This window comes from Oncorhynchus mykiss, chromosome 9, assembly GCF_057628025.1.
Source record: "Oncorhynchus mykiss isolate SJ-2025 chromosome 9, ASM5762802v1, whole genome shotgun sequence".
Lineage (NCBI taxonomy): Eukaryota > Metazoa > Chordata > Actinopteri > Salmoniformes > Salmonidae > Oncorhynchus > Oncorhynchus mykiss.
Window position 1 is genome coordinate 3,669,544 of NC_143030.1, and position 55,049 is coordinate 3,724,592.

At 42.8% G+C, this 55,049-nt stretch overlaps 2 protein-coding genes across 2 annotated transcripts; both read left to right on the forward strand.

The window, feature by feature from the left end:
• Positions 1-7,447: 7,447 nt before the first annotated feature.
• Positions 7,448-10,788, forward strand: LOC149980708 (trafficking protein particle complex subunit 1-like). Its single transcript, XM_090183307.1, has 5 exons — positions 7,448-7,724; positions 8,114-8,212; positions 8,487-8,557; positions 9,884-10,022; positions 10,429-10,788. The coding sequence occupies exons 2-5, from the start codon at positions 8,114-8,116 to the stop codon at positions 10,555-10,557; spliced, it is 438 nt and encodes a 145-aa protein (XP_090039433.1). The 5' UTR covers positions 7,448-7,724; the 3' UTR covers positions 10,558-10,788.
• A 5,332-nt stretch (positions 10,789-16,120) lies between these two features.
• LOC149980709 (mitochondrial 2-oxoglutarate/malate carrier protein) lies at positions 16,121-43,363 on the forward strand. The gene is made up of 7 exons (XM_090183306.1): positions 16,121-19,817; positions 24,869-25,021; positions 28,848-29,054; positions 29,895-29,985; positions 36,450-36,540; positions 37,353-37,504; positions 42,823-43,363. Exons 1-7 carry the CDS (start codon positions 19,750-19,752, stop codon positions 42,973-42,975), a joined length of 915 nt encoding a protein of 304 aa, XP_090039432.1. The 5' UTR covers positions 16,121-19,749; the 3' UTR covers positions 42,976-43,363.
• The last annotated feature ends 11,686 nt before the right edge of the window (positions 43,364-55,049 follow it).

Genomic DNA, 55,049 nt, shown 5'->3' on the forward strand with positions numbered 1-55,049 from the left:
GTATGGTTTACTATAAGCTGTTGGTATGGTTTACTATAAGCAGTTGATATGGTTTACTAGAAGCAGTTGATATGGTTAACTATAAGCAGTTGGTATGGTTTACTATAAGCAGTTGGTATGGTTTACTATAAGCAGTTGGTATGGTTTACTAGAAGCAGTTGGTATGGTTTACTATAAGCAGTTGGTATGGTTTACTATAAGCAGTTGATATGGTTTACTATAAGCAGTTGGTATGGTTTACTATAAGCAGTTGGTATGGTTTACTATAAGCAGTTGGTATGGTTTACTATAAGCAGTTGATATGGTTTACTAGAAGCAGTTGGTATGGTTTACTATAAGCAGTTGGTATGGTTTACTATAAGCAGTTGGTATGGTTTACTAGAAGCAGTTGGTATGGTTTACTATAAGCAGTTGGTATGGTTTACTAGAAGCAGTTGGTATGGTTTACTATAAGCAGTTGATATGGTTTACTAGAAGCAGTTGGTATGGTTTACTATAAGCAGTTGGTATGGTTTACTAGAAGCAGTTGATATGGTTTACTATAAGCAGTTGGTATGGTTTACTACAAGCAGTTGATATGGTTTACTATAAGCAGTTGGTATGGTTTACTATAAGCAGTTGGTATGGTTTACTAGAAGCAGTTGATATGGTTTACTATAAGCAGTTTGTATGGTTTACTACAAGCAGTTGATATGGTTTACTATAAGCAGTTGGTATGGTTTACTACAAGCAGTTGATATGGTTTACTATAAGCAGTTGGTATGGTTTACTATAATCAGTTGGTATGGTTTACTATAAGCAGTTGGTATGGTTTACTATAAGCAGTTGGTATGGTTTACTATAAGCAGTTGATATGGTTTACTATAAGCAGTTGATATGGTTTACTATAAGCAGTTGGTATGGTTTACTATAAGCAGTTGATATGGTTTACTATAAGCAGTTGGTATGGTTTACTACAAGCAGTTGATATGGTTTACTATAAGCAGTTGGTATGGTTTACTATAATCAGTTGGTATGGTTTACTATAAGCAGTTGGTATGTTTACTATAATCAGTTGGTATGGTTTACTATAAGCAGTTGGTATGGTTTACTATAAGCAGTTGGTATGGTTTACTATAATCAGTTGGTATGGTTTACTATAAGCAGTTGGTATGGTTTACTATAAGCAGTTGGTATGGTTTACTATAAGCAGTTGGTATGGTTTACTATAAGCAGTTGGTATGGTTTACTATAAGCAGTTGGTATGGTTTACTATAATCAGTTGGTATGGTTTACTATAAGCAGTTGGTATGGTTTACTATAAGCAGTTGGTATGGTTTACTATAATCAGTTGGTATGGTTTACTATAAGCAGTTGGTATGGTTTACTATAAGCAGTTGGTATGGTTTACTATAAGCAGTTGATATGGTTTACTATAAGCAGTTGATATGGTTTACTATAAGCAGTTGGTATGGTTTACTATAAGCAGTTGATATGGTTTACTATAAGCAGTTGGTATGGTTTACTACAAGCAGTTGATATGGTTTACTATAAGCAGTTGGTATGGTTTACTATAATCAGTTGGTATGGTTTACTATAAGCAGTTGGTATGGTTTACTATAATCAGTTGGTATGGTTTACTATAAGCAGTTGGTATGGTTTACTATAAGCAGTTGGTATGGTTTACTATAATCAGTTGGTATGGTTTACTATAAGCAGTTGGTATGGTTTACTATAAGCAGTTGGTATGGTTTACTATAAGCAGTTGGTATGGTTTACTATAAGCAGTTGGTATGGTTTACTATAAGCAGTTGGTATGGTTTACTATAAGCAGTTGGTATGGTTTACTATAAGCAGTTGGTATGGTTTACTATAAGCAGTTGATATGGTTTACTATAAGCAGTTGGTATGGTTTACTATAAGCAGTTGGTATGGTTTACTATAAGCAGTTGATATGGTTTACTACTATAAGCAGTTGGTATGGTTTACTATAAGCAGTTGGTATGGTTTACTATAAGCAGTTGGTATGGTTTAGTATATGCAGTTGGTATGGTTTACTATAAGCAGTTGGTATGGTTTAGTATATGCAGTTGGTATGGTTTACTATAAGCAGTTGGTATGGTTTACTATAAGCAGTTGGTATGGTTTAGTATATGCAGTTGGTATGGTTTACTATAAGCAGTTGGTATGGTTTAGTATAAGCAGTTGGTATGGTTTACTATAAGCAGTTGGTATGGTTTAGTATATGCAGTTGGTATGGTTTACTATAAGCAGTTGGTATGGTTTACTATATGCAGTTGGTATGGTTTACTAATATAAGCAGTTGGTATGGTTTACTATAAGCAGTTGGTATGGTTTACTATAAGCAGTTGATATGGTTTACTATAAGCAGTTGGTATGGTTTACTATAAGCAGTTGGTATGGTTTACTATAAGCAGTTGGTATGGTTTACTATAAGCAGTTGGTATGGTTTACTATAAGCAGTTGGTATGGTTTACTATAAGCAGTTGGTATGGTTTACTATAAGCAGTTGGTATGGTTTACTATAAGCAGTTGGTATGGTTTAGTATATGCAGTTGGTATGGTTTACTATAAGCAGTTGGTATGGTTTAGTATAAGCAGTTGGTATGGTTTACTATAAGCAGTTGGTATGGTTTAGTATATGCAGTTGGTATGGTTTACTATAAGCAGTTGGTATGGTTTACTATATGCAGTTGGTATGGTTTACTAATATAAGCAGTTGGTATGGTTTACTATAAGCAGTTGGTATGGTTTACTATAAGCAGTTGATATGGTTTACTATAAGCAGTTGGTATGGTTTACTACAAGCAGTTGGTATGGTTTACTATAAGCAGTTGGTATGGTTTACTATAAGCAGTTGGTAGGGTTTACTATAAGCAGTTGATATGGTTTACTAGAAGCAGTTGGTATGGTTTACTATAAGCAGTTGATATGGTTTACTATAAGCAGTTGGTATGGTTTACTAGAAGCAGTTGGTATGGTTTACTATAAGCAGTTGATATGGTTTACTATAAGCAGTTGGTATGGTTTACTATAAGCAGTTGGTATGGTTTACTACAAGCAGTTGGTATGGTTTACTATAAGCAGTTGATATGGTTTACTATAAGCGTGGTAAGTGTCCATAACGATACTTTATTTACATGAACACTAAACTACAAAATAACAACGTGAAATAACGAAACAAACAAAACAGTCCCGTGTGGCACAAACACTGACAAGGAAAAGAATCACCCACAACTCAAAAGTGAAACCAGGCTACCTAAGTATGGTTCTCAATCAGGGACAACGATTGACAGCTGCCTCTGATTGAGAACCATACCAGGCCAAACACAGAAATCCCAAATTATAGAAAAAGGAACATAGACTGTCCACCCAACTCACGCCCTGACCATACTAAAACCAAGACATAACAAAAGAACATAGACTGTCCACCCAACTCACGCCCTGACCATACTAAAACAAAGACATAACAAAATAACATAGACTACCCACCCAACTCACGCCCTGACCATACTAAAACCAAGACAACAAAAGAACATAGACTACCCACCCAACTCACGCCCTGACCATACAAAAACCAAGACAACAAAAGAACATAGACTACCCACCCAACTCACGCCCTGACCATACTAAAACCAAGACAACAAAAGAACATAGACTACCCACCCCAACTCACGCCCTGACCATACTAAAACCAAGACAACAAAAGAACATAGACTACCCACCCAACTCACGCCCTGACCATACTAAAACCAAGACAACAAAAGAACATAGACTACCCACCCAACTCACGCCCTGACCATACTAAAACCAAGACAACAAAAGAACATAGACTACCCACCCAACTCACGCCCTGACCATACTAAAACCAAGACAACAAAAGAACATAGACTACCCACCCAACTCACGCCCTGACCATACTAAAACCAAGACAACAAAAGAACATAGACTACCCACCCAACTCACGCCCTGACCATACTAAAACCAAGACAACAAAAGAACATAGACTACCCACCCAACTCACGCCCTGACCATACTAAAACCAAGACAACAAAAGAACATAGACTACCCACCCAACTCACGCCCTGACCATACTAAAACCAAGACAACAAAATAACATAGACTACCCACCCAACTCACGCCCTGACCATACTAAAACCAAGACAACAAAAGAACATAGACTACCCACCCAACTCACGCCCTGACCATACTAAAACAAAGGCATAACAAAATAACTAAGGTTAGAACATGACAAACGAGGGGAGCCGACTTCGGTGGAAGTCGTGACAATAGTCTAAGAATTGAGCATATATGCTGTGATATACTTAGAATTAAATACAAATTAAATTAAAAAATGACTCTATTATTGCCTTTGAATTTATTTTTTAAATTCATTTTTAGAAACATGAGTTTGGCCACTCTGTGGCTTCAGGCTCATGCATGGTTTCTGGAGAGCCAGCCAGCAGCTGAGAATATCCTCTCCTCACTTGCAGAGGCACTGGGAAAGTTAAACACCCGTTTGGCCACTCTTGTCCTGCTGGGGAGAGATGCAGAGGCACTGGGGAAGCTAAACACCTTTTTGGCCACTCTTGTCCTGCTGGGGAGAGATGCAGAGGCTCTGGGGAAGCTAAACACCCGTTTGGCAACTCTTGTCCTGCTGGGGAGAGATGCAGAGGCACTGGGAAAGTTAAACACCCGTTTGGCCACTCTTGTCCTGCTGGGGAGAGATGCAGAGGCACTGGGGAAGCTAAACACCCGTTTGGCCACTCTTGTCCTGCTGGGGAGAGATGCAGAGGCACTGGGGAAGCTAAACACCCGTTTGGCAACTCTTGTCCTGCTGGGGAGAGATGCAGAGGCACTGGGGAAGCTAAACACCTTTTTGGCCACTCTTGTCCTGCTGGGGAGAGATGCAGAGGCTCTGGGGAAGCTAAACACCCGTTTGGCAACTCTTGTCCTGCTGGGGAGAGATGCAGAGGCTCTGGGGAAGCTAAACACCCGTTTGGCAACTCTTGTCCTGCTGGGGAGAGATGCAGAGGCACTGGGGAAGCTAAACACCCGTTTGGCCACTCTTGTCCTGCTGGGGAGAGATGCAGAGGCACTGGGGAAGCTAAACACCTGTTTGGCAACTCTTGTCCTGCTGGGGAGAGATGCAGAGGCACTGGGGGGAAAAAAAATCTGCAAAATCTGGACTCCTACAAATCAGCAGGGCTAGACAATCTGGACTCTCTCTTTCTAAATTTATCCGCAATTGTTGCAGCCCCTATTACTAGCCTGTTCAACCTCTCTTTCATATCGTCCGAGATCCCTAAAGATTGGAAAGCTGCCGCAGTCATCCCCCTCTTCAAAAGGGGAGACACTCTAGACCCAAACTGTTACAGACCTATATCTATCCTACCCTGCCTTTCTAAGGTCTTTGAAAGCCAAGTTAACAAACAGATCACTGACCATTTCGAATCCCCACCGTACTATGCAATCTAGTTTCCGAGCTGGTCACGGGTGTACCTCAGCCACACTCAATGTCCTAAACGACATCATAACCGCCATCGATAAAAGACAATACTGTGCAGCCGTATTCATCGACCTGGCCAAGGCTTTCGACTCTGTCAATCACGCATTCATATTGGCATACTCAAATGCCTTGGTTTCTCAAATGACTGTCTTGCCTGGTTCACTAACTACTTCTCAGACAGAGTTCAGTGTGTCAAATCGGAGGGCCTGTTGTCCGGACCTCTGGCAGTCTCTATGGGGTGCCACAGGGTTCAATTCTCAGGCCTATTCTTTTCTCTGTATATATCAATGATGTCGCTCTTGCTGCTGGTGAGTCTCTGATCCACCTCTGCGCAGACGACACCATTCTGTATACTTCTGGCCCTTCTTTGGACACTGTGCTAACAAACCTCCAAACGACCTTCAACGCCATACAACACTCCTTCCGTGGCCTCCAACTGCTTTTAAATGCTAGTAAAACTAAGTGCATGCTCTTCAACCGATTGCTGCCCGCCCAACTAGCATCACTACTCTGGACGGTTCTGACCTAGAATATGTGGACAACTACAAATACCTGGATGTCTGGTTAGATTGTAAACTCTCCTTCCAGACTCACATTAAGCATCTCCAATCCAAAATTAAATCTAGAATCGGCTTCCTATTTCGCAAGAAAGCCTCCTTCACTCATGCTGCCAAATTGACTATCCTACCGATCCTTGACTTCGGCGATGTCATTTACACAATTGCCTCCAACACAGCAAATTGGATGCAGTCTATCACAGTGCCATCCATTTTGTCACCAAAGCCCCATACACTATCCACCACTGCGACCTCTATGCTCTCGTTGACTAGCCCTCGCTTCATATTCGTCGCCAAACCCACTGGCTCCAGGTCGTCTATAAGTCTTTACTAGGTAAAGCCCTGCCTTATCTCAGCTCACTGGTCACCATAGAAACTCCCACCCGTAGCACGCGTTCCAGCAGGTATATTTCAAGCCAATTCCAACTTTGGCCACCTTCCTTCCAGTTCTCTGCCGCCAATGACTGGAACGAATTGCAAAAATCACTGAAGCTGGAGACTCATATCTCCCTCACTAACTTTAAGTATCAGCTGTCAGAGCAGCTTACAGATCATTGCACCTATACACAGCCCGTCTGTAAATAGCCCACCCAACTACCTCATCCCCATAGTTTTTTTTCTTCTCCTTTGCACCCCAGTATGTCTACTTGCACATTCATCTTCTGCTCATCTATCACTCCAGTGTTTAATGCTAAATTGTGATTACTTCGCCACTATGGCCTATTTATTGCCTCACCTCCCTAATCTTACCTCACTTGCACACACTGTATATAGATTTTTCTATTGTATTATCGATTGTACGTTTGTTTATTCCATGTGTACTTCTGTGTTGTTGTTTGTGTCACACTGCTTTGCTTTATCTTGGCCAGGTCGCAGTTGTAAATGAAAACATGTTCTCAACTAGAATACCTGGTTAAATAAAGGTTAAATTAAAAATAAAAATAAAATTATTCACCTGCGGGGTCATCTGAGACCAGACAGCTGATGAAACTGAGGTGTATTTCTGTCTGTAATAAAGCCCTTTTTGTGGTGAAAACTAATTCTGATTGGCTGGGCCTGGCTCCCCATGCCCACCATGCTGAACCCCCAGTCATGTGAAATTCCATACATGAGGGCCTAATGAATTGACTGATTTCCTCATATAAACTGTAACTCGGTAAAATCGTTGAAATTGTTGCGTTTATATTTTTGTTAGGTATATATTTTTAAGAAATTGCCATTGCGGCCGAGGTGTAATTTAAAACTAGCCCAAACACCCTAAACCCGCGACCATTACATCTTCACCCCCGACATCGTCTTCTAAGTAAACCAGAAAATCGCGAACATGGCAACCCGGCGTACGGGTCTATGTGGATACCAAAGATACGGAAGAAATAGTCGAGTTGGAGCACGTGTACGTAAGTAGCGCATCTCCTCACGTAGCTTGACAAAACAACGCAGTTTATGGAGTGCCTTTCTGTAATTATCGAACAAATTCTATCTTGATGTGTAAAATAGTAGCACAAACAGACATACTATTCTATTCTTATAGTATTTTGCTCTCCTTCCAATCATTAATTTCATACCCGGAACGAACGAGTTTTGGCAGACTTTTTATCGTCAGGCAGTAGAAGGGGCGTCTCTTTTGAGGTATTTCTGTAAGAAACAGGAAGAGAAAGGTGAACAGTTTTTGATTCTCGACTAATTCTCTTTATTAATAGTTATTTGTTAGTTATTTTCGAAGTTAGAGAATGCTAGTAACGACACAGATAGCGCAGTGTAACTAGATATCTTGAATGTTTAGCTACCTAGCCAACGTTAGCTCAATAGCAACATCACACACACTCGTTTATATTGTAGTTAGTTGCAAGGCGAATATTTAGTAAGGGAGAGTCCAAAAATAATGACAAAGATTGACGTAGTAATTCCTCGCTCTGTCTTGCAATTCATAATAGGGCTAGTTTCATGGTTAGCCATCACATGACTATAAAGGCAATATAAAGGATTCACAATGTCACCAGTTGTGGTCGAAGTGAACCCTGACCTTTAACCTCTGACCCCTGTATAGATGACGGTTCATAACCTGTACATCTTTGATCGTAACGGAAGCTGTTTGCACTATGGGGAGTGGAACCGCAAGAAACAGGCCGGCATTTCCAAGGAAGAGGTGAGACAGGAGGCATAACGTGACATACAGGCTTCATAACGCTTAATTCATGCTTCATCGTTTTTCATACCACCCACCCACCCATACATACCACCCATCTTCATAACCATCCATACAGGCTTCATAGTGTTTCGTATAGACTACATAGTGTTTCATACCACCCATCTTCATATCCACCCATACAAGTTTGTTTCATACAGACCTTATTATAACATAAGTGATACAATTGTCTAGACTGGTTTCTCTCTCCCTCATGTCTCTCTCTCTCTCCCAGGAGTTTAAGCTGATGTATGGGATGCTGTTCTCCATTAGATCCTTCTGCAGCAAGATGTCTCCCCTGGATATGTATCCTTCAGAGTGGATGGGTGGGTGGTATGTATGGGTGGTGTGGGTGGATGGCATGGGTGGTATGTATGTGTAGGTGGTATGGATGGGTGGATGGATGGTATGGGTGGGTGTGTGGTATGGATGGGTGGATGGTATGGGTGGGTGGTATGGATGGATGGATTGGTGGTGTTGGAGGTATGGGTGGGTGGTATGGATGGATGGGTGGTATGGGTGGGTGGATGGGTGGGTGGTATGTATGGGTGGGTGGATGGGTGGTATGGATGGAAGGGTGGGTGGTATGGGTGGGTGATATGGATGGGTGGTATGGATGGGTGGGTGGTATGTATGGGTGGTATGGGTGGGTGGTATGGATGGGTGGGTGTTATGGATGGATGCGTGGTATGGGTGGGTGGGTGGTATGTATGGGTGGGTGGTATGGGTGGGCGGTAAGGATGGGTGGGTGGTATGGATGGGTGGGTGGTATAGATGGGTGGGTGGGTGGATGGGTGGTATGGATGGAAGGGTGGGTGGTATGGGTGGGTGGTATGGATGGGTGGGTGGTATGGGTGGTATGGATGGATGGGTGTTATGGAGGGCTGGGTGGTATGGGTGGGTAAATGGATGGGTGGTATGTATGGGTGGGTGGTATGGATGGGTGGGTGGTAAGGATGGGTGGGTGGGTGGTATGGATGGATGGATGGTGTGGGTGGGTGGATGGATGGGTGGTATGGTTGGGTGGGTGGTATGGGTGGGTGGTATGGATGGAAGGGTGGGTGGGTGGTATGGGTGGGTGGTGTGTATGGTATGGATGGGTGGTATGGATGGGTGGGTGGTATGGATGGATAGGTGGGTGGGTGGTATGGGTGGATGGATGGGTGGGTGGTATGGATGGATGGGTGGATGGGTGGTGTGGATGGGTGGGTGGGTGGGTGGTATGGATGGACGGGTGGTATGGATGGGTGGTATGGATGGGTGGTATGGATGGATGGGTGGTGTGGATGGGTGGGTGGGTGGGTGGGATGGATGGATGGATGGCTGGGTGGGTGGTATGGATGGATGGGTGGTATGGATGGGTGGGTGGTATGGATGGATGGGTGGGTGGTGTGGATGGGTGGGTGGGTGGTATGGATGTGTGGGTGGTATGGATGGATGGATGGATGGATGGATGGCTGGGTGGGTGGTATGGATGGGTATGGTATGTGTTAACATCAGTCTTGCGTGGTCATCCTCCTGAATCTTATATTCAACGATTGGAAGTCTTAAGATTTGCTCTGAGTAGTCGTATGAAGGTTTAGTAGCCTATGCAGCTTCCTTCACTGTTGTTTACCCTTAACCCCTCCACAGGAAGGATGGTTTCTTGACCTTTCAGACCAGCAAGTATAAACTGCACTACTATGAGACAGCTACTGGCATCAAGATCATAATGAACACAGACCTGGGAGTTCCCAACGCTAAAGATATACTGCACCAGATATACAGCACGGTAAGCATGGGGGGCGTAAGTAACCCAGTATTCCTCTCTCCCTCCCCCTCTCTTCTCTCCCTCTCTTTTCTCTCTCCCCCCTCTTCTCTCTCTCTCTTTCTCTCTCCCACTCTCACTGTATGTAGAGTACATAGTGAAGAATCCTCTGTGTGTTATAACCTCTGTCTCTCTCTTCCAGCTGTATGTAGTATTATAACCTCTGTGTCTCTATTCCAGCTGTATGTGGTATTATAACTTCTCTCTCTATTCCAGCTGTATGTAGTATTATAACCTCTCTCTCTATTCCAGCTGTATGTAGTATTATAACCTCTCTCGCTCTCTATTCCAGCTGTATGTAGTATTATAACCTCTGTCTCGCTCTCTATTCCAGCTGTATGTAGTATTATAATCTCTGTCTCTATTCCAGCTGTATGTAGAGTACATAGTGAAGAATCCTTTGTGTGTTCTGGGGGAGCAGCTGTCCTCTGACCTCTTCTCTACTAGACTGGACCTCTACATCCGAGCCCTGCCCTTCTTCAGCCCCCGCTCTGCATAACACACACACACACACACAGTGAGGAGACAAACATGTACGCATCACACACACACACACACAGAGGAGACAAACATGTACGCATTGCACACACACACCGCACGCAAACCAAACGCGCACACATTTGGGGGTGGGGTTGTCTGGGGTTGTGAGGGGTGTAATCATGTATTTATTTGTTAGTAACAGAATGTTGGTTGTTGTATTAAATAGAACCATCTCAGTAAACCTGAACAACGTGATGACATGTTTCTGTTCTGTGAGAGGAGCACTTTCATCCTCCACTACGATGGACACACACACACACACTAAACACACACACTAAACACACACACACTAAACACACACACACACTAACCACACACACACACTCTGAACACACACACACATACTAAACACACACACACCCACACTAAACACACATACACACTAAACACACTCTGAACACACCCACACACACTCTGAACACACACACTCACACTAAACACACACACACACACACACACTCTGAACACTGTAAACTTTGTATTAGTTACAACCTTTTGATTACTCAGGTCAAAATCAGGTCATTGATTGGCTGATTAAGGGTGATAACACCGTCACTGTTGACCTCTGACCTTGGGGGTTCTGGGTAACAGGACGTGTTACCGTGGTGATCAGGTGGCGTATAATGGGATATCACTTTAATCCCCGGAATATATATCTGTGGCGGTCAGTGCCGTTTATGACGAGGGAGGGCGATTTATCTATTCATAAGCATGGCCTTATTTACAACATATTTATTTATTTACAACAACGCAGGACAAGATAAATATTTGAGGTGACAGTGACCCATTCAAAACCTCCTTTCACACTTGCCTGCATCTAGTTGATCTAGGGTGTAATCATTAGTCCAACAGTTGCAAACGAGAGTTTCTATTGGACAAATTCAGGCATGTTTATCCCCGTTTTGTTTCCGTTTAAGAAACGTAACAGAATCGTCTAAAATATAAATACACCCTTGATCACGTGTGAAACACAGTTCACTTTCATAGCAGCCACGTTGTATTCCTTCTCGCATCTATACGTTCTTCTCTCACCTTTTCCCTTCTCTTGTGGACTTCAATGCACAACAGCCGTATGTGGCCAGGAGAAAAAATCTTTCCATGCCAAACCATGTCATAATTGCTACACACAGCCTATATAGTTGTCACCTTATTAGCCTTATTAGCTAAAGTAGCTAATAGAACTAACGCGTTAGTAAACCCGGTGGCAATAAATTAATAAAACCAAAAGCTTACCTTGAATTGGAAGGGTTCCAGTGTTGTGTTGGATAGCCAGCTAGCTAATATAGCATCCCTCTGTTATAGCTAGCTAGCTAACATATCATCCCTCTGTTATAGCCAGCTAGCTAACATAGCATCCCTCTGTTATAGCCAGCTAGCTAACATAGCATCCCTCTGTTATATCCAGCTAGCTAACATAGCATCCCTCTGTTATAGCCAGCTAGCTAACATAGCATCCCTCTGTTATAGCCAGCTAGCTAACATAGCATCCCTCTGTTATAGCCAGCTAGCTAACATAGCATCCCTCTGTTATAGCCAGCTAGCTAACATAGCATCCCTCTGTCATAGCCAGCTAGCTAACATAGCATCCCTTTGTTATAGCCAGCTAGCTAACATAACATCCCTCTGAGTAGGCTAAGCTAGCTGGCTGCATGTGCTAGCTAAGTTAATGAAACTGAAAGTGGAAAAACAAATATTTTGTTCAAAACTGTTCAACTATTTAATTTCTCTGAGTCAACTATTCACCACATGTTATTCACTGCAGTGCTAGCTAGCTGTAGCTGATGCTTTCAGTACTAGATTCATCATGTTATTCACTGCAGTGCTAGCTAGCTGTAGCTGATGCTTTCAGTTCTCTAGCTGATGCTTTCATTCTCTGATCCTTTGATTGGGTGGACATGTCGGTTCATGTTGCAAGAGCTCTGATAGGTTGGAGGACGTCCTCCGGAAGTTGTCATAATGACTGTGTAAGTCCATGGAAGGGGGTGAGAACCATGAGCCTCCTAGGAGCTTTCCTCCTGCTACACCATGGTGCTACCTTAGAGTGCTGTTGAGGCTACTGTAGACCTTCATTGCAAAACTGTTTTAATCAATTATTTGTTGGCATGAATATATTTAGTATAGTTTTATCTAAAAAGGATAACTTTTAATGTTTTACCATTTTTATGAAATTCACTGAGGATGGTCCTCCTCTTATTCCACATTTTGTTACGTTAGACTTATTCTAAAATTGATGAAATTACATGTTTTCCTAATCAATCGACACACAATACCCCAGAATGACAAAGCAAAAAGAGGTTTTTAGAATAATTTACATAAATATTCAGACTCTTTGATATGAGACTCGAAATTGAGCTTAGGTGCATCCTGTTTCCATTGATCATCCTTGTGATGTTTCTTCAACTTGGAGTCCACCTGTGATAAATTCAATTGATTGGACATGATTTGGAAAGGCAAACACCTGTCTGTCTATATAAGGTCCCACAGTTGACAGTGCATGTCAGAGCAAAAACCAAGCCATGAGGTCGAAGGAATTGTCCGTAGAGCTCCGAGACAGGATTGTGTCGAGTCAGATCTGGGGAAGGGTACCAAAAAAAAACGGTTGCAAAACGGTTGCAGCATTGAAGGTCCCCAAGAACACAGGGGGCTCCATCAATCTTAAATGGATTAAGTTTGGAACCACCAAGACTCTTCCTAGAGCTGGCTGCTCAGCCAAACTCAGCAATCGGGGGAGAAGGGAGGTGGTCAGGGAGGTGACCAGGAACCCGATGGTCACTCTGACAAAGCTCCAGAGTTCATCTGGAGATGGTTGTCCTTCTGGAAGGTTCTCCCATCACCATAAAGGCCTTCCAACAGGACAACGACCCTAAGCACAAGACAACGTAATATTCTTGTGTACATGCGGATGATAGTATTATGTACTGTCATGGAAATTCAGTACTGAGAGAGACTTGGTAATTTCTTCAAACAATCATCTTTATTTAATATCAATTAATTATTGAAAATAATCAAATCGTCAACCCAACAGTTTTGACTGTTAGGCTGAGAACCCAATTGAAAATTAAAAACACATGTTATATAGGCCCTAAAAAATGCTTAGTCAGTCATTTCTAACCTTCCCATAAGCCACCTTGGTTATCTACACCCGGCTCAGTTTCCCAGATGCCAGGAAGATGAGACAATAAGGCATTGTTCTAAACCGTTCCAGGCTCTCTCTATCTGGGTCACACACACCACATCTTGTCTATGGAATGCCAGCTGTAGGTAATTATCACCAAGTCATTGTCAGCTCAAGCCATCTCCAGCAAAACCCATTTTTCCTTGCCCTTACGCCCAGACTAACTGCAGGAAGCTAGAGTGGAAACCTTCTCTTTACAGAAACACAGAATTAAACAGAACAGAAATGTCCTATTTGTTAAGTATTAATTATCAAACAAACCAGGTAAATATGTAATTTTTCTATCACAGCACACAGCCAAGACAATGCAAGAGTGGCTTGGGGACAAGTCTCTAAATGTCCTTGAGTGACCCAGCCAGAACCCGGACTTGAACCCGATCGAACAACTCTGGAGAGACCTGAAAATAGCTGTGCAGCGACACTCCCCTTCAACCTGACAGAGCTTGAGAGGATCTGCAGAGAAGAATGGGAGAAACTCACAAAATACAGGTGTGCCAAGCTTGTAGCGTCATACCCAAGAAGATTTGAGGCTGTAATCGCTGCCAAAGGTGCTTCAACAAAGTACTGAGTAAAGGGTCTGAATACTTATGTAAATGTGATATTTCCATTTTCAGTTTTTAATACATTAGCAAAAAATTCTAAAAAACAGTTTTTGCTTTGTCATTATGGGGTATTGTGATGTCATTATGGGGTATTGTGATGTCATTATGGGGTATTGTGATGTCATTATGGGGTATTGTGATGTCATTATGGGCTATTGTGTGTAGATTGATGAGAGGGAAAAAAACCAATTTAAATCAATTTTAGAATAAGGTTGTAACGTAATAAAATGTGTAAAAAGTCAATGGGTCTGAATACTTTCTGAATGCATTGTATTTATATATACACTACCGGTCCAGCGTTTTACAACACCCTACTCATTCAAGCTTTTTTTTATTTTGACTATTTTCTACATTGTGGAGGCCAGGTCATCTGATGCAGCACTCCATCACTCAGCTTCTTGGTCAAAAAGTGCTTTTTCAATTCCTAATCAATCCACAGGGATTTAACTGTTTTTTACAGTCATTTTCTTACTGGTGCTTATTGGTAACTGGAATAAGCAAGTTCATAAATGTGTCAAGTGCAGTATCTGGTTGCTCCTCATTAGACACCACAGACCAACACATATTATTTACATCAACAACATAGGAATCAATACAAAACTTATTGTATACTGTATATGCCGCCCAGCCTAGATGAAATCAAAGTGTGTTTGTCACGTGCGCTGAATACAGCAGGTGAGAACCTTACCATTAAATGTTTACTGCCCTTAACCAACAATGCAGTTCAATAAATAGTTAAGAAAATATTTACTAAATAAACTAAAGTAAAAAATCAAATAAAAAGTAACACAATAACAATACAGAGGCTAAAAACACAGGAGGTACCGGTACAGTCCTCTGACACCACCTAGTATATACAGGAGGTACCGGTACAGTCCTCTGACACCACCTAGTATATACAGGAGGTACCGGTACAGTCCTCTGACACCACCTAGTATATACAGGAGGTACCGGTACAGTCCTCTGACACCACCTAGTATATACAGGAGGTACCGGTACAGTCCTCTGACACCACCTAGTATATACAGGGGGTACCGGTACAGTCCTCTGACACCACCTAGTATATACAGGGGGTACCAGTACAGTCCTCTGACACCACCTAGTATATACAGGAGGTACCGGTACAGTCCTCTGACACCACCTAGTATATACAGGAGGTACCGGTACAGTCCTCTGACACCACCTAGTATATACAGGAGGTACCGGTACAGTCCTCTGACACCACCTAGTATATACTATATACTAGTATACTACCTATACTATACTAGGTGGTGTCAGAGGACTGTACCGGTACCCCCTGTATATACTAGGTGGTGTCAGAGGACTGTACCGGTACCTCCTGTATATACAGGAGGTACCGATACAGTGGTAAGAAAAAGTATGTGAACCCTTTGGAATGACCTTGATTTCTGCATTAATTGGTCATACAATTTGATCTGATCATCTAAATCACATCAAGAGACAAACACAGTCTGCTTATACTAATAAATTACAAACAATGATACGTTTTCATGTCTTCATTGAACACACCGTGTAAACATTCACAGTGCAGGATGGGAAAAGTATGTGAACCCTTGGATTTAATAACTGGTTGACCCTCCTTTGGCAGTAATAACCTCAACCAAATGTTTTCTGTAGTTGCGGATCAGACCTCTTTACAAAACTGTTTCAGTTCAGCAATATTCTTGGGTTGTCTGGTGTTAACTCCTCTCTCGAGGTCATGCCACAGCATCTCAATCGGGTTGGGGTCAGGACTCTAACTGGGCCACTCCAGAAGGCGTATTTTCTTCTGTTGAAGCCATTCTGTTGTCTTGTTGCATCACCCATCTTCTGTTGAGCTTCAATTGGCATACAGGTTCTCCTTACATTCTCCTGCAAAATGTCTTAATAAACTTTGGAATTTGTTTTTCAATCGATGATAGCAAGCTGTCCAGGCCTTGAGGCAGCAAAGCAGCCCTAAACCATGATGCTCCCTCCACCAGACTCTGGAGTTGGGATGAGGTTTTGATGTTGCTGTGCCTTTTGTTTCTCTACAAATAGTGTTGTGTGTTCCTTGCAAACAACTCAACTCAAAATTTCTATAAGTCTTTAACTGACACTCTAGGATTCTTCTTAACCTCACTGAGCATTCTGCGCTGTGCTCTTGCAGTCATCTTTGCAGGACGGCCACTCCTAGGGAGAGTAGCAACAGTGCTGAACTTTCTCCATTTATAGACAATTTGTCTTACCGTGGACTGATGAACGTCGAGGCTTTTAGAGATACTTTGTAACCCTTTCCAGCTTTTTGTTCGAGGCATGGTTCACATCAGGAAATGCTTCTTGTTAATAGCAAATTCAAATGTGAGTATTTTTTATTGGGCAGGGCAGCTCGAACCAACATCTCCAAACTCGTCTCATTGATTGGACTCCAGGTTAGCTGACTCTCGACTCCAATTAGCTTTTGGAGAAGTCATTAGCCTAGGGGTTCACATACTTTATCCAACCTACACTGTGAATGTTTAAATTATGTATTCAATATAGACAAGAAAAATACAATAATTTGTGTGTTATTAGTTTAAGCACACTGTGTTTGTCTGTTGTGACTTGATGAAGATCAGATCAATTTTGATGACCAATTTATGCAGAAATCCAGGTAAATCCAAAGGGTTCACATATTTTTTTCTTGCCACTGTAGTTCCTGGATGGCAGGAAGCTTGGCCCCAGTGATGTACTGGGCCGTGCGCACTACCCTCTGTAGTGCCTTATGGTCAGATGCTGAGCAGTTGTCGTACCAGGCGGTGATGCAACCGGTCTGGATGCTCTCGATGGTGCAGCTGTAGAACGTGTTGAGGATCTGGAGACCCATGCCAAATCTTTTCAGTCTCCTGAAAGGAAAAAGGTTTTGTCGTGCCCTTTTTCACGACTTTCTTGATGTGTTTGGACCACGATAGCTTGTTAGTGATGTGGACACCAAGGACCTTGAAACTCTCGACCCGCTTCACTACAGCCCGTAGTGTTAATGGGGGCCTGTTCCTCCTTATCCTGTAGTCCACGATCAGCTCCTTCGTCTTAATCACTTTGATGGGGAGGTTGTTGTTCTGGCACAACACTGCCAGTTCTCTGACCTCCTCCCTATAGGCTGTCTCATTGTTGTCGGTGATCAGACCCACCATAGTTGTGTCGTCAACAAAGCACCCCTGAGGGGATCTAGTATTGAGGATCAGCATGGCAGTTTGGTTGTTACCTACCCTCACCACCTGGGGGCGGCCCGTCAGGAAGTCCAGGATCCAGTTGCAGAGAGAGGTGTTTAGTCCCAGGGTCCTTAGCTTAGTGATGAGCTTTGAGGGCACTATGGTGTTGAACGCTGAGCTGTATTCTCACATAGGTGTTCCTTTTGTCCAGGTGGGAAATGGCAGTGTGGAGTGCAATAGAAATGGCATCATCGGTTTAAAAAAACAAAAACATTATTTAACCAGGCAAGTCAGTTAAGAACAAATTCTTATTTACAATGATGTCCTAACTTGCCAAACCCGGTCGACACTGGGCCAATTGTGTGCCGCCCTATGGGACTCCCAATAGCGGTCAGTTGTGATACAGCCTGGATTCGAACCAGGGTCTGAGGTGGTGCCTCTAGCACCGAGATGCAGTGGCTTAGACTGCTGTGCCACTTGGGAGCCCCTGTTGGGGTGGATTTCGAATTGGAGTGGGTCTAGAGTTTTCGGGATGATGGTGTTGATGTGAGCCATGACCAGCCTTTCAAAGCACTCCATGGCTACCGACGTGAGTGCTACGGGGCGGTAATCATTTAGGCAGGTTACCTTCGCTTCCTTGGGCACAGGGACTATGGTGGTCTGCTTGAAAAATGTAGGTATTACAGACTCGGTCAGGGAGAGGTTGAATATGTCAGTGAAGACACTTGCCAGTTGGTCCATGCATGCTCTTGCTTGGTAAGCTACTCTGGCTCCTCCAGCCCCCTAGTGGATATAAACCACACAAGGCGACTTTCTATTCTGGGTGGAACGCAACAACGATGTGGACAAAAGTGCAAGCTGCCTCAATAAAACAGACTCCGCCCTTGCACATGCACGCACATCGGTTGACGGAGTGGAGCTTTTAGCCACCTATAATCTACACAAGAATGTGTTCTGATCCTAGTGCAACTTTAAGAAAGCGAGTTGGATCTGCTGGCAATTTATATCACAGAACCCAAGCACATGTGTGAAGGGAGAGACTCTTCTTCAAAAAAACAAATTAAAGGATCCATCGACCAATCGGTGTGCACCAACCATTTCCTTGGCATTGACTTTTAGCGCCACCCCAGAGATAAACCCCTTAAAAGGTGTGCTGCTTCGAAGATCCACACGACACATTCCAATCCGATATTTTATTGAGGCGCAGAGTACGCTCCTTCCGTTTCACGGATACACAGAAAACCATAACAAGCTCACTTCCTCGTTACTCTCACCGATGCCACCGCATCCAATACATACACGATTTTCATACACAATTCAAACGGATCTCCGAGGTAACAACATTGATTCAAAACCCTCACTCCGACCAAAATATAAACCGAATTTATATTGGATTTACTAGAGTCCACTACCACATTATTTATTTTGTGTCCTTATATTCACCACCGAAAACCAATCCTTCTCATCTCCACTCGATACGCCATCTGTTTCAAACAGAACACCAGCTTCCGCAATCTTCCCGTCTGACTTTCTAAATCATCGGTGAAAGATGATGCTGAATTTCCCTCTTGAGAAGTATGAGAATCAATCAATAGATAGCTCTACACAAATAACATATGTTCTGTTTAACTCGGGAAGTTGCGAAGTTTCCAATAGCACTTGAACGCGGCAGAACTTCAGATCCCGCCCTCTAACAAGATAAACCAATAACGTAGACTCCCAAGTCATTTCTCTAGTCCGTCGGAGTGTTTCGTCCCTGTTTACGTTTTGTACCGTGACAGCACCAAAGCCCGTCTTTTCTATCCACTGATTGGTTTGACAGGCGAGGTCTTTATCAAAGATATTCTAATGGTGCTAAGATACTCAACTGTCCCCTGTGACTCTGTCTTGTAGTGTCCTATTTGATCATTCATTCTTGAAACAACTGGATGAAGAATAAATATTTGTTGTCGACAGATCTAATATATTTGATCTCTTAATTACATTGGAAGTTTATTTTCAACTACGAAGTTTTATTAAAACCCCAGCGTGCTCGTTCTCTGTCATCCACTTCGTCCTTCCCCATTGGTCCACCTACTTCCCCTTCGTCTGTGCGTGCGCGCCCCCGTGTGTCACCTTGCTCCATCGCTAGAGGTAAAGCGTCGACCAGAATCAGGGCCTTTACCGAGGGACTGTCGTCCGGTTTGAAAAGAGCCAAAGAGAAAATGGCGGAAGCTTCCAAACCGAAGACCTCTCCCAAGGCCATTAAGTTCCTCTTTGGGGGACTGGCAGGGTAGGTACCCGGGCTACAGGCCGCTCTCAGCGGTCACACTCACACAGCAGCCCCGCTGACAGCGGTGCTCGGTTACCGGTCAGGGGCACAGCATACTAAATTAGAGAGGGAGTTAGAAACCGAGAATAACATGTGTTTAGTAATGAATTAATGTAATCATTAAGTGATAAGCTCGTGTGTGTTTCCGGTGCATGTTGACAGCCCGGTAGATGTTACTATCCCAGCATAATGGCGTCAACCTTCGCACACACGCATTGACATTTGGGTCTGTCCACAGACGCACTGACCGCTAGTTAGGCCCAGACAACTGTATGTCGATGCCTCCGGTTACGTTCACGCTCTATGACCACCAACATAACCCCTAGCTGTGTGTTGCCGCTTTCCATGCTGTCTGTAGCTTGTGAGGTGTGGAAACACTGTTGCGTTTATGTCTTTTGTTTAGTTTCTTTTTGTGCTATTGCTCTGTCTGCGTACTACGTGTTACTAGTCTTATGTTGCTCTCTCTGCGTACTACGTGTTACTAGTCTTATGTTGCTCTGTCTGCGTACTACGTGTTACTTGTCTTATGTTGCTCTGTCTGCGTACTACGTGTTACGTGTCTTATGTTCGCTCATCCTTATAAAAATGAAGCCTACAGGGTGAGTTTATGTATCAGCCAGTTTCTGCAGAATAGTCCCAACATGAATAGGATGACTGTCTGAATGTGTCGCCTATCAGTCATGCACGTACTGTTCCAGTCTTATTAAATGTCAAGACCTCAAAGACAAAGAAATTCCCTCAGCCCCTTACCCTAATAAATACAAATACCCTCCCAGATATAGGCCTGTTAACCTACCCTGTTCTCTCAGAGAGAGAGACATGGGACCCTAGCCTGTTCTCTCAGAGAGAGAGACCTGGGACCCTAGCCTGTTCTCTCAGAGAGAGAGAGACCTGGGACCCTAGCCTGTTCTCTCAGAGAGAGAGAGACCTGGGACCCTAGCCTGTTCTCTCAGAGAGAGAGACCTGGGACCCTAGCCTGTTCTCTCAGAGAGAGAGAGACCTGGGACCCTAGCCTGTTCTCTCAGAGAGAGAGAGACCTGGGACCCTAGCCTGTTCTCTCAGAGAGAGAGAGACATGGGACCCTAGCCTGTTCTCTCAGAGAGAGAGACCTGGGACCCTATCCTGTTCTCTCAGAGAGAGAGAGACATGGGACCCTAGCCTGTTCTCTCAGAGAGAGAGACCTGGGACCCTAGCCTGTTCTCTCAGAGAGAGAGAGACCTGGGACCCTAGCCTGTTCTCTCAGAGAGAGAGACCTGGGACCCTAGCCTGTCAAGTATAGCCTCTGATCTATCAAAAGGGTGTTTGAGGTAGAGTTTACACCAAGTGCGCTATCAGTGTAGAGAGGGTCATATTGGCTTTACTGCTAGTAGAGGAGGGTGCTATTCAGAATGGTCTCTTCTCAGTATAGTGGGAGTACCCGTACTGTAGTGGTGTGATGACAGTGGGTTGGCTGTATATGGTGATGTTGGTGTATTTCTGGCTGTGCTGTGGGCATAACACTGAAGGCCCTTATGTCTCCTCGCACGCATGCAGAGCTGATATCTGCTGTTCTACTCTGCTGTTCTTCTCTGCTCTTCTCTGCTCTTCTTCTCTGCTTTTCTCTGCTCTTCTACTCTTAAATAGTGTTTGTTTGAAGTTGTCTTTGTTGTTGTAATATCACAAACGGATGTGGCAGTTTCACCGCAATGGATTCCAACTTGAAGACTACAGTGCCTTGCCAAAGTTTTCAGACCCCAATGCTTTCTTCACATTTTATTGTTTAACCAAGTGGATTAAATTGTAATTTTCCATCAACAATCTGCACAAAATGCTCTGTCAAAGTGGAATATTTTTTAAAGGATTGTTTAATAAAAAAATAAAGTTAAAATATAGTTGTCGCATAAGTATTCAGCTCCATGAGTCAATACATGTTAGAATCACCTCTGGCCTCGATGACAGCTGTGAGTCTTTGAGTCTGAGAGCTGTGAGTCTTTGAGTCTATAAGAGCTGTGAGTCTTTGAGTCTATAAGAGCTGTGAGTCTTTGAGTCTATAAGAGCTGTGAGTCTTTTTGAGTCTGAGAGCTGTGAGTCTTTTTGAGTCTATAAGAGCTGTGAGTCTTTGAGTCTGAGAGCTGTGAGTCTTTTTGAGTAAGTCTATAAGAGCTGTGAGTCTTTTTGAGTCTGAGAGCTGTGAGTCTTTTTGAGTCTAAGAGCTGTGAGTCTTTTTGAGTCTATAAGAGCTGTGAGTCTTTGAGTCTGAGAGCTGTGAGTCTTTTTGAGTCTATAAGAGCTGTGAGTCTTTGAGTCTGAGAGCTGTGAGTCTTTTTGAGTAAGTCTATAAGAGCTGTGAGTCTTTTTGAGTCTGAGAGCTGTGAGTCTTTTTGAGTCTAAGAGCTGTGAGTCTTTTTGAGTCAGAGCTGTGAGTCTTTGAGTCTGAGAGCTGTGAGTCTTTGAGTCTGAGAGCTGTGAGTCTTTTTGAGTCTGAGAGCTGTGAGTCTTTTTGAGTCTGAGAGCTGTGAGTCTTTTTGAGTCAGAGCTGTGAGTCTTTTTGAGTCAGAGCTGTGAGTCTTTTTGAGTCTGAGAGCTGTGAGTCTTTTTGAGTCAGAGCTGTGAGTCTTTTTGAGTCAGAGCTGTGAGTCTTTTTGAGTCAGAGCTGTGAGTCTTTTTGAGTCAGAGCTGTGAGTCTTTTTGAGTCTGAGTGCTGTGAGTCTTCTTGAGTAAGTCTATAAGAGCTGTGAGTCTTTGAGTCTGAGAGCTGTGTCTTTTTGAGTCAGTCTATAAGAGCTGTGAGTCTTTTTGAGTCAGTCTATAAGAGCTGTGAGTCTTTGAGTCAGAGCTGTGAGTCTTTTTGAGTCTGAGTGCTGTGAGCACTTCTTGAGTAATAAGTCTAAGAGCTGTGAGTCTTCTTGAGTAATAAGTCTATAAGAGCTTTTCACATCTGGATTGTACAAGACTGTATTTGATCCTTTAAAAATATATATATATTCTTCAAGCTCTGTCAAGGTGTTGGGGATCATGGCTATACAGCAATTTTCAAATCTTTACAGATTTAAAAGCAGATTTAAGTCCAAACTGTAAGTCGGCCTCAGGAACATTTAATGTCGTCTTGGTTAGCAACTCCAGTGTATATTTGGCCTTTTGTTTTAGGTTATTGTTCAAATCCAGATAAAACGACGTCTGTCTGCAGTACCAGTCAATAGTCTGGACACACATACTCATTTATATACATACAGTGGGGCAAAAAAGTATTTAGTCAGCCACCAATTGTGCAAGTTCTCCCACTTAAAAAGATGAGAGACATGTCATTTTCATCATAGGTACACTTCAACTATGACAGAGAAAGTGAGAAAAAACATCCAGAAAATCACAGGATTTTTAATGAATTTATTTCCAAATTATGGTGGAAAATAAGTATTTGGTCAATAACAAACGTTTATCTCAATACTTTGTTATATACCCTTTGTTGGCAATGACAGAGGTCAAATGTTTTCTGTAAGTCTTCACAAGGTTTTCAGACTGTTGCTGGTATTTTGGCCCATTCCTCCATGCAGATCTCCTCTAGAGCAGTGATGTTTTGGGGCTGTTGCTGGGCATCACGGACTTTCAACTCCCTCCAAAGATTTTCTATGGGGTTGAGATCTGGAGACTGACTAGGCCACTCCAGGATCTTGAAATGCTTCTTACGAAGCCACTCCTTCGTTGCCCGGGCGGTGTGTTTGGGATCATTGTCATGCTGAAAGACCCAGCCACGTTTCATCTTCAATGCCCTTGCTGATGGAAGGAGATTTTCACTCAAAATCTCACAATACATGGCCCCATTCATTCTTTCCTTTACACGGATCAGTCGTCCTGGTCCCTTTGCAGAAAAACAGCCCCAAAGCATGATGTTTCCACCCCCATGCTTCACAGTAGGTATGGTGTTCTTTGGATGCAACTCAGCATTCTTTGTCCTCCAAACACGACGAGTAGAGTTTTTTTTTTTTACCAAAAAGTTATATTTTGGTTTCATCTGACCATATCACATTCTCCCAATCTTCTTCTGGATCATCCAAATGCTCTCTAGCAAACTTCAGACGGGCCTGAACATGTACTGGCTTAAGCAGGGGAACACGTCTGGCACTGCAGGATTTGAGTCCCTGGCGGCGTAGTGTGTTACTGATGGTAGGCTTTGTTACTTTGGTCCCAGCTCTCTGCAGGTCATTCACTAGGTCCCCCCGTGTGGTTCTGGGATTTTTGCTCACCGTTCTTGTGATAATTTTGACCCCACGGGTGAGATCTTGCGTGGAGCCCCAGATCGAGGGAGATTATCAGTGGTCTTGTATGTCTTCCATTTCCTAATAATTGCTCCCACAGTTGATTTCTTCAAACCAAGCTGCTTACCTATTGCAGATTCAGTCTTCCCAGCCTGGTGCAGGTCTACAATTTTGTTTCTGGTGTCCTTTGACAGCTCTTTGGTCTTGGCCATAGTGGAGTTTGGAGTGTGACTGTTTGAGGTTGTGGACAGGTGTCTTTTATACTGATAACAAGTTCAAACAGGTGCCATTAATACAGGTAACGAGTGGAGGACAGAGGAGCCTCTTAAAGAAGAAGTTACAGGTCTGTGAGAGCCAGACATCTTGCTTGTTTGTAGGTGACCAAATACTTATTTTCCACCATAATTTGCAAATAAATTCATAAAAAATGCTACAATGTGATTTTCTGGATTTTTTTTTCTTCATTTTGTCTGTCATAGTTGAAGTGTACCTATGATGAAAATTACAGGCCTCATCTTTTTAAGTGGGAGAACTTGCACAATTGGTGGCTGACTAAATACTTTTTTGCCCCACTATACATACATACATACATACATACAGTACCTGTCAATATACAACACATCTAGATAAAACATTGATCTATACAGCAATGGTCAGTAGTTTGGACACACCTACTCATTCAAGGGTTTTTATTTTTTGTTATTTTCTACATTGTAGAAGACATAAAAACTATGAGATAACAGATGGATTCTCTCTCTGTGTCCCTCCCCCCTTCTCCAGGATGGGAGCGACAGTGTTCGTCCAGCCTCTAGATCTAGTGAAGAACAGGATGCAGCTGAGTGGTCAGGGAGGAAAGGCCCGCGAATACAAGACCAGCTTCCATGCTCTGGCATCTATACTGAAGAATGAAGGACTAGGAGGCATCTACACTGGGTTAGTACTACTATGCTATTATATACTACTTACCATACTGTTACTATGCTATTATATTCAACTACTATACCATTACTGTACTACTAATACTACTTACCATACTGTTACTATGCTATTATATACTACTACTATACCATTACTGTACTACTAATACTACTTACCATACTGTTACTATGCTATTATATACTACTACTATACCATTACTGTACTACTAATACTACTTACCATACTGTTGCTATGCTGCTAATACTACTTAATACTTAGTATCTAGATCCTCTATGAGGCTGTGGAGGGATTCAGATTCTAAAAGTATCTAGATCCTCTATGAGGTCATGGAGGGATTCACATTCTAAAAGTATCTAGATCCTCTATGAGGTCATGGAGGGATTCACATTCTAAAAGTATGTAGATCCTCTATGAGGTCATGGAGGGATTCACATTCTAAAAGTATCTAGATCCTCTATGAGTCAGTGGAGGGATTCACATTGTGGATTTAAATGAAAACAACATGAATCATCGAGTACAATGACATCTGTTTTTAAACCCTGGATTTCTAATCCCTTGCTTATTGTTGGATCTGATTTTAATAGCTAACATTTCTGTGGTCATAATAAATAGATATGCTGATAGGGGACAACCTTGTTTTACTCCTCTTGACAGTTGAATACTTTCTGAGAAGTAGGCATTATTTACTATTTTACACCTGGGGTTTACTATACATAACTTTAACCCATTGTATAAGAGACTCTCCTAAATTGAAATATTCCAGGCATTTATATATAAATTCCAGTCATACTTGATCAAAAGCCTTTTCTAAATCAGCTATGAATACCAGGCCTGGTTTCCCAGATTTTTCATAGTGTTCTATTGTTTCCAGTACTTACTATCTCCAATAAATTATATTATCTCCAATGTATCGTCCATGTAAAAAAGCTGTCTGAATAATACCCAACAATACTTGTTTAATTCTATGCGCTATTTGTTTTACTATAATTTTTTGATCACTAGAGTGTAAAGGGCCTCCATGTTTTTTAATGATCTTTATATTTACCACTTAGATCCCGTTTCAGTAATAATGAAATCAGACCTTCTTGTTATCTGATAATTTACCATTTTTTGTTGGAGTGGTTCAAACATGCTAATAACGGTCCTCTGAGTAGATCAACAACCATTCAGCCCTGGAGATTTCCTAGTCACCCTCCCTCTCACCGTCCGTGGTCACCCTCCCTCCTTGCATCAAGAAGTTCCTTCCTCGCCTTCACCGGAGTCTTTATGTACAGCTGTTAATTTTCCATTATTGATAGAAAAAAATCCAGACAATTAGCTTCGTTTAGTGGAGATGGAGGAGACTGAAACGAAAACATATGCTTAAAGTACTTTGCTTCCTCTTTCAAAATATTGTTTAGGGAATTGTGGGTCAGTTAGGATCACCACTTTATTTTAAGAATGTGAAATGTCAGAATAATAGTAGAGAGAATGATTTATTTCAGCTTTTATTTCTTTCATCACATTCCCAGTGGGTCAGTAGTTTACATACACTCAATTCGTATTTGGTAGCATTGCCTTTTAAATTGTTTAACTTGGGTCAAACGTTTCGGGGAGCCTTCCACAAGCTTCCCACAATAAGTTGGGTGAATTTTTGCCCATTCCTCCTGACAAAGCTGGTGTAACTGAGTCAGGTTTGTTGGCCTCCTTGTTCACACATGCTTTTTCAGTTCTGCCCACACATTTTCTATAGAATTGAGGTGGCCACTCACAATACATTGATTTTGTTGTCCTTAAGCCATTTTGCCACAACTTTGGAAGTATGCTTGGGGTCATTATCCATTTGGAAGACCCATTTGCGACCAAGCTTTAAATTTCTGGCTGATGTCTTGAGATGTTGCTTCAATATATCCACATACATTTCCTTTCCTCATGATGCCATCTATTTTGTGAAGTGCACCAGTCCCTCCTGCAGCAAAGCACCCCCACAACATGATGCTGCCACCCCTGTGCTTCACGGTTGGAGTGGTGTTCTTCGTCTTGCAAGCATCCCCCTTTTTCCTCCAAACATGACGATGGTCATTATGGCCAAACAGTTCTAATTTTGTTTCATCAGACGAGAACATTTCTCCAAAAAGTATGATCTTTGTCTCCATGTGCAGTTGCAAACCGTAGTCTGGCTTTTTTATGGTGGTTTTGGAGCAGGTGCATCTTCCTTGCTGAGCGGCCTTTCAGCTTATGTCGATATAGGACTTAGTTTTACTGTGGATATAGATATTTTTGTACCTGTTTCCTCCAGCATCTTCACAAGGTTCTTTGCTGTTGTCCTGGGATTGATTTGCACTTTTCACATCAAAGTACATTCATCTCTAGGAGACAGAACACATCTCCTTCCTGAGCGGTATGAGGGCTGCGTAGTCCCATGGTGTTTATACTTGCCTACTATTGTTTGTACAGATGAACGTGGTACCATCAGGCGTTTGGCTGATTTCTTTTGATTTTCCCATGATGTCAAGCAAAGAGGCACTGAGTTTGAAGGTAGGCCTTGAAATACATCCACAGGTACACCTCCAATTGACTCAAATTATGTTAATTAGCCTAACAGAATCTTCTAAAGCCCTGACATTTTCTGGAATTTTCCAAGCTGTTTAAAGCCATAGTCAACTTAGTGTATGTAAACTTCTGACCCACTGGAATTGGGATAAAGTGAAATAATCTGTCTGTAAACAGTTTTTGGAAAAATTACTTGTCATGCACAAAGTAGGTGTCCTAACCGACTTGCCAAAACTATAGTTTGTTAACTTCACTAGGGTAGGGGACAGCATCTACTGGCCACTGATTGAAAGTTCTGTATCTCCCACATTTTTCAGAGTAAAAGCCTGAAACAATGTCTAAAGACTGTCGACATCTAGTGGAAGCCATATGGAATGCAATCTGGGTCATATCCCTTTATATGGTGGATAGACTTTCAATGGAAAAACATAATGGCACTTCCTGGATGGATTTCCCTCAGGTTTTTGCCTGCCATATCGGTTCTGTTATATTCACAGACATTATTTGAACAGTTTTGGAAACTTTAGAGTTTTCTATCCAAACCTACTAATAATATGCATATCCTAGCTTCTGGGCCTGAGTAACAGGCAGTTTACTTTGGGCACGATTTTCATCCAGACGTCAAAATACTGCCTCCTAGCCCAAAGAGGTTTTAACAAGAATTTTGTGGAGTGGTTGAAAAACAAGTTTTAATGATTCCAACCTAAGTGTATGTAAACTACAGACTTCAAATGTATGTGTACTCTTCGTCCTTCATTTTCCTTTGTTTACATGGACACCTAATGGTGTTTTAGAGATGAGTATTGAATTGCATGGCTTCTAAAGGCACATTTTAAAAGTATCCCATACAATCAGGGGATCTCCTTTACCCAAATTATGTCTGGAAAAAGTCTGTTATAAATTCCTCTGTCCTAGTTCAAAACAAGTTATCATCCAATATTTCTATACTGTTACAATTCTACTAATAATTTTATGATAACACTACTCTACTATTATACTAATTCAGTCCACCAGGCTACCAACATGGTGTGGGTTAGGTATCTACATCATGTTGTTGTTTCCAGTCTGTCAGCAGGTCTGTTCCACAGACTACCAACATGGTGTGGGTTAGGTATCTACATCATGTTGTTGTTTCCAGTCTGTCAGCAGGTCTGTTCCACCAGACTACCAACATGGTGTGGGTTAGGTATCTACATCATGTTGTTGTTTCCAGTCTGTCAGCAGGTCTGTTCCACCAGACTACCAACATGGTGTGGGTTAGGTATCTACATCATGTTGTTGTTTCCAGTCTGTCAGCAGGTCTACTCCGCCAGGCTACCTACACCACAACGAGGTTAGGTATCTACACAGTGTTGTTTGAGAAGATGACGGGACAGGACGGGACCCCGCCCAACTTCCTCATGAAGGCTCTGATTGGTATGACGGCTGGAGCAACCGGAGCCTTCGTAGGAACACCTGCTGAAGTCGCCTTGATCAGGATGACTGCTGACGGACGGTGAGAGGGTGGGAGGGAGGGTGACCGCTGATGGACGGTGAGAGGGAGGGTGGGAGGGAGGGTGACCGCTGATGGACGGTGAGAGGGAGGGTGGGAGGGAGGTTGACCGCTGATGGACGGTGAGAGGGAGGGTGACCGCTGATGGACGGTGAGAGGGAGGGTGGGAGGGAGGGTGACCACGGACGGTGAGACGGAGGGTGGGAGGGAGGGTGACCACGGACGGTGAGAGGGAGGGAGGGAGAGGGTGACCACGGACGGTGAGAGGGAGGGTGACCGCTGACGGACGGTGAGAGGGAGAGAGGGAGGGTGAACGCTGACGGACGGTGAGAGGGAGAGAGGGAGGGTGACCGCTGACGGATGGTGAGAGGGAGAGAGGGAGGGTGAACGCTGACAGACGGTGAGAGGGAGTGTGACCGCTGACGGACGGTGAGAGGGAGGGAGGGAGGGTGACCGCTGACGGACGGGGGGAGGGTGTGAGACAGAAGATGAACAGTGGTAACAGGAGTTAAATTATGTTTAATTGTGTAATTTCCCTCCCTCGCTCTCTTTCTCTCTCTCCCTCCCTCCCTCGCTCTCTTTCTCTCTCTCCCTCCCTCCCTCGCTCTCTCCCTCGCTCTCTCTCTCCCTCCCTCCCTCCCTCCCTCGCGCTCTCTCTCCCTCGCTCTCTCTCTCTCCCTCCCTCCCTCGCTCTCTTTCTCTCCCTCCCTCCCTCGCTCTCTTTCTCTCCCTCCCTCCCTCGCTCTCTTTCTCTCCCTCCCTCCCTCGCTCTCTTTCTCTCCCTCCCTCCCTCGCTCTCTTTCTCTCCCTCCCTCCCTCCCTCGCTCTCTTTCTCTCCCCCAGTCTCCCTGCAGACCAGAAGAGAGGGTATTCTAATGTGTTCAATGCTCTGGCCAGAATCACTAAAGAAGAGGGGGTCACCACACTATGGAGGGTAAGATACTATTACTACTATATAACTACTACTACTCTACTACTACTACTATAGAACTACTATACACCTACTACTATACTACAGCATCACTAAAGAGGAGGTCACCACACTATGGGGGGTAAGATACTATTACTACTATATTACTACTACTATAGAACTACTATACACCTACTACTATACTACAGCATCACTAAAGAGGAGGTCACCACACTATGGGGGTAAGATACTATTACTACTATATTACTACTACTACTCTACTACTACTATAGAACTACTATACACCTACTACTATACTACAGCATCACTAAAGAGGGGGTCACCACACTATGGGGGTAAGATACTATTACTACTATATTACTACTACTACTCTACTACTACTACTATAGAACTACTATACACCTACTACTATACTACAGCATCACTAAAGAGGGGGTCACCACACTATGGGGGTAAGATACTATTACTACTATATTACTACTACTACTCTACTACTACTATAGAACTACTATACACCTACTACTATACTACAGCATCACTAAAGAGGGGGTCACCACACTATGGAGGGTAAGATACTATTACTACTATATTACTACTACTATAGAACTACTATACACCTACTACTATACTACAGCATCACTAAAGAGGAGGTCACCACACTATTTTAATTTTTTTATTTATTTCACCTTTATTTAACCAGGTAGGCTAGTTGAGAACAAGTTCTCATTTACAACTGCGACCTGGCCAAGATAAAGCATAGCAGTATGAACAGACAACACAGAGTTACACATGGAGTAAACAATTAACAAGTCAATAACACAGTAGAAAAAAGGGGAGTCTATATACATTGTGTGCAAAAGGCATGAGGAGGTAGGCAAATAATTACAATTATGCAGATTAACACTGGAGTGATAAATGATCAGATGGTTATGTAGAGATATTGGTGTGCAAAAGAGCAGAAAAATAAATAAATAAAAACAGTATGGGGATGAGGTAGGTGAAAATGGGTGGGCTATTTACCAATAGACTATGTACAGCTGCAGCGATCGGTTAGCTGCTCAGATAGCAGATGTTTGAAGTTGGTGAGGGAGATAAAAGTCTCCAACTTCAGCGATTTTTGCAATTCGTTCCAGTCACAGGCAGCAGAGAACTGGAACGAAAGGCGGCCAAATGAGGTGTTGGCTTTAGGGATGATCAGTGAGATACACCTGCTGGAGCGCGTGCTACCGATGGGTATTGCCATCGTAACCAGTGAACTGAGATAAGGCGGAGCTTTACCTAGCATGGACTTGTAGATGACCTGGAGCCAGTGGGTCTGGCGACGAATATGTAGCGAGGGCCAGCCGACTAGAGCATACAAGTCGCAGTGGTGGGTGGTATAAGGTGCTTTAGTGACAAAACGGATGGCACTGTGATAAACTGCATCCAGTTTGCTGAGTAGAGTGTTGGAAGCAATTTTGTAGATGACATCGCCGAAGTCGAGGATCGGTAGGATAGTCAGTTTTACTAGGGTAAGTTTGGCGGCGTGAGTGAAGGAGGCTTTGTTACGGAATAGAAAGCCGACTCTTGATTTGATTTTCGATTGGAGATGTTTGATATGGGTCTGGAAGGAGAGTTTAGAGTCTAGCCAGACACCTAGGTACTTATAGATGTCCACATATTCAAGGTCGGAACCATCCAGGGTGGTGATGCTGGTCAGGCGTGCGGGTGCAGGCAGCGAACGGTTGAAAAGCATGCATTTGGTTTTACTAGCGTTTAAGAGCAGTTGGAGGCCACGGAAGGAGTGCTGTATGGCATTGAAGCTCGTTTGGAGGTTAGATAGCACAGTGTCCAAGGACGGGCCGGAAGTATATAGAATGGTGTCGTCTGCGTAGAGGTGGATCAGGGAATCGCCCGCAGCATGAGAAACATCATTGATATATACAGAGAAAAGAGTCGGCCCGAGAATTGAACCCTGTGGCACCCCCATAGAGACTGCCAGAGGACCGGACAGCATGCCCTCCGATTTGACACACTGAACTCTGTCTGCAAAGTAATTGGTGAACCAGGCAAGGCAGTCATCCGAAAAACCGAGGCTACTGAGTCTGCCGATAAGAATACGGTGATTGACAGAGTCGAAAGCCTTGGCAAGGTCTATGAAGACGGCTGCACAGTACTGTCTTTTATCGATGGCGGTTATGATATCGTTTAGTACCTTGAGCGTGGCTGAGGTACACCCGTGACCGGCTCGGAAACCAGATTGCACAGCGGAGAAGGTACGGTGGGATTCAAGATGGTCAGTGACCTGTTTGTTGACTTGGCTTTCGAAGACCTTAGATAGGCAGGGCAGGATGGATATAGGTCTGTAACAGTTTGGGTCCAGGGTGTCGCCCCCTTTGAAGAGGGGGATGACTGCGGCAGCTTTCCAATCCTTGGGGATCTCAGACGATATGAAAGAGAGGTTGAACAGGCTGGTAATAGGGGTTGCGACAATGGCGGCGGATAGTTTCAGGAATAGAGGGTCCAGATTGTCAAGCCCAGCTGATTTGTACGGGTCCAGGTTTTGCAGCTCTTTCAGAACATCTGCTATCTGGATTTGGGTAAAGGAGAACCTGGAGAGGCTTGGGCGAGTAGCTGCGGGGGGGGGGGAGCTGTTGGCCGAGGTTGGAGTAGCCAGGCGGAAGGCATGGCCAGCCGTTGAGAAATGCTTGTTGAAGTTTTCGATAATCATGGATTTATCGGTGGTGACCGTGTTACCTAGCCTCAGTGCAGTGGGCAGCTGGGAGGAGGTGCTCTTGTTCTCCATGGACTTCACAGTGTCCCAGAACTTTTTGGAGTTGGAGCTACAGGATGCAAACTTCTGCCTGAAGAAGTTGGCTTTAGCTTTCCTGACTGACTGTGTGTATTGGTTCCTGACTTCCCTGAACAGTTGCATATCGTGGGGACTATTCGATGTTAGTGCAGTCCGCCACAGGATGTTTTTGTGCTGGTCGAGGGCAGTCAGGTCTGGAGTGAACCAAGGGCTGTATCTGTTCTTAGTTCTGCATTTTTTGAACGGAGCATGCTTATCTAAAATGGTGAGGAAGTTACTTTTAAAGAAAGACCAGGCATCCTCAACTGACGGGATGAGGTCAATGTCCTTCCAGGATACCCGGGCCAGGTCGATTAGAAAGGCCTGCTCACAGAAGTGTTTTAGGGAGCGTTGGGGGGGTATGGGGGGTAAGATACTATTACTACTATATTACTACTACTACTACTACACAACTACTCTACTACTACTGCTACGTCTACTACTATACTATAGCATCACTAAAGAGGGGGTCACCACACTATGGAGGGTAAGATACTATTACTACTATATTACTACTACTACTCTACTACTACTACTATAGAACTACTATACACCTACTACTAGACTACAGCATCACTAAAGAGGGGGTCACCACACTATGGGGGGTAAGATACTATTACTACTATATTTCTACTACTACACAACTACTCTACTACTACTGCTATGTCTACTACTATACTATAGCATCACTAAAGAGGGGGTCACTGCACTATGGGGGTAAGATACTATTACTACTATATAACTACTACTACTCTACTACTACTATAGAACTACTATACACCTACTACTATACTACAGCATCACTAAAGAGGGGGTCACCACACTATGGGGGTAAGATACTATTACTACTATATTACTACTACTACTCTACTACTACTATAGAACTACTATACACCTACTACTATACTACAGCATCACTAAAGAGGGGGTCACTGCACTATGGAGGGTAAGATACTATTACAACACTACTACTATACTATTTCTACACTACTACTATACTATTTCTACACTACTACTAATATACCATTTCTATAAACTAATATACTATTTCTATACTACTACTATACTATTTCTACACTACTACTAATATACCATTTCTATAAACTAATATACTATTTCTATAAACTAATATACTATTTCTATAAACTAATATACTATTTCTATACTACTACTATACTATTTCTACACTACTACTAATATACCATTTCTATAAACTAATATACTATTTCTATAAACTAATATACTATTTCTATAAACTAATATACTATTTCTATACTACTACTATACTATTTCTACACTACTACTAATATACCATTTCTATAAACTAATATACCATTTCTATAAACTAATATACTATTTCTATACTACTACTATACTATTTCTACATGACTACTATACTATTTCTACATGACTACTATACTATTTCTACATGACTACTATACTATTTCTACATGACTACTATACTATTTCTACATGCCTACTATACTATTTCTATACTACTACTATACTATTTCTACACTACTACTATACTATTTCTATACTACTACTATACTATTTCTACACTACTACTATACTATTTCTACATGCCTACTATACTATTTCTATACTACTAATCTACTATTTCTACACTACTATACTATTTCTATACTACTAATGCATATACTACACTACTAATGAATACACTACTATTACTTTACTATTAATACATATACTATATTACTAAGAAATATACTATTACTATACTACAAATGAATATACTCTCCGCCACTGCTACTATACTACCACCATACCACTGTTACTATACTACCACCATACCGCTGTCACTATACTACCACTGCTACTATACTACCACTATACCGCTGCTACTATACTACCACTATACCGCTGCTACTATACTACCACTATACCACTGTTACTATACTACCACTGCTACTATACTACTGCTATACTACTGCTACTATACTACAACTGCTACTCTACTACAACTGCTACTATGCTACCACTGCTACTATACTACCACTATACCACTGTTACTATACTACCACTGCTACTATACTACTGCTATACTACTGCTACTATACTACAACTGCTACTCTACTACAACTGCTACTATGCTACCACTGCTACTATGCTACCAATATACCACTGCCACTATACTACCACGGTTACTATTCTACCACTGTTACTATACTACCACTATGCCACTGTTACTATACTACCACTGTTACTATACTACCACTGTTACTATACTACCACTGTTACTATACTGCCACTGCTACTATACTACCGCTGTCACTATACTACCACTATACCACTGCTACTATACTACCGCTATACCACTGCTACTATACTACCACTGTTACTATACTACCACTATGCCACTGTTACTATACTACCACTGCTACTATACTGCCACTATGCCACTGCTACTATACTACCACTATACCACTGCTACTATACTACCACTGCTACTATACTACCACCACACCACTGTTACTGTACTACCACTGGTACAATACTACCACTATGCCACCACTATACCACTGCTACTCTACTACCACTGCTACTATACTACCAATATGCCACTGTTACTATACTACCACTGCTACTATACTATACTACCACTGCTACTGTACTACCACTATGCCACTGCTACTATACTACCACTATGCCACTGTTACTATACTACCACTGCTACTATACTACCACTATACCACCGCCACTATACTACCACTGGTACAATACTACCACTATGCCACCACTATACCACTGCTACTCTACTACCACTGCTACTATACTACCACTAAGCCACTGTTACTATGCCACTGCTACTATACTACCACTATGCCACTGCTACTATACTACCACCATACCACTGCCACTATACTACCACTGCTACTATACTACCACTATGCCACTGCTACTATACTACCACTATGCCACTGCTACTATACTACCACTATGCCACTGCTACTATACTACCACTGTGCCACCACCATACCACTGCTACTCTACTACCACTGCTACTATACTACCACTATGCCACTGCTACTATACTACCACTATACCACTGCTACTATACTACCACTATGCCACTGTTACTATACTACCACTGCTACTATACTACCACTATGCCGCTGTTACTATACTACCACTGCTAGTATACTGCCACCATACCACTGCTACTATACTACCACTGCTACTATACTACCACTATACCATTGCTACTATACTACCGCTATACCACTGCTACTATACTACCACCATACCACTGCTACTATACTACCACTATACCACTGCTACGATACTACCACCATACCACTGCTACTATACTGCTACTATACTGCCACTGCTACTATACTACCACCATACCACTGCTACTATACTACCACCATACCACTGCTACTATACTGCCACTGCTACTATACTACCACTGCTACTATACTACCACTATACCATTGCTACTATACTACCACCATACCATTGCTACTATACTACCACTATACCACTGCTACTATACTACCACCATACCACTGCTACTATACTACCACTGTACCACTGATATTATTTTCCAGTACAGACCTCTGAGAGACTGCTGAGCTTAACAAAAACAATAACCGTGTGTGTGTTCCTCCAGGGGTGTATTCCCACCATGGCCCGCGCTGTAGTGGTCAACGCTGCCCAGCTGGCCTCCTACTCTCAGAGCAAACAGGCTCTTATAGAGACAGGTAACCCCTAACCTCTAATTCTAACCCTCTTCCAAGTCCCCAACAACCGATGGTTTAGTTATATAGCAGGTTAGGAGAACTCCTTTCTCTTCTAAAATATGGATTAGGGTGTGTTCCCCTAGATGGGTTAGGGTGTGGTTCCCCTAGATGGGTTAGGGTGTGGTTCCCCTAGATGGGTTAGGGTGTGGTTCCCCTAGATGGGTTAGGGTGTGGTTCCCCTAGATGGCTTAGGGTGTGGTTCCCCTAGATGGCTTAGGGTGTGGTTCCCCTAGATGGCTTAGGGTGTGGTTCCCCTAGATGGGTTAGGGTGTGGTTCCCCTAGATGGGTTAGGGTGTGGTTCTCCTAGATGGGTTAGGGTGTGGTTCTCCTAGATGGGTTAGGGTGTGGTTTTCCTAGATGGGTTAGGGTGTGGTTTTCCTAGGTGGGTTAGGGTGTGTTTCTCCTAGGTGGGTTAGGGTGTGTTTCTCCTAGATGGGTTAGGGTGTGGTTTTCCTAGATGGGTTAGGGTGTGGTTTCTCCTAGGTGGGTTAGGGTGTGGTTTCTCCTAGGTGGGTTAGGGTGTGGTTCCCCTAGATGGGTTAGGGTGTAGTTCCCCTAGATGGGTTAGGGTGTGGTTCTCCTAGATGGGTTAGGGTGTGGTTCTCCTAGATGGGTTAGGGTGTGGTTCTCCTAGATGGGTTAGGGTGTGGTTCTCCTAGATGGATTAGGGTGTGGTTCTCCTAGATGGGTTAGGGTGTGGTTCCCCTAGATGGGTTAGGGTGTGGTTCCTACAGCAATCCATTCATTTTGAATAACTTCTCTTCCCCCCCAGGGTATTTTGTGGACGGTATCTTCCTCCATTTCTGTGCCAGTATGATCAGTGGCCTGGTAACCACGGCAGCGTCCATGCCCGTCGACATCGTCAAGACCAGGATTCAGAACATGAGAATGATAGATGGAAAACCAGAGTTTAAGAATGGCCTGGTAAGTTATAACTACACTGAGTAAACATTAATTAAGAACAGCTGCTCTTTCCATGACAGACTGACCAGGTGAATCCAGGTGAAATCTATGATCCCTTATTGAGGCCACTTATTAAATCCACTTCAGTCAGTGTAGATGAAGGGGAGGAGACGGGGTTAAAGAAGGATTTTTATGGACATTAGATTGTGTGTGTGCCATTCGAAGGGTGAATGGGCAAGACAAAATATTTAACTGCCTTTGAACGGGGTATGGTAGTAGGTTCCAGGTTTGTGTCAAGAACTGCAGCGCTGCTGGGTTTTTCACACTCAACAGTTTCCTGTCTGTATCAACAACGGTCCACCACCCAAAGGACATCCAGACAACTTGACACAACTGTGAGAAGCGTTGGAGTCAACAATGGGCCAGAACAAAAAGCCTGAACGACTTGGGTCACGTCTCTGGCCACCGACCCAACAGAACGAAAGACCAACTGGATGAAATAGTATGAATAAATTCTTCAAAATAACTTCTCCAATGAAAACGTCCATTATTTGAATATGTTGGTAATATGTTGGTAACCCACTGTAGAAAAGTGAAGCGGACTTTGTCTCGGGGCTAACAACATTGGCAATATATCCTCCAAACACCAACTTCTCGGGCATTATCACTTCATATATAAGATAATATATATTAGTCATATTCAGCACCAGTCCAAAGTTTTGACACCTACTCATTCCATGGTTTTTATTTTGACTACTAGAATAATAGTGAAGACATAAAAACTATGAAATAACACACATGGAATCATGGTGTAACCAAAAAAGTATTAAACAAATCAAAATATATTTGAGATTCTTCAAAGTAGCCACCCTTTGCCTTGATGACAGCTTTGCACACACTTGGCATTCTCTCAACCAGCTTCACCTGGAATGCTTTTCCAACCGTCTTGAAGGAGTTCCCACATATGCTGAGCACTTGTTGGCTGCTTTTCCTTCACTCTGCAGTCCAACTCATTCCAAAGCATCTCAATTGGGTTGAGGTCGGATGATTGTGGAGGCCAGGTCATCTGATGCAGCACTCCATCACTCTCCTTCTTGGTCATAAATCCCTTACACAGCTTGGAGGTGAGTTGAGTCATTGTCCTGTTGAAAAACAAATGATAGTCCCACTAAGAGCAAACCAGATGGGATGGTGTATCGCTACAGAATGCTGTGGTAGTCATGCAGGTTAAGTGTGCCTTGAATTCTAAATAAATCAATGTCACCAGCAAAGCACCATCACACCACCTCCTCCATGCTTCACAGTGGGAACCACACATGCGGAGATCATCTGTTCACCTACTCTGCGTCGGAACCAAACATCTCAAATTTGGAATCATCAGACCGAAGGACAGATTTCCACCGGTCTAATGTCCATTGCTTGTGTTTCTTGGCCCAAGCAAGTCTCATCTTGGTGTCCTTTAGTAGTGGTTTCTTTGCAGCAAAACCATGAAGGCCTGATTCATGCAGTCTCCTCTGAACAGTAGATGGTGTCTGTTACTTGAACTCTGTGAAGCATTTGGGCTGCAACCTGAGGTGCAGTTAACTGTAATGAACTTATCCTCTGCAGCAGAGGTAACTCTGGGTCTTCCTTTCCTGTGGCGGTCCTCATGAGAGCCAGTTAACTCTAATGAACTGATCCTCTGCAGCAGAGGTAACTCTGGGTCTTCCTTTCCTGTGGCGGTCCTCATGAGAGCCAGTTAACTCTAATGAACTTATCCTCTGCAGCAGAGGTAACTCTGGGTCTTCCTTTCCTGTGGCGGTCCTCATGAGAGCCAGTTAACTGTAATGAACTGATCCTCTGCAGCAGAGGTAACTCTGGGTCTTCCTTTCCTGTGGCGGTCCTCATGAGAGCCAGTTAACTCTAATGAACTTATCCTCTGCAGCAGAGGTAACTCTGGGTCTTCCTTTCCTGTGGCGGTCCTCATGAGAGCCAGTTAACTGTAATGAACTTATCCTCTGCAGCAGAGGTAACTCTGGGTCTTCCTTTCCTGTGGCGGTCCTCATGAGAGCCAGTTAACTCTAATGAACTGATCCTCTGCAGCAGAGGTAACTCTGGGTCTTCCTTTCCTGTGGCGGTCCTCATGAGAGCCAGTTAACTCTAATGAACTTATCCTCTGCAGCAGAGGTAACTCTGGGTCTTCCTTTCCTGTGGCGGTCCTCATGAGAGCCAGTTAACTCTAATGAACTTATCCTCTGCAGCAGAGGTAACTCTGGGTCTTCCTTTCCTGTGGCGGTCCTCATGAGAGCCAGTTAACTCTAATGAACTTATCCTCTGCAGCAGAGGTAACTCTGGGTCTTCCTTTCCTGTGGCGGTCCTCATGAGAGCCAGTTAACTCTAATGAACTTATCCTCTGCAGCAGAGGTAACTCTGGGTCTTCCTTTCCTGTGGCGGTCCTCATGAGAGCCAGTTAACTCTAATGAACGTATCCTCTGCAGCAGAGGTAACTCTGGGTCTTCCTTTCCTGTGGCGGTCCTCATGAGAGCCAGTTAACTCTAATGAACTGATCCTCTGCAGCAGAGGTAACTCTGGGTCCTCCTTTCCTGTGGCGGTCCTCATGAGAGCCAGTTAACTCTAATGAACTTATCCTCTGCAGCAGAGGTAACTCTGGGTCTTCCTTTCCTGTGGCGGTCCTCATGAGAGCCAGTTAACTCTAATGAACTTATCCTCTGCAGCAGAGGTAACTCTGGGTCTTCCTTTCCTGTGGCGGTCCTCATGAGAGACAGTTTACTCTAATGAACTTATCCTCTGCAGCAGAGGTAACTCTGGGTCTTCCTTTCCTGTGGCGGTCCTCATGAGAGCCAGTTAACTCTAATGAACTTATCCTCTGCAGCAGAGGTAACTCTGGGTCTTCCTTTCCTGTGGCGGTCCTCATGAGAGCCAGTTAACTCTAATGAACTTATCCTCTGCAGCAGAGGTAACTCTGGGTCTTCCTTTCCTGTGGCGGTCCTCATGAGAGACAGTTAACTCTAATGAACTTATCCTCTGCAGCAGAGGTAACTCTGGGTCTTCCTTTCCTGTGGCGGTCCTCATGAGAGCCAGTTAACTCTAATGAACTTATCCTCTGCAGCAGAGGTAACTCTGGGTCTTCCTTTCCTGTGGCGGTCCTCATGAGAGCCAGTTAACTCTAATGAACTTATCCTCTGCAGCAGAGGTAACTCTGGGTCTTCCTTTCCTGTGGCGGTCCTCATGAGAGCCAGTTAACTCTAATGAACTTATCCTCTGCAGCAGAGGTAACTCTGGGTCTTCCTTTCCTGTGGCGGTCCTCATGAGAGCCAGTTAACTCTAATGAACTTATCCTCTGCAGCAGAGGTAACTCTGGGTCTTCCTTTCCTGTGGCGGTCCTCATGAGAGACAGTTAACTCTAATGAACTTATCCTCTGCAGCAGAGGTAACTCTGGGTCTTCCTTTCCTGAGGCGGTCCTCATGAGAGCCAGTTAACTCTAATGAACTTATCCTCTGCAGCAGAGGTAACTCTGGGTCTTCCTTTCCTGTGGCGGTCCTCATGAGAGACAGTTAACTCTAATGAACTTATCCTCTGCAGCAGAGGTAACTCTGGGTCTTCCTTTCCTGTGGCGGTCCTCATGAGAGCCAGTTAACTCTAATGAACTGATCCTCTGCAGCAGAGGTAACTCTGGGTCCTCCTTTCCTGTGGCGGTCCTCATGAGAGCCAGTTTACTCTAATGAACTTATCCTCTGCAGCAGAGGTAACTCTGGGTCTTCCTTTCCTGTGGCGGTCCTCATGAGAGCCAGGTAACTCTAATGAACTTATCCTCTGCAGCAGAGGTAACTCTGGGTCCTCCTTTCCTGTGGCGGTCCTCATGAGAGACAGTTTCATCATAGCACTTTTTGTGACTGCACTTGACATTTTCCGGATTGACTGACCTTCATGTCTTAAAGTAATGATGGACTGACCTTCATGTCTTAAAGTAATGATGGACTGTCGTTTCTCTTTGCTTATTTGAGCTGTTCTTGCCATAATATGGACTTAGTATTTGGTAAAAGACCATCTTCTGTATACCACCCCTACCTTGTCACAACACAACTGATTGGCTCAAACGCATTCAGAAGGAAAGAAATTCCACAAATTAACTTTTAAGAAGGCACACCTGTTAATTGAAATGCATTCTAGGTGACTACCTCAAGAATCTGGAGTGTTGAAAGCTGTTATCAAGGTAAAGAGTGACTACTTTTGAAGAATCTCAAATATAAAATTTGGATTGGTTTAACGCTTTTTGGTTACTACATGACTCCATATTCTATTTCATAGTTTTGACGTCTTCACTATTATTCCAGAATATATAAAATAGTACAAATGTAGAAACTCTTGAATGAGTAGGCGTGTCCAAACGACTGGTACTGTATATAATGACGGCCTGGTGAGTACTGAGTCCCTAAACACACCAATCCTGGGAAGGTCCGGTGGACGAACGTGTCAAACATGGCCTTAATCCCGGCCCAATAGGACGGGCCTTGATCCCGGCCCAATAGAACGGGCCTTTCGCACCCGCCAATTTGGATCTTTCCCTTCAAGCTGAATCCTTATTGGTCAAACTGTCACCTCTGTTTGGGATATTACAACAAAAGTTACTGTAAACAACCACCCCTGCCGTGTCTCCCTGGACGTCCTGACCAGGGTGATCCGTAATGAAGAGTTTCTCTCTGTCTCCCCCTTCAGGACGTTCTGACCAGGGTGATCCTTAATGAAGGGTTCTTCTCTCTGTCTCCCCCTACAGGACGTCCTGACCAGGGTGATCCTTAATGAAGGGTTCTTCTCTCTGTCTCCCCCTACAGGACGTCCTGACCAGGGTGATCCTTAATGAAGGGTTCTTCTCTCTGTCTCCCCCTACAGGACGTCCTGACCAGGGTGATCCTTAATGAAGGGTTTCTCTCTGTCTCCCCCTACAGGACGTGTTAGCGAGGGTGATCCTTAATGAAGGGTTTCTGTCGGTCTCCCCCTACAGGACGTCCTGACCAGGGTGATCCTTAATGAAGGGTTTCTCTCTGTCTCCCCCTACAGGACGTCCTGACCAGGGTGATCCTTAATGAAGGGTTTCTCTCTGTCTCCCCCTACAGGACGTCCTGACCAGGGTGATCCTTAATGAAGGGTTTCTCTCTGTCTCCCCCTACAGGACGTCCTGACCAGGGTGATCCTTAATGAAGGGTTTCTCTCTGTCTCCCCCTACAGGACGTGTTGGCGAGGGTGATCCTTAATGAAGGGTTTCTGTCGGTCTCCCCCTACAGGACGTCCTGACCAGGGTGATCCTTAATTAAGGGTTTCTCTCTGTCTCCCCCTACAGGACGTGTTGGCGAGGGTGATCCGTAATGAAGGGTTCTTCTCACTGTGGAAGGGTTTCACTCCATACTACGCCAGGCTGGGACCTCACACCGTCCTCACATTCATCTTCCTGGAACAGATGAACAAGGCTTATAAAGTCTACTTCCTGGATTAGAGACAGGAGATGTAAGGATTGGGAGGAAGGGAAGCTGATCTTAGTTCTGCACCTACGGGAAACTTCACCCCGGAGCAACACACACTCACACACACACACACACACACTCACTGAAGCAGGTGCACACTATACACACGGACAGACACTCCCTCATGTGTCATGTGAGTGACCTTTAACCCCTGTCATGTGACCTGACCCCATTGTGTATGTTCTGTTATTTTTACTGAAGGACTCAGAACCTCAGAATGTACCATCTCAGCCCCCCCCCCCTGCACAGGGCATATTGACACTTAGTACAGTCGTCCCCTCCCCCCACTATGGGACAGATGGCTGGCTGGAAAACCTTGATGATGACAAACAGATTAAAAACTGATTTCTTTCTGAAAAACAAGGTTTTGTTTTTTGTTTATTTCACCTGCTGTTGATAACAATTTTCAGAATCTCCTATATCAGCTTTTTCCGCGCTCTGTCCTCAGGTTTGGGTTTTGCCTTAACACTACACAGCTGATTTCAAATGATCAAAGCTTGATGAGTAGTTGAATCAGCTGTGTAGTGCGAGGGCAAAAACCAAAACGTGCACCTCTTGGGGTCCTGAGGACCGAGGTTGGGAACAGCTGATCTAGCAGATTGGTGGATGGATTCATCAGTGATTTTAACATCAGATAATTGCTGGAAAGACTAGAACCAACTCACACCTGCTTTTACTCTGATTTCTTAAAAATGATTTAAAAAGGAGTAGTTCTTTAAACCGACTCTGAACAAAAATATCAACGAGACATGAAACAATTTAAAATAATTTACTGAGTTAGTTCATAAGGATCTCATGATATAGGATCTCATGATATAGGATGTCATGATATACGATGTCATGATATAGGATGTCATGATATAGGATCTCATGATATAGGATGTCATGATATAGGATGTCATGATATAGGTCTAGATAGTGTTTTACATAGGTTCTCGTGATATACCATCTCATGATATGCGATGTCATGATATAGGATGTCATGATATAGCATCTCATGATATAGGATCTCATGATATAGGCCTAGATAGTGTTTTACATAGGATCTCATGATATAGGATCTCATGATATGGGTCTAGATAGGGTTTTACATAGGATCTCATGATATAGGCCTAGATAGTGTTTTACATAGGATCTCATATGGGTCTAGATAGTGTTTTACATAGGATCTCATGATATAGGTCTAGATAGTGTTTTACATAGGATCTCATGATATAGGATCTCATGATATAGGTCTAGATAGTGTTTTACATAGGATCTCATGATATAGGATCTCATGATATAGGTCTAGATAGTGTTTTACATAGGATCTCATGATATAGGATCTCATGATATAGGATCTCATGATATACTGTGGAAATCTACATGTTTCCATTTGGTATGGATTATGGTTTCCATCAATGTAATTGTCTCCATCATTTCCAATCCTCATATATTTTCTGGGGGTAAATATATATATATATATATATATGTATGTATATATATATATAATATTTCCCCTAACCGTACAACCCCTCCCCTAATTGGAGTAAACTAATGAACAACAACTTAGGCCTCTACTTCCAGTTTATACATACTACACTGCTCAAAAAAATAAAGGGAACACTTAAACAACACAATGTAACTCCAAGTCAATCACACTTCTGTGAAATCAAACTGTCCACTTAGGAAGCAACACTGATTGATAATACATTTCACATGCTGTTGTGCCAATGGAATAGACAACAGGTGGAAATTATAGGCAATTAGCAAGACACCCCCAATAAAGGAGTGGTTCTGCAGGTGGTGACCACAGACCACTTCTCAGTTCCTATGCTTCCTGGCTGATGTTTTGGTCACTTTTGAATGCTGGCGGTGCTTTCACTCTAGTGGTAGCATGAGACGGAGTCTACAACCCACACAAGTGGCTCAGGTAGTGCAGCTCATCCAGGATGGCACATCAATACGAGCTGTGGCAAGAAGGTTTGCTGTGTCTGTCAGCGTAGTGTCCAGAGCATGGAGGCGCTACCAGGAGACAGGCCAGTACATCAGGAGACATGGAGGAGGCCGTAGGAAGGCAACAACCCAGCAGCAGGACCGCTACCTCCGCCTTTGTGCAAGGAGGAGCACTACCAGAGCCCTGCAAAATGACCTCCAGCAGGCCACAAATGTGCATGTGTCTGCTCAAACAGTCTGAAAACAGATACCATGAGGGCCCGACGTCCACAGGTGGGGGTTGTGCTTACAGCCCAACACCGTGCAGGACGTTTTTCATTTGCCAGAGAACACCAAGATTGGCAAATTCGCCACTGGCGCCCTGTGCTCTTCACAGATGAAAGCAGGTTCACACTGAGCACATGTGACAGACGTGACAGAGTCTGGAGACGCCGTGGAGAACGTTCTGCTGCCTGCAACATCCTCCAGCATGACCGGTTTGGCGGTGGGTCAGTCATGGTGTGGGGTGGTATTTCTTTGGGGGGCCGCACAGCCCTCCATGTGCTCGCCAGAGGTAGCCTGACTGCCATTAGGTACCGAGATGAGATCCTCAGACCCCTTGTGAGACCATATGCTGGTGCGGTTGGCCCTGGGTTCCTCCTTATGCAAGACAATGCTAGACCTCATGTATCTGGAGTGTGTCAGCAGTTCCTGCAAGAGGAAGGCATTGATGCTATGGACTGGCCCGCCCGTTCCCCAGACCTGAATCCAATTGAGCACATCTGGGACATCATGTCTCGCTCCATCCACCAACGCCACATTGCACCACAGACTGTCCAGGAGTTGGCGGATGCTTTAGTCCAGGTTTGGGAGGAGATCCCTCAGGAGACCATCCGCCACCTCATCAGGAGCATGCCCAGGCGTTGTAGGGAAGTCATACAGGCACGTGGAGGCCACACACACACTACTGAGCCCCATTTCGACTTGTTTTAAGGACATTACATCAAAGTTGGATCAGCCTGTAGTGTGGTTTTCCACTTTAATTTTGAGTGTGACTCCAAATCCAGACGTCCATGGGTTGATAAATTTGATTTCCATTGCTCATTTTTGTGTGATTTTGTTGTCAGCACATTCAACTATGTAAAGAAAAAAGTATTTAATAAGAATATTTCATTCATTCAGATCTAGGATGTGTTATTTTAGTGCTCCCTTTATTTTTTGGAGCAGTGTATATACATTTAACAGACAAGTCTATTTTACAATAGTTAGATTTAGTTTGTTTTTAGTCCTTCAGCTCCATTCAACCCCTCCCAAGACCATCCAGGTTTGATTTCTATTTGCCATATATATTTCAACTGTGCTCTGAAGCTTTCTATTCTCATAGTTTCTACAGATTGTAAATTAATTTTTTTTTTTTTGCTAAAAGTATTATTATATTATTGAACGATTGACTATCAAATCAAATGTATTTATATAGCCCTTTGTACATCAGCTGATATCTCAAAGTGCTGTACAGAAACCCAGCCTAAAACCCCAAACAGCAAGCAATGCAGGTGTAGAAGCACGGTGGCTAAGAAAACCTCCCTAGAGCCAAAACCTAGGAAGAAACCTAGAGAGGAACAAGGCTATGTGTGGTGGCCAGTCCTCTTCTGGCTGTGCCGGGTGGAGATTATAACAGAACATGGCCAAGATGACCAGCATGGTCAAATAATAATAAGGCAGAACAGTTGAAACTGGAGCAGCAGCATGGCCAGGTGGACTGGGGACAGCAAGGAGTCATCATGTCAGGTAGTCCTGAGGCATGGTCCTAGGGCTCAGGTCCTCCGAGAGAGAGAAAGAAAGAGAGAATTAGAGAGAGGACACTTAAATTCACACAGAACACCGAATAGGACAGGAGAAATACTCCAGATATAACAAACTGACCCTAGACCCCCGACACAAACTACTGCAGCATAAATACTGGAGGCTGAGACAGGAGGGGTCAGGAGACACTGTGGCCCCATCCGAGGACACCCCCGGACAGGGCCAAACAGGAAGGATATAACCCCACCCACTTTGCCAAAGCACAGCCCCCACACCACTAGAGGGATATCTTCAACCACCAACTTACCATCCTGAGACAAGGCTGAGTATAGCCCACAAAGACCTCTGCCACGGCACAACCCAAGGGGGGGGGGTGGGCGCCAACCCAGACAGGATGACCACATCAGTGAATCAACCCACTCAGGTGACGCACCCCCTCCAGGTACGGCATGAGAGAGCCCCAGTAAGCCAGTGACTCAGCCCCTGTAATAGGGTTAGAGGCAGAGAATCCCAGTGGAAAGAGGCAGAGACAGCAAGGGCGGTTCGTTGCTCCAGAGCCTTTCCGTTCACCTTCCCACTCCATTATATAATGGAACACAGTCAACTGGTTATATTATTTAATGGAACACAGTCAACTGGTTATATTATATAATGGAACACAGTCAACTGGTTATATTATATAATGGAACACAGTCTAATATCAACTGGTTATATTATATAATGGAACACAGTCTAATATCAACTAATATCAATCAATTCTCTGCCTGTTCTTCACAAAGAGGGCAACAGATGCTACTGAGCCAGATGTCTATGTGTCAGGGGAGAAGCTCCAGGTGGTATCTGATTTTAAGTACCTTGGCATCATACTTGATTCCAACCTCTCTTTTAAAAAGCATGTGAAAAAGGTAATTCAAATAACCAAATTCAACCTAGCTAATTTCCGATTTATACGAAATTGTTTGACTACAGAGGTAGCAAAACTGTACTTCAAATCTATGATACTCCCCCACTTAACATACTGCTTGACTAGTTGGGCCCAAGCTTGCTGTACAACATTAAAATCTATTCAGTCTGTCTACAAACAGGCTCTCAAAGTGCTTGATAGGAAGCCCAATAGCCATCATCATTGTCACATCCTTAGAAAGCATGAGCTCTTGAGTTGGGAAAATCTTGTGCAATACACCGACGCATGTCTTGTATTCAAGATCCTTAATGGCCTGGCTCCCCCTCCACTCAATATTTTTGTTAAACAGAAAACCCAGACATATGGCAGCAGATCCACAAGGTCTGCCATGAGAGGTGACTGTATAGTTCCCTTAAGGAAAAGCACCTTTAGTAAATCTGCATTCTCTGTGAGAGCTTCCCATGTCTGGAATACACTGCCATCAGACACACATAACTGCACCACATATCACACTTTCACAAAATGCTTGAAGACATGGCTAAAGGTCAATCAGATTTGTGAACATGGTCCCTAGCTGTGTGTTGCTGCTTTCCATGTTGTCTGTTGTCTGTAGCTTGTGAGGTGTGGAAACACTTTGTTGCTTTTATGAATTTTGTCTTGCTGCTTTTTGTTCTATGTTGCTCTGTCTGTATGCTACGTCTTGCTTGTCCGATGTTGCTCTGTCTGTATGCTACGTCTTGCTTGTTCTATGTTGCTCTGTCTGTATGCTATGTCTTGCTTGTCCTATGTTGCTCTGTCTGTATGCTACGTCTTGCTTGTTCTATGTTGCTCTGTCTGTATGCTACGTCTTGCTTGTCCTATGTTGCTCTGTCTGTATGCTATGTCTTGCTTGTCCTATGTTGCTCTGTCTGTATGCTACGTCTTGCTTGTTCTATGTTGCTCTGTCTGTATGCTACGTCTTGCTTGTCCTATGTTGCTCTGTCTGTATGCTATGTCTTGCTTGTCCTATGTTGCTCTGTCTGTATGCTACGTCTTGCTTGTTCTATGTTGCTCTGTCTGTATGCTACGTCTTGCTTGTCCTATGTTGCTCTGTCTGTATGCTACGTCTTGCTTGTCCTATGTTGCTCTGTCTGTATGCTACGTCTTGCTTGTCCTATGTTGCTCTGTTTGTATGCTACGTCTTGCTTGTTCTATGTTGCTCTGTCTGTATGCTACGTCTTGCTTGTCCTATGTTGCTCTGTCTGTATGCTATGTCTTGCTTGTCCTATGTTGCTCTGTCTGTATGCTACGTCTTGCTTGTCCTATGTTGCTCTGTCTGTATGCTACGTCTTGCTTGTCCTATGTTGCTCTGTATGCTATGTCTTGCTTGTCCTATGTTGCTATGTCTTGCTTGTTCTATGCTGCTATTGTCTATATTGTAATTGTTTTTAATAACCTGCCCAGGGACTGCGGTTGAAAATTAGCCGGCTGGCTAAAACCGTCACTTTTACTGAAACGTTGATTAATGTGCACTGTCCCTGTAAAAATAACAAACAAAAAAACAAAAAATAAAAACTGGTTATATTATATAATGGAACACAGTCTAATATCAACTGGTTATATTATATAATGGAACACAGTCTAATGTCAACTGGTTATATTATATAATGGAACACAGTCTAATATCAACTGGTTATATTATATAATGGAACACAGTCTAATGTCAACTGGTTATATTATATAATGGAACACAGTCTAATATCAACTGGTTATATTATATAATGGAACACAGTCTAATATCAACTGGTTATATTATATAATGGAACACAGTCTAATATCAACTGGTTATATTATATAATGGAACACAGTCTAATATCAACTGGTTATATTATATAATGGAACACAGTCTAATATCAACTGGTTATATTATATAATGGAACACAGTCTAATATCAACTGGTTATATTATATAATGGAACACAGTCTAATGTCAACTGGTTATATTATATAATGGAACACAGTCTAATATCAACTGGTTATATTATATAATGGAACACAGTCTAATATCAACTGGTTATATTATATAATGGAACACAGTCTAATATCAACTGGTTATATTATATAATGGAACACAGTCTAATATCAACTGGTTATATTATATAATGGAACACAGTCTAATGTCAACTGGTTATATTATACAGTGCCTTGCGAAAGTATTCGGCCCCCTTGAACTTTGCGACCTTTTGCTACATTTCAGGCTTCAAACATAAAGATATAAAACTATATTTTTTTGTGAAGAATCAACAACAAGTGGGACACAATCATGAAGTGGAACGACATTTATTGGATATTTCAAACTTTTTTAACAAATCAAAAACTGAAAAATTGGGCGTGCAAAATTATTCAGCCCCTTTACTTTCAGTGCAGCAAACTCTCTCCAGAAGTTCAGTGAGGATCTCTGAATGATCCAATGTTGACCTAAATGACCAATGATGATAAATACAATCCACCTGTGTGTAATCAAGTCTCCGTATAAATGCACCTGCACTGTGATAGTCTCAGAGGTCCGTTAAAAGCGCAGAGAGCATCATGAAGAACAAGGAACACACCAGGCAGGTCCGAGATACTGTTGTGAAGAAGTTTAAAGCCGGATTTGGATACAAAAAGATTTCCCAAGCTTTAAACATCCCAAGGAGCACTGTGCAAGCGATAATATTGAAATGGAAGGAGTATCAGACCACTGCAAATCTACTAAGACCTGGCCGTCCCTCTAAACTTTCAGCTCATACAAGGAGAAGACTGTTCAGAGATGCAGCCAAGAGGCCCATGATCACTCTGGATGAACTGCAGAGATCTACAGCTGAGGTGGGAGACTCTGTCCATAGGACAACAATCAGTCGTATATTGCACAAATCTGGCCTTTATGGAAGAGTGGCAAGAAGAAAGCCATTTCTTAAAGATATCCATAAAAATTGTTGTTTAAAGTTTGCCACAAGCCACCTGGGAGACACACCAAACATGTGGAAGAAGGTGCTCTGGTCAGATGAAACCAAAATTGAACTTTTTGGCAACAATGCAAAATGTTATGTTTGGCGTAAAAGCAACACAGCTCATCACCCTGAACACACCATACCCACTGTCAAACATGGTGGTGGCAGCATCATGGTTTGGTCCTGCTTTTCTTCAGCAGGGACAGGGAAGATGGTTAAAATTGATGGGAAGATGGATGGAGCCAAATACAGGACCATTCTGGAAGAAAGCCTGATGGAGTCTGCAAAAGACCTGAGACTGGGACGGAGATTTGTCTTCCAACAAGACAATGATCCAAAACATAAAGCAAAATCTACAATGGAATGGTTCAAAAATAAACATATCCAGGTGTTAGAATGGCCAAGTCAAAGTCCAGACCTGAATCCAATCGAGAATCTGTGGAAAGAACTGAAAACTGCTGTTCACAAATGCTCTCCATCCAACCTCACTGAGCTCGAGCTGTTTTGCAAGGAGGAATGGGGAAAAAATTTCAGTCTCTCGATGTGCAAAACTGATAGAGACATACTCCAAGCGACTTACAGCTGTAATCGCAGCAAAAGGTGGCGCTACAAAGTATTAACTTAAGGGGGCTGAATAATTTTGCACGCCCAATTTTTCCGTTTTTGATTTGTTAAAAAAGTTTGAAATATCCAATAAATGTCGTTCCACTTCATGATTGTGTCCCACTTGTTGTTGATTCTTCACAAAAAAATACAGTTTTATATCTTTATGTTTGAATTCTGAAATGTGGCAAAAGGTCGCAAAGTTCAAGGGGGCCGAATACTTTCGCAAGGCACTGTATAATGGAACACAGTCAACTGGTTATATTATATAATGGAACACAGTCAACTGGTTATATTATATAATGGAACACAGTCTAATATCAACAGGTTATATTATATAATGGAACACAGTCTAATATCAACTGGTTATATTATATAATGGAACACAGTCTAATGTCAACTGGTTATATTATATAATGGAACACAGTCAACTGGTTATATTATATAATGGAACACAGTCTAATATCAACTGGTTATATAATGGAACACAGTCTAATATCAACTGGTTATATTATATAATGGAACACAGTCTAATGTCAACTGGTTATATTATATAATGGAACACAGTCAACTGGTTATATTATATAATGGAACACAGTCTAATATCAACTGGTTATATAATGGAACACAGTCTAATATCAACTGGTTATATTATATAATGGAACACAGTCTAATATCAACTGGTTATATAATGGAACACAGTCTAATATCAACTGGTTATATTATATAATGGAACAGAGTCAACAGGTTATATTATATAATGGAACACAGTCTAATATCAACAGGTTATATTATATAATGGAACACAGTCTAATATCAACTGGTTATATTATATAATGGAACACAGTCAACTGGTTATATTATATAATGGAACACAGTCTAATATCAACTGGTTATATTATATAATGGAACACAGTCAACTGGTTAAATTATATAATGGAACACAGTCTAATATCAACTGGTTATATAATGGAACACAGTCTAATATCAACTGGTTATATTATATAATGGAACACAGTCAACTGGTTATATTATATAATGGAACACAGTCAACTGGTTATATTATATAATGGAACACAGTCAACTGGTTATATTATATAATGGAACACAGTCTAATATCAACTGGTTATATTATATAATGGAACACAGTCTAATGTCAACTGGTTATATTATATAATGGAACACAGTCTAATATCAACTGGTTATATTATATAATGGAACACAGTCTAATATCAACTGGTTATATTATATAATGGAACACAGTCAACTGGTTATATTATATAATGGAACACAGTCTAATATCAACTGGTTATATTATATAATGGAACACAGTCTAATATCAACTGGTTATATTATATAATGGAACACAGTCTAATATCAACTGATTATATTATATAATGGAACACAGTCTAATATCAACTGGTTATATTATATAATGGAACACAGTCAACAGGTTATATAATGGAACAGTCTTCAGGAAGGTAGTCACCTCAGAAGTGGTTCTTCCCCTGCGGCTGTTCAATGGCCTTGTTTTGTTAATTTACCAGACAAGACACTTACTTCCCGAGCCCTCATCACCTTTTTTATAAAACAAAAATGTAATACAGTGGAACAGAATAGTGATGCACATCTGGAACGGTTATTCTCAAAGTGTGATCATTTGAAACAGGGCTCAATTTAGAGAGAGTGGAAAGACATTTTTCAAGGTTACGCAGGCCAATATATTGATAAAGGTCACCTCCTAGAGAGAGTAGGTTTACCCTCATGCCAGGGTAAACCTACACGAAACACAGCCCTTATTTGAAGTGTTTCTAAAATCCCCTTTGGGGAAAAATGAATGGAGGAAAAACTATAGGAACCATTTCCTTGTTTGACCGCTAAGTTTGATGGGTATTAGCATAGTGTGTTACTCTATAAAACACAAATGGACATGAAAGATGACTACCTCTGTAACCCTAAGCCTTCTGTATTCACAATCTGTCACAAGACGATGAGTTAGAGAAGTCTCTCTCACTCTGGGGCAATCTGCCTACTGTTTGCTCAATCCTTCATGTGCAGAGAAATAGTGCTGTAGTCACCTCAATATAACCAGTTGAATGTGTTCCATTATATAATATAACCAGTTGACTGTGTTCCATTATATAATATAACCAGTTGACTGTGTTCCATTATATAATATAACCAGTTGATATTAGACCTTGTTCCAGTCTAGGTGAGTTAACTGTGTAGTGTTAGGTTTGGGTTGAGTTAGTCTAGGTGAGTTAACTGTGTAGTGTTATGGGTTGGTTAGTCTAGGTGAGTTAACTGTGTCAGGTTAGGTTAGGATGGGTTAGTCTAGGTGAGTTAACTGTGTAGTGTTAGGGGTGGGTTAGTCTAGGTGAGTTAACTCTATAGTGTTAGGGGTGGGTTAGTCTAGGTGAGTTAACTGTGTAGTGTTAGGTGTGGGTTGAGTTAGTCTAGGTGAGTTAACTGTAGTGTTAGGGGTGAGTTAGTCTAGGTGAGTTAACTGTGTAGTGTTAGGTTAGGGTGGGTTAGTCTAGGTGAGTTAACTGTGTAGTATTAGGTTAGGGTGGGTTAGTCTATGTGAGCTAACTGTGTAGTGTTAGGGTTGAGTTAGTCTAGGTGAGTTAACTGTGTCAGGTTAGGTTAGGGTGGGTTAGTCTAGGTGAGTTAACTGTGTAGTGTTAGGGTTGAGTTAGTCTAGGTGAGTTAACTGTGTCAGGTTAGGTTAGGGTGGGATAGTCTAGGTGAGTTAACTGTGTAGTGTTAGGGTTGAGTTAGTCTAGGTGAGTTAACTGTGTAGTGTTAGGGTTGAGTTAGTCTAGGTGAGTTAACTGTGTAGTGTTAGGTTAGGGTGGGTTAGTCTAGGTGAGTTAACTGTGTAGTGTTAGGTTAGGCTGGGTTAGTCTAGGTGAGTTAACTGTGTAGTGTTAGGTTAGGGTGGGTTAGTCTAGGTGAGTTAACTGTGTAGTGTTAGGTTAGGGTGGGTTAGTCTAGGTGAGTTAACTGTGTCAGGTTAGGTTAGGATGGGTTAGTCTAGGTGAGTTAACTGTGTAGTGTTAGGGGTGGGTTAGTCTAGGTGAGTTAACTGTGTAGTATTAGGTTAGGGTTGAGTTAGTCTAGGTGAGTTAACTGTAGTGTTAGGGGTGGGTTAGTCTAGGTGAGTTAACTGTGTAGTGTTTGGGTTGAGTTAGTCTAGGTGAGTTAACTGTAGTGTTAGGGGTGGGTTAGTCTAGGTGAGTTAACTGTGTAGTATTAGGTTAGGGGTGGGTTAGTCTAGGTGAGTTAACTGTGTAGTGTTAGGGTTGAGTTAGTCTAAGTGAGTTAACTGTGTCAGGTTAGGTTAGGGTGGGTTAGTCTAGGTGAGTTAACTGTGTAGTGTTAGGTTAGGGTTGAGTTAGTCTAGGTGAGTTAACTGTAGTGTTAGGGGTGGGTTAGTCTAGGTGAGTTAACTGTGTAGTGTTTGGGTTGAGTTAGTCTAGGTGAGTTAACTGTAGTGTTAGGGGTGGGTTAGTCTAGGTGAGTTAACTGTGTAGTATTAGGTTAGGGGTGGGTTAGTCTAGGTGAGTTAACTGTGTAGTGTTAGGGTTGAGTTAGTCTAAGTGAGTTAACTGTGTCAGGTTAGGTTAGGGTGGGTTAGTCTAGGTGAGTTAACTGTGTAGTGTTAGGGGTGGGATAGTCTAGGTGAGTTAACTGTGTAGTGTTAGGTTAGGGTGGGTTAGTCTAGGTGAGTTAACTATGTCAGGTTAGGTTAGGGTGGGTTAGTCTAGGTGAGTTAACTGTGTAGTGTTAGGGGTGGGTTATTCTAGGTGAGTTAACTGTGTCAGGTTAGGTTAGGGTGGGTTAGTCTAGGT

Bases quoted from the DNA above. Each gene is read 5' to 3' on its own strand.
- LOC149980708 (XM_090183307.1), top strand. From the start codon at position 8,114: ATGACGGTTCATAACCTGTACATCTTTGATCGTAACGGAAGCTGTTTG. The intron at 8,213-8,486 runs GTGAGACAGGAG...TCTCTCTCCCAG, and splicing joins CCGGCATTTCCAAGGAAGAG to GAGTTTAAGCTGATGTATGG. The intron at 10,023-10,428 runs GTAAGCATGGGG...TCTCTATTCCAG, and splicing joins TGCACCAGATATACAGCACG to CTGTATGTAGAGTACATAGT.
- LOC149980709 (XM_090183306.1), top strand. From the start codon at position 19,750: ATGGCGGAAGCTTCCAAACCGAAGACCTCTCCCAAGGCCATTAAGTTC. The intron at 29,986-36,449 runs GTAAGATACTAT...GTGTTCCTCCAG, and splicing joins GGGTCACCACACTATGGAGG to GGGTGTATTCCCACCATGGC. The intron at 37,505-42,822 runs GTAAGTTATAAC...CTCCCCCTACAG, and splicing joins CAGAGTTTAAGAATGGCCTG to GACGTGTTGGCGAGGGTGAT.